This window comes from Phaethon lepturus, unplaced genomic scaffold, assembly GCF_000687285.1.
Source record: "Phaethon lepturus isolate BGI_N335 unplaced genomic scaffold, ASM68728v1 scaffold30850, whole genome shotgun sequence".
Classification (NCBI taxonomy): domain Eukaryota; kingdom Metazoa; phylum Chordata; class Aves; order Phaethontiformes; family Phaethontidae; genus Phaethon; species Phaethon lepturus.
In genome coordinates, this window is record NW_010514621.1 from 1 (window position 1) to 53,905 (window position 53,905).

At 43.5% G+C, this 53,905-nt stretch overlaps 1 protein-coding gene across 1 annotated transcript; it reads right to left on the reverse strand.

Moving 5' to 3' along the window:
- Positions 1-8,501: 8,501 nt before the first annotated feature.
- On the reverse strand, positions 8,502-34,248 carry LY86 (lymphocyte antigen 86). Its single transcript, XM_010293531.1, has 5 exons — positions 34,128-34,248; positions 20,310-20,396; positions 18,717-18,845; positions 11,659-11,711; positions 8,502-8,759 (listed from the first exon to the last, which is right to left on the reverse strand). The coding sequence occupies exons 1-5, from the start codon at positions 34,246-34,248 to the stop codon at positions 8,664-8,666; spliced, it is 486 nt and encodes a 161-aa protein (XP_010291833.1). The 3' UTR covers positions 8,502-8,663.
- Between the last annotated feature and the right edge of the window lie 19,657 nt (positions 34,249-53,905).

Genomic DNA, 53,905 nt, shown 5'->3' on the forward strand with positions numbered 1-53,905 from the left:
AACAGTGCCACCTCCCGGACGGCCGTCAGAGACGGGGATGTCCCGGCTCTGCACTGACGTGTCCCACGCGTGTTACTTGCCAGCAGCTGCCGTGAAGTCCCACACATGGACTTCTCGTGAAGTGCTGGACGGTGCGGGGCTGCAAAGGGGAAAATCAGCTGCAGCTTACACCTACTCGGCGCAGCAGCCAGGAATGGTCGTTGGTGTGCAAAGGCTGGCCCAGGCAAGGATTTTTGTACTTCTTGCAAACACCTCAAGTCTTCAATACTTTTCATCTGCATAGGATGAAAAGAAGTCCCGATCTCACTGCCTCTACCAGGGGTGGGGGGGCTCAGAAGATAAATTGTTTTGATTCATTGGGGGGGGCAGGACAGATCCTCTTTGGTAAGCTTAGGTTGTCTAAATGCGGATATTTACATTTCATAAAATATTAATTAAAGGCAAAGGTATTTTGAAATGAAAAGCACATTCCTATAGCACTGGTGTAAAGCTTTCTCCTTAGGAACAGGCCAGGATTTCCTGGTGTGAGTGGGTATCCATTGCCCCATCCTCTAGGCCCGTGATTTATTAACAGCAATTAGCACAGGACATGGGCTGCTGCGCAAGGCAGCATGTATGTAGTCAGGCAGCCCTGCTGGGGCTGTGCTGGATGCTGCTGTGAATGCCTCCTGAGCCAGGATGATGTGCAAGCAGCACACCTGGGTGGCTCCTAGAGATGGAGAGTTGGCTGGAGAGCGAGGGACTTGCCTGGGATACTGTGGAAAAGGCTGTCCTTCAGGAGGCCAGCAGAATAAGGTTTCAGCTTTGGAGGAAACCTTAGTTTCCCTAAAGGATTGGGTTCACAGCCTTATTTTTCTTGTTGCCCTTGAGTTTCCATGAAGCTGAGCAAGCTCCAGGACAGTCTTGCATGTGAGTGGCAGTTGCACAGCAGTTTAGGCAGCTCTTAACCTCCTGCCTTGTTTCCCTGCACCTGGCTACAGCACTCCTATGACCCCTGCAGAGCCAGCTCAAGAAGTTAAACCAGCAGAAAGCACAAGGCAGAAGTGAGCAGCTTTTTGCTGGCTCAGTTTGGCGAACAGGCATGCAGCAGAGCACGGTAGACCTAGTGTGGGTGTGTGGGAGGGGATGGGAGCACACAGCTGAGGTAGCAAGGGCATGATCACAGCCCCAGTGGCCTTGGTGCTTTGCTGTGCTCTGGATGCTGTGTTTGTGATGGCCTCCAGTGCAGCTGGGGCAGGCCTTCAGCAGCAGGGTGCACTTCCTGAGGCATTATCAGCTGCTTCAGTGTAATCTCAAGAGATGCTCAGGACCTTATAGACTGTATTTTTGCTCTCTAAGGAAACAATTTATCTTTGCAGAGGTTCCAGTAACAGTGAGGGGTGTTTTATTTTTCTCTAGATAGTACAAAATACACTCATGCAATACAGCAGACCAGCTTTCTAATCTTCCCTCTGTTGTACTGCTTTGGCAAGTTCTTTGGATTTATATACGTATCTCACAGTGTTCCCCATCCTTCTCACTTTCATCCTATGGTGTTTCCTGTGGGTATAGTTACTACTGAGGGAACAGGAGTGGCAGGAATGTCTTGAAATGGCTGTGATTGATGGAAAAACCTTGTAGTGCCTCCTGAGTAGCACTTCAGCCTGTGGTAGGGCAATGCAGAAACACTACAAAGCTTTTGATGTGAGGAATGCTGCATCCTGGGACCTTGACCCTTCAGCTGGGATGAAGGTTTTGTTGTATGAGCCAGGCCAGAGAACTGGCTGAGCCTAAAATAAGTAAGTAAAGCTACAGTGCAAGTCCAGTGTGTTGGCACAACCAGGAGTTCCTTCAGCTCATTTTGCTGCTGAAGCCCCATATCATAAATGTACAACTTCATAGTTTGGTACTTTCTTCCAAACGGCTCATGATGAGTCTTCTTACCAGTCCTCTCTGCTGTGTGATCCCACTCTGTATCTGGGAGGCTCCTCCATTTAATCTGTCCTTTAGCCACCACCCTTTCCAGACAAACTGCTTTGCTTGGTCTGGCTGCTTCCCCTGACATCAAGATCATCAAACTTTAACATTTGTCTGTTGGCTCTGTCTCACCTGTTTTTGAGGCTTCATCCTAAGTGGAAGGTAAAAAATGGAAACCTTTGCAGAGAAAATACCTCTCAATCCTGATGGTGACATCAATTGTGTGAAGGTCTGCACAGAGAGATTGTGATTTTGGTCAAGCCAACATAGAAAAATTTCCCTGAATTGTTGTCACAGATGGACTAGGATTTTAATTTTTTGCTGCAGAATACTCTGGTGTGGTTAAACTTGGATACCCAAGAGTCTATTGAGTGTAAGTTTCTTACCTTGTCTGTACTTAAGGTTTGTGTCCACATTGCTCTCTGCTGGCCAGTGGGAACAATTTGCTATTGTAGATACTACTATATGAGTTATACTATATGAGATTTTGCTTGCTTGTGTGAGCAAGCAGCAGTGACTTAGAAGTGGAAGAAATCCTGCAATGTTGTTTGCTTGCCACCTTCGGCAATTGCAGTACCAAAGCTCATTGTAGTAGTGGATCTAGGCCAGTTTGTTTATTTGTACTCATCTGCAAGGCACTGATATATTTTTGAACTCTTGTGTCTCTTGTTGTGTGTTTACCCTTGGAGATGTTGATGGAAGAGTTAGGGTTGGAAAACTATTGTGTATTCCTGATCTGGATCTGCAGTTCCCTAACATCCAGGGAGACCTTGCATTTGATGCTGCTTTCCTGTTTCTTAGGGAACAAACCAAGCTATGAATAATAAATACAAGCTCTGGGGCAAAACTGTTTTCCATTCATAAAATTCAACAGTAAAGACTGAGTAGTAGTTTCTCAGCCTGCTGCAAAGCAATAGGAACTCCATGTTGGGACTAGAAAGCTACTGACAGCTTCAGCTTTTGCTGTGCCACAGTTTATTAGTTGGTTCACCTTTGATTTTTATCTAGATACAACAAAGGTGTCTCCAGCTAAGTGATGCAAATTTAGTGTAGTTTCCAATCTGAGCAGTTGGAACTTGAAAAAATAAAGGCAAAACAAAGCCCCTTCCTTCTGTTGGCTTTTCTCTTGGCTTTCAGAATGGGAAATAGCTGGGCCATAACTTGAATAAATCAAGTAGAAAGAACAGATGACAGTTATGGCATTGTGTTTTGGACTGAATTAAAACCTATTGCACAGACACTGGAGTTTCTGCTTCGGTGAGATGGGGTGAGAAAGAAAATTACTGGCATCCTGTGATTTGATGTGGTCCTGATCCTGTAGTTATTTGGGTTTTGGCATGTGAGGGGTCCTGTGGGAGCTCAGGCAGATCCCTGCTGGGAGGGAGGAGGGGGTAAATTGCTGCCAGCACAGTGGTGTAGAGGTTGAGGAGGATCTTTGATTTGGATGCTCTAGTAAAAAGCATCTCAAGCATTCAGTAGGAAAACCTGGTTATGACTCACTCTCCTCCTGCCCTGGAGCAGCCTGTTGTTTTCCAAACTGATGTTTGTCAGGTGGTAGGAGGAGATGAAGTTTTGCAAGGGGCAAGAGAGAATCCTGGATCAAAGTTGTTTTTTTTTTTTTTTTCAAGGTAAAGCTGTATTAAATTGGGGAGAAGCAAATCAGCAACAGTGAAGAACAATCTGTGCATTTTATCACTCTGCTAATCCCAGCTGTAAAACTTACCATAGGAAAGCTAATAAAATGGGAGCCACACAAGTAAACAGAGGGCACAGGTTTATCAGCAAACATTTATTTTGGCTCTGGTGGAGCCACTCTCCTGATCAAAGCAGTTGGAGTTTGAACCTCTTTTAAGTTGTTCCCTGCTTGGTCTGGGAGTGGCCTGCTCTTTGCATTGATGGCATCAGTATCCTCTGTGAAGCTGAGTGGAAGAAGAAAACTATCGGTAGGGAGAAGGAAAGCATGTGTGAGGCTGCTGTACTGCAGTGTGAGACAACAGTAGCTTATTTTAGCTTTGCCAGCCGTTGCCTGGTTTAGGAAAACAACCTAAGGCTTATTGTATAACTAGATAGTACACGCATTATCACAAGGCCAACAGGGAGTGCTTTACCATCTTTCAGGCTCATGCCTAGCAGACTGAGTAGCTCTGCAACCCTTATCAACAAAATACCCTGCTGGCAGAAATCCCCCTGAGCCTCAGGCTGGGCCCTTTGGGGAGCCTCTTCTCCGTCTAATCTCTTTGTTCAGGGTTTCCCCCCTTCTCCAACTAGAGATGCTTGAATCTCTCTTGGCAATTAGTCTCCTGGCTGAAATGAATTGCTCTTCTCTGATCCTTTCAGACTCCATGGTTGGTGTCTGGCAGGGGGCTCACTTGGTGAATGTGGTGTTCTCACTCAGTCCTATTTGTGGGGGAAATACTTAAAGAGCTTCAGGGAGCAGGTAACATGGGTGAGGGAAGTAGTAGTGTCATGGAGAGGCAGAGGGAGGAGAAAGCTTTAAGGCCTCAGGAGCAGGATCTTTCTATGCATCTCAACTTTTTGGGGAGATTGTAGACACCCATGTGCTTGAGTTCAGGCCAGCTCCTAATGTGTTTACACTAGAGAGGCCTGAGACAAGTGGGGAGCTGGGCTTGAAGGTACCTGCTCATACTGTGGCTTTCTTCAGGCTGAACAGCAAGGCAAGAGAGCAGACAGTGGGATGTTAACCCTGTGTGTCTTAGTCTGCAGAGGATTGCTTCATAATATGTTTTTTTAACCATTCTTATTTTTAAATGAGACTATATTTTCTAGGCAGAGCTAGGCTGGAGTACTTGTTTTTGAGGGCCTCCCTGGAGCAATCTTGAAGGCTGGCAGAACAATCCAAGGAAGACTTTCCCCTCCCTGTCCCAGGGGACCATATGTGACTTTCTGTCCTCATATCTGCCACAGCTAGCTCTCTTGGCCTGTGTCGAGGAAGATACTGCATCCATCATGAATGGTCCAGGAAGAACCGTGGCGTGTGCCTCAGCCTGAGAGCTGCCCTCCAGGGGATCCCCATCCTACTGCTGCACAGAAACGAGGGTCTCTGCAGTGTACAGCCACGTAAGAAGGCTGGGTGGGTGAGAGCTAGATTGGTGGGTGGGCCTTTGTGCTGATCTAGGGATGTGCAAGTGTAAATGAGTGGTGGGAGCTCTGTTCATGTCTGGCAGTCTTGGACTTTGCCTGCCGGGGTACAGAAGTTTTTGTGACTAGGCTGTGTGTGACTTGGTAGAAACATTTTAGTAGCAGTTTCATCACAGCTTTAACTGATTGAGTGTATTTGTAGCATGCTGGTCATCATGTTTGCTGGAGCCCTGTAGGAGCTCTTGGGGACCAGACTTCCAACCCTTCTGTCTTACTGAAGCATTTGTCAGTCCTGAGAAGGTTAGTTCAGAATAATCTGCTAAAGAGACTGGTGTCTATATTCTAGGCGGATCCTTCATCATAGTCCATTGCATGAGAGCTGAGGGTAAAGGTAGCTTCATGCTTTACCGTTCTAGTGTACTCTGGGACAAAAACTTGATTTTTTTTTTTATTGGAATAACACCCTTTAGATGTACTGTTCCACTTGCTCCCCTTTCTTATGCTGCAGAGCACTATCAAAAGAATAAAATGGAGCCACTCTGGGATTATTTTAGGGATACACTGGAGACAGTAGAATATGGTATATGAGAAATTTAAACAATGGTTCTTTATGGAAAGAGTAGCATCTTTCAACATAATAGAAGTAACAGCATAAAGACACTTCCAGTTTAGGCAATCTTGCAAGCAAGGGCTGAAAGTGGAGAATCTGGCTGTGGGGTTCACTTTTGCCTCATCTCCCTGACTTCAAGGAGAGCTGGCTAGAAATGTGCAAATCCTTGTTTTGGCAAAACCCAGCTGCATCCTTGCTCAGGCTGCAAATCCCTGGAGGACACTGCTGTCACCCTTGTACAGCTTAGCTATGTTCAGAGCCTGGATATTGCCCTTACCAAGCTTTCTGAGGATATTTCAGAAGGACAACTGCAGTAGCTGCCAAATGTACTTGAATTCTAGTGTGATAGTGTGAATACACCACAGACATTCTGGGACAGCAAGGGATTCGTTAGCTGTGCTGGGGTCAATGAAGATAAGCCCTATTTTTACTTGACCATGCACAAATGGCATCTGATTAGAAACATGAATTCAAGGAGGAAACAGGCATTTCTGAAGCTGAAAGGGCAGAGCCCTTTTTTAATTTAGAGAGCAGATGAGGCCTTGAGCTGCTAAGCCCTGAATGACTTTTAGACAAGTTCCATGGCTCTGTGATATGACAAACATACATTTCTCTGCTATGGAGAAACCTCCAGTTTAAGCCTTGGAGTGTGATTTTAAGATTTAGTCTTGGTTCTTCAGCTTAATTCCAAGACAAAAAGAGCAAGCAATTTTTTGTGATAGGAAGCCAAATGTTCAGCTGGTGCTGGGAGCAAGGCTTGCAATACCTGTGTGTGAGCTGGGCAGTGAAGGGTCAGCAATGTAAGATCCTGAGGGCCTGAAATCTGATGCTATAGAGATTAAATTCCCACTTTTTGGGCAGCTGAGACCTCCTGCAGCAGCTTCTTGCTACAGATGCTCTAGGGGAGTCCCTGCTCCATGCAGTGGCAAATGTTGGCTTGTTTGCTGTGGTGGGCCTGGGATCCTGCCAGGCATGCCCCAGGGTGTAAGGAGCCTGGTGAATTAGACTAAGAGGATCTTGGCTATTATGTGATTGACTTCAAGTAGAAGTGCTTAATCTAGCCCTGGGTTTGTTTTTCATCTTGAGTCTTTCATCAGATAACAGACCAAGAATCTTGGTGGCAGGAATTTGGGTTTTAGTCATGCTTTTGTTGTGTGGTTGTGGTGGAATGGAATTAAGCAAATGGTCTCTTGTGTGAATACTGTTGCTGAATGCAGTTTTATTAACTTCTCGAGATATGGCTCTTCTGTTATCGTATGGCAATTGGGGGGAGAGAGGTGAATCTAAAGAGCTGCTAATGTGAGGAGAAAAAACTGAGCTTGTCTGTATTGTGATACTCTTTTATTAGTTATGAAGACCTAAAACACAGCAATGGTGGTGACTTGGATGAAGTGCTTCCAAGACAGCATCAGCACTTTAGGGTTGAACCCAGATCTGGGGAGTGGTGGCCAAAGCTGTGATGAACCCCCTGGCTGCCTTTTTTCAAATCAGGGTGTAATAGAAATGGACTGAAACAGTAATGTATTAAATATCCCATTTTTGTGGTGCTTGCTGGTTCATGTTCAACAGTGGTAAGCCTCCCTAATGTGAGTCAGGCCTCAAAGACTTGTTCACCTTTGGGGTGGCAGGTGAGAATTTTGCTGCATGGGAGGGAAGCAAGGGACTATCCTTGGCTGCTAGCTGTTGGCTGTGCTGTAGCACTGGTCATCTGTGCAGCAGGGACGCTTTTGCTGCTGAGGAATTTTTGAGCTGCAGCATGTGCGTGTGTAGGATGGAGGCCATGTGGCAGAGCTCCTGTGTGGCCAGCTGTGAGCCACAGCTGCCCTAGCTGTACATGCTGAACCTTGCCAAGATGAGGCATGCAGCCCAATGCTCGCTACCACCCTTTGTAAGCCTGTGCTCAGCTCCAGAACTCTCCTGTGGCTCAGATTCCTGCCCATACCTTTCCAAATCAGAACTCAACCCTACTCCTGATCCTTCTGCTACGTTTTGAGTCTCCCAAACAGGTCTCTACACTCTCCAACCCAAGGTCCTAATCCTATGTGCTACCCTATGCTTGGTTATCTACCTACCCATCAGCTATGCCAGCTGCAAAGGCTCCTGGAATAAGAGGGTTTGAAGATGTGCTGCACCTGGGAGTGTAATTTGGGTTTACTTCTCCTGGGGCTTCATGCTCAAAGCAAGAAGCAGTTTGTTCTCTGCTAACATAAAACGTGTGTCAACATGACTGATATTTCATATTTTTTAAAAAGTGCTCATTTAACTTGTTTCCCTCAATCTTTTTTCCCCTTCCTTCTTTCCCCACTTTAAGCTTTGGGTAAATCCTAGAATCATGAGGAAAAATTAGAAAAAAAATATTCTTTCATTATGAATTTATTGAGAAGCAAGAGCATGTATCTTAGGTACAGAATGATTCATATATCACTTAAAAGTCATTAAAGAACAAATTTCCAGGTGTACTCCAGAAGACTTGAGTGATATGAATCCAGTGATAGGAGATGGATCACTGGAAAAAAAAAAGCATGTTCATCCTGTTTGGCCTTTGTTCTGTGGTTATAACAAAATCTATACCAGTGGAGGCTCCAGACAGACCCCAGGGAAGATTGAAAATGTTGAGTCCTTTAACTGCATAATATGTGGTACATATGAAAGTCTTTAGCCTGGGTTAGAAATTGATACCTCCATAACACTGCAAAAAAAGTTTTCTTGCCTGTTCTGCCTCATGTTATTTTCATCCTAAAATGAGAATGTTCATATCAGATACTTTCTACTTGAACCTGTATATATTAGAAGCAAAAAGTGGGCTACAGTGTGCATTTAGAGATAAAATTACCACTAGAGGGTCTAGTGACTTCTTGAAAATAGTGAATTATAAAGAGGAATATCATCAGAACCACTGTGTGGGGATTATTTCCTTCAGAATCATTGTAGCATGCAAGCAGCTCACTTGGCTTGAATAACTTTGGTAGTCTGTAGCTTTCATGAAATGGATTTGTTGCTAATAATAATCTAAATAATTTTTCACGGTGAAATCGGCACAAGCAACAGTTGCGTGATCTTCATTAGTCAGCTTTGCTGAGATAGTGTAATCTCCCTGTATGAAACAAACACAAAGCAAGAGATTAGCCCATCAGTAGTACGTAACTGCTTCTGTTTCTATGAGGGAGTACTCTTCCTAGAAACGGAATAACACTTTTCTCATCAAGTTCCTCCAAAACTTTTCCTATCCAAATGTTTCAGAACTGGTAAAGGACTTGCCCATATTTTCTGCCAAAATACTCTCATCAGGGATATCAATGCTGACAGCACAAGTTCAAAATTAAAACAGTGCAAGGGGAACAAAATGTTTTGATGCATAAAAATTCCTTTCAAATCTGTGTAACTTCTCATGTTTCTTATGAGCAAGCACAATATGGCCTGTGTGGTTTAGTAACTAGAAGGGGAAGAGGTGCTCAGTTGTCTGGCACTTCTCTTCCTTGGTTCTTGTTGTTCAGTGCCTATACAGTTATCAATATGAATTTTTATAAAAGCTCCTGTGATGACTTCCTATATAATAAAACAAGAGGTAGTTTCATTTCAAACTATATACTTAAAACTACTCAACTTGGGCTTTGGGGAGAACTCATGGCATCGCGGTGCAAAAAATCTCAACCTTAAAAGAAGTCATGGCTTTTATGCATTAGTCAAAACTGTTCTCTCCAGACACCTGGAGAAGAAGCACCGAGCAGGGGAGGTGACAAGGCTCATTAACAGATTTGGAGGAAGAGGTAAACTAGACTTCATTCACTCTAGATTGCTGGCACTGCAGTATTTCTTTCTGTTTTTCTGGAGTGTGGACGGGAGCAAAACCTGGGGTAGGGAGAACTTGGCAGCAGTGGCCTCCTGGCTTTGAATCATAGAAAGCTCTTGCCCTGCTGAGAACTCTTCTGGTTGTGGAGTGGGAGACACAGCTAGAATGAGTCGGGTGTCTTGGCATTTGCCTTTTACCATGGGATTTCTAAAGCAGCAACTGGCCTGTGTCCTCACAGAGAGGTTCAAGTTAAGTATAACATCCAAATTCAGAGAGGCCTAATGGCAATGTGCTCATGAGCATAGAGCTTTGTTGTAATTGCTGTGCAGACTGCGCAAATGTCCTTTGGGCTGCTCAGATGAGGCTATTCTTTGTAATGAGCAGAAGACGATTGCTGTGTGGAATAACCCCTTATTGCTGTCATGGAAGGATGATGTTATTTGCCTGACTGATTAATAAAAAAGGCTTCCTATTCCTTTTCTTAAAGTATGTTAATTCTTCAAAAGCTTATAGTTTCATTCATGGAAGGGAGTTTATGATAAATCATTTCCATGGCTTGTTAGTGATTAGATTTTTTTCTTCCTCTAGAATAATTTTTTGCTTATTGGTAAAAACTCTTATTAAAAGAGCATTGTGAACAGTCTTAGAATTTCTGGCTCCAAATTTAGCTAATATGCTCAGAACTAGAAACATCCACCGGTAAAACTCTTGGGCTTCCTCTTATTCTAAAGACCTATTTTCCAGTTTGTAGTAAAGGCCTTAGACATAAGTGTCCTCAGTATGTTAGTAAAGCTGCTCCTAGAGCAGGATGCTGACTGACACGAGCTTGGGCACTCCAGTGTGAGGCATTGCTCAACACAGCATCTCTAGGTGTAGCCTTTAGGGAAGCAGGCTGGTAAGGGTGGGATAACAGGCTGCATATGAGGGCCCAGCTCCTTGTGTGAAAGCCTTGGAAAAATGAAAGTTGTGGTTGCTGCTATCACCAAGGGATGACTGAGACATGAAACAGTAGCTGTTATGGAGGTTTGGTCTTCCCAGAAGCCAGCTATCTTCGTTATCACCTCTGCAGGTCTTGGCAAGCCTAGCTCTCTAGGACTCATATCTTTGTGCTGTATTCCTATTCTGATCCTGTCATCTTTTCCTGTATCTGGACCAGTCCAGTGCTGAGCAGGCCCCAGACCTCATCTTTCAGGTTCTGACATAGGTTTTAGGTCTGCTGCTGAAGAACGGAGAGCTTATACTGTGCTTCTCTCTGAGTAAATCTAAGGAGTGTTTGACCACCTAAACTGTGTGCTTTTGCAGTGGTGACTGATCCTTTCTTTACCACATTCTCCATGATTCTCCATCACCAGATGCCTTGATGATCCTGATCTTGCCTTCACCCCTTAAACCCAGTCTTTGTGTATGTGGCTAAAAATCCTTTGTTATTTACTGGTCAAATATAGCTTCATGTTGTGCTCAGTTCAGAAGGCACTATGGTGCATTCAGCACTTGAGACCAGTCTTGCTTTGCAATGTGATGTGGTTGACCTGCTAGAAGGAGACTTAGCTGAATGCAGAGAAGGCTGCTTGTAAAGGCCATCTGTAATGGAAAACTATGAAATTCAGAGCAGTGCCTAGAGTACTGCCTGTTTTCTCCCCTTTCTAAGAAATTATTTTCTTATTTTAAGGGTCCAGAAGTCCAGAGAATGTTCTTGGCCCAATAAGTTGTACTTTCAGTTGCAACCTAGAAGACCTCTGTATATGTACAGTGGAACACATACAACTGCAATAGCTATCTAAATTGCCTTTATAGCCCGTGAGGATGAATGAGCTGCTTCAAACTGTTCAGCCCACTAAGCAATGAGCTGAATTGCAGCTTTGGTCTCTCAGGAGTCCCTTGGAGCTGCTTCTTTTCTTTCTATTTTAAGAGTATTAGAGAGAGAACCTACTGAATAACTGTATGGCTGCATGACTTAGTGCTGGTAGAGGGGCTGGGCTGTCCTAAGAAAACCTGGATCAGTCTCTGGATGATGGTGGCTCTCTAATGCTTTAAGCAAAGCCACTTAATTTCATATGGAAAAGGATTAGTCATGTAAACACTATCAGATCCTGTATGCCAGCTGGGGGAGCTTGGAATACACTGATGTGATAGCTGGCAGTCCTCTGACCATACCTTGTCCAGACAGCCCTTCTACTTAGGAGCACAGCTGTGACCAACTTACCTGTGGGATTTCTTTGATTCCCAGTGTGACTGGTCCCTCATAGTAGAGGTGTTCTGAAAAGCAAAAATGGTGATGGGTGGTTAGACATGTAGGAAACAAGCAGCTGATTGTAGATGCTTTTCTGTGATAGCACTTCAAAGTGCTCCAGTGACAAGTGTTATGGAACTGCAAAGTGCTCTATACACAGTCTTGCAACAGCCCTCCTGAGAGAAATGTCAGGATGTGTACTGCCTTCTGGGGAGAGCAGGGCAGCGCCTGGGCTCAAGGAGGACCTGCAGTCCCTGTCTGAATGGAGGAGGGGGGCATGGCTTTGCACAACTGGGTGGGTGTTCCTATGTCAGCAGGCATCCTGCAAATGGGGAAATGAAAAGGGAGGGGGATTGCCAACACAAGTCCTTTAGCATGATCTATTAAACACCTGCAGCTGCAATAGTTGAACTATACTCTTTTGGTAACTTTAAGGAAAACCAGTCTGAGCTGAGTGTTTCTGTAGGTGTGGACTTCTGACTGCTTGCTGAACATGACCTTAAAGTAGTAAGAACATGTCTACCTCACTGATGAGGGAGCATTCACCAAGAAGTTACATGATGTGCTAAAGCCATCACAAGCTGTGCTGGTGACTGGAATAAAGCTCAGGAGTTCCACCTCCCAGTCTTCATCTCCCTAATTGTAAGGCATGCTTGTTTTTTGCTGTTGATGAAAGGGCAACTTTGGCATTAACGGACAGAATTAGGAAGCTGTTCTGCAGTTCCTCCTACTTTTTCATAGCTTACTGGGCCAAATTATTCAGACTTGACTGAAAATAAAACTTATAGAAGTTTTGGTATTTCAGAATTTCTTGCACAACTTGCCCTACAGAAGTTGTGGAAAAGTCTAAGAACTGTTTAAGGATTCTCTTTTGTAGGTGTCATGAAATATTCTTTACTGTGACAGTGACAGAGGAGTAAGTGTTTAATCATATTTAGATGAGTATGTGCTGGCATCTTGATGCTTGTCATTTCTAGAGAGTTGTTTTAGTCCAGTCTTATTGTGCTGGTGTAAACTGCTTCTTGTGAAAGGTTGGACAAAAGGTTTGTAAGCATGTTTATGCTGTATGGCCCATGCCACCATGCAGTGGGTATCTGACTTGGAAAAGAGTCAACAGAAGGTCTTCCCAACACATGCTATGAAATGTTAGTCAATGCCTTGTAACAAACTTAGATGAAAGTATCAGGATGATAAGATAAACTAGGAAAAGAGTAGGAGAAACCAGAGATGTTGCCAATGTTCTACACCTTTGCCTTAATGGGGAGCTTAAACATGATGCCCTGATGATCCTGGGAGGTGGAGAAGATGCAGGACTTCTCAGTGTTTCCCTGAAAAATCTAATACCAAACCAGAACAGAGTAAGTATGTTTTGGCTTCTCTCTCAAACTGATCAACCATGCTGCAGCACTCATACTGTACTCATGCCCCTCTGCATCTCTGGCTATTTCACCCAGACACCAAGAAGTCTTTTCCTTTTCAAAGAACAGCCACTATTGCTGCTTGCTTCTGTGCATGAAGCAAGAGCCCTGGAGTCTGACACATCTCTGTGGAAAGCGGTGACTCAAGATTTTTAAAAATACAGTACAGCCCACTTCTCAGTTCACAACTTCACTAGAGTCTAAATGGGAGCTAAAGGCACTGCAGACTGCGTGACTTGGGTGATGAGTGACTCTCTTGAGACTTGAGCTGTATGTGTGTTGATGTGTGCTAAACAGTATTGTGAGCTGCCCCTTCACAGTTGTGTGGACCATGCAATGGTGTGGCTCATGGTTTGAGTGTCCTTTCATTCAGTGGAGAGCCTTGTTTGACTGTCTCTCCTTCAGTCAATTCTGAGTCTAGCAAATCTTGGATGGCAGCAGAAGAGAGTGGAGAGGAAACTGGGCTGTAAACAATCACCCTTCCCCAAAGTTCTTCTCCACAGAGACATGGAAAGTCCCCTTGGATCACATGGCTTGTTAGGGTCTCACCTAGGCTCTTAGAAAGACATCCAGAATCTAAACATAGAGATGCAGCATTCAAGCTCTGCAAAGCCTGTATTTTAAAACGAAGTAGGAGTCATCAGGCCATAAATTCGCTTCTGAAATTATGGCAATGCTAATCTCTCCTTCAGTGTAGGTAGAAGCTATTTTTTTTCCCCCTTGCTTTTCTGTGACAAAGTAATGATTACATCAGAGCTAGATGAATGCAGTCTGAGATTCTACCTCAGCCCTCTCAGAAGTTTTCCTTGATGGCTCTGGCAGGTGGTAGCTACATCTTTGCTCAGTAATCAATGGAGTCACTCTCATGAGCCGTACTATCTTTTAGGGATCCTCCAACTGTGGAGTGAGGTGCTGTGTGTCCAGTTTGAGGTTCACATTTACTGCTTTATGCTTCAGTATTGCCCTTTTAGCTTTTTCTAACCATGGGTCTTGCAGTGTTTCACAGTTATTAATCATATGGAACTACTGGAGAGAGTCCAGTGAAGGGCCACTGATATGATTAAGGGACTGGAACATCTCTCCAATGAGGAGAGGCTGAGGGGGCTGGGACTGTTCAGCCTAGAGAACAGAAAGATTAGGGGAGAGCACATCAATATGTACAAATACCTGAAGGGACAGTGTAAAGATGATGGAGCCAGGTTCTTTCCAGTGGTTCCCAGGAACAGGGACAAAAGGCAGTGGGCATAAACTGAAATGCAGGAGGCTCCCCCTGAACATCAGGAAAGACTATTGCGAGTGTGACTGAGCACTGGCAGAGCTGCCCAGAGAGCTTGTGGAGTCTGCATTCTTGGATATATTTGAAAACCCTGGTGGCCCTGCTTGAGTAGGTGGGAGTTAGACTGAATGACCTTCAGAGGTCCTTTCCAACCTCAACCATTCTGTGGTTCTGTAACCAGGCCTCTAGTTACAACTTTCCTTGCTTCAACAATGCAGGGCAGGGGCAAGGAGGACTATGCTGCTTTGGTAGTATGTCCTGATAGGAAAGCAAGGGCAGCTTTCATTTTCAGCTAGTTGAGACCTGCCAGGAAATAATACGGATCCATAGATCTGCTGAATTTTATCATTCATATTCACTTTGGACCATGGCAACCTCCTCAGTGCCTATACTGGCTGGATCAGGCTTTTCAAAACCCATTCAATGTTCCTGTCACATGAGGATTTCTGCTATAATTCCAGAAATGTAAACATCCTCCAAGGCTTTAAGGACTATAGTTTATCACAGCATTCTTCATATACTCATACATTTTTCTCCATATATTTATACATTTTTACATTCCTCCATTGAAAGAGGATGAACACATCTGCTGCAGTAAGTGTAACTGTTGCAAACACTGAGCCTAGCTCATAGAAAGAATTTTGTGGTCTTTTTAGTGCAAGCCCAGATGTAGTTACAAAAAATGTGTGAACATTGTGAACAGCATAAATCATGAGTGCATTTTTCCAATTAAAAATTCCCCTATGTCTTTATTGCTCTGTTGGTAAGTTATAGTATCTGTCAAGCATGCTGGCATCACATCACATCTGTGATGTGCTTTCAGTCCACTTTCTGCTTTCAACCCTTTTTCTTAAAGTCTTAACTGAAGGTGACTTCAGTAGAGCACCCTAGAAAACATTTCTAATGTACTACTGATTCAATGTGATGATAGTGTATTTGTTGTAGTACCTTTTCACTGTTGCTTCTACCAAAAGCAACTTAGTCCTTTTCCCTGCCACTGAATAGGCCTCTAGTAGCTTCCAGTCTGAAGCAGAGCTTTCAAATGTGTAAGCAAGAACTTCTTGAGGATTATTTCAAGTTAGTAGTTATCATTTATCGTGAAGATGCCTCTCATTCCTGACAAAACACCTATAATGAAATTCTCACTCCTCTTTCTCAAATCTTCCTTGCACTGAAAATCTTTAAACGTTCTCACACTCTTGTACTATATAAAGGCCCTGTACATCTGCACCCACCTCTTCCTTTTTATATGTTTTAAATCTCTTTAGGACTTAAATGCTCCATATTGGAGTTCTTCTAGGACATGATCTTGTACCCATGCAACTGACAACTTCTGTGAGTTTTAGGGATGCAGGAATGATCTGAATAACTGCCAGCTATGAGATATATCCTTGAGTGAGAAAAATGTATATAAATACATAGATGGGTGAAAAACATCCACTCTTTATTGGGGAGGAAATAGTGAGATGAAGGGGTTAAGCAAGATGGCATTGTCTATCAGCCCAAAGACCTAGCTTTATGGTGTAGCTGCTTTCTTAAACATGTACCTAAACTCTTGGTGTGATACCCAGTTCTGTAATTCATGTTATGTTCTCTACTTTTATTCACAAATACTTTTTAGAAACTTGCTCACTGTAACACCTACTGAAAGAGGCAATAATGTAAAGAATGGAGGCCCGAAGCAAAAGGGGTTTCCTCTATGGTTTGGGAGTGTGCACATGGGGTTGTGCAAGTGCTGTGATGGTGTCTTTATCACTTGGGCCTGAAAGAAAACTTGTGGACTTGCGAAGGGTGTAACTATATTTTGTCAAGAAGCTTTGTTTAAGCCTGCAAGCTGTGGTTGGCACATTGCTAAATATTACCCTGGTAGGTCCTTCTCTCTAATTTTAGTGATTGTATTGGGAAATCTGTTAAATCTTATGTAACTCTTTTCTTTGGAGGAAATGGGGAATAACCAGCGCTTTCTACTAAAAAGAGGAAGAGCTGAGTTTGTTATGCCACAAAGAATTTAGCAGTTTTGTTGTTATTGTTCTTAAATGGACAATGACCCATTTCCTTGCAGCCTTTGAGCTAACAACTTCACAACAGGCATATAGCTCAAAGAAAAAGACCTTGTAATCCTATTTAGGAATCCCAAGTGAGCAGTGCCAGATGTGACCTTTGCTTAACATAAATAGTAAATACTATATGATTATAACGAACATGAAACCTCCAACTATATTAAGTATCCTGAAGTATTTCCAGTCATGGCAAAACTGTAGCATTACAGGAGAGGAAAGAAAAAGAAAACAACTCCAAACACCCAGGACTTTGCCACATCCGGCTCTTGTAAGCCCACTCACACGAATGAGTGGACAAACAAAGCCTGTAGCAGAACTACCTTCTGTCTCATTTTGGGAAAGGGAGGAAAAGGCAATTTTTTGCCGCCTTGTGGAAGGCAAGCAAATTCTGTGTGGAACTATATTTAAACTCCAGTCAGGTGTGGCCAGATGTTGGAAATGTTGCCTGTACAACAGGGGAAAAAAGGTATGAAAAGCTTCAGTTGAAAGGTCTATCTGCTCCTCTGTACCTTTGCTAGACTGCATGCTTGTCCATTGACATCATCATCCTTTCTGCATAGGTATTAGATCAGATTTACAGCTGTGCTACTATGATGAATTATGGCTGTGCTGAATTGCTTCAAATTGGTCTTCAGCTCAATTATGTATCCTAAAACATGGGTTAGAATCAAATGTCAACTAATTAAGAAATACCACATTTTCAGTTTGAACCTTAGTCTGAAAAAGTTCACTTCCTTCCCACTGTGATTTAACTAAAAAAACCCAGCTACTGAACAAGAAGGTGCATATTAGTAAGTGTGTGGCAGAGGTCCTTGCACTAACTTACGGATGTTTCTAAATGAAGATATATAGTATTATTTAAACAACCAACTATGTTTTTATATCGTAATGTATTTCAATTAGTAGAAACAATCATATGTCAGTTTAAGATTAAGGGACTTGGAAACCCCAGGGGGTTTTGGCTTTGGCTTCATGTATAAGTAGCAGTTTGTGCTCAGCTCAGGACTGACTCTACTTCTCCTTAATGTATTCTCTAAAGGATGTTATTTAGTACTTTATCAGAATAAGATAATTTCTCAGTAGGTCTACGGGTGTGTTTCCCCCCCCCTTGTAATTCAATACACAATTGAAGAAACCTCTGAATTTTTTTTAATCTATCTGGCTTACTGCATGAGCAACCAGTTATGTAAATCCTGTATTTCTCTATTACTCTTTGTGATATTTCTACGCTGTGTGAAATGTCTTAGTAATTTTTCGGGGGTGTCTTAGTAGTAGTGCTGTGCATGGTCTTTAAACTCATGGCCCTTTAACATGAATTATTGCAGCATTATCAGGATGAGGATGCAAGTGAACGGAAGGAAAGCAGAGCTGCTGAAACTAACTGGTGTTCTAACAACTCTGAAACTTCCCTGCAGCTCCACCTGTTTGTTTTAAAATCATCCTAAAGAGATTATCATGATGTAAGAGGGACTTCAAAATAACTGTTTAAGATAACGTGGATATGACAGTCCAGAGACATGACCATAGCTCTTCTGGATATACCACGGCTAGCTTTGTACTACCTGGCCTGGGTTGTGGCAGAAGGGACCTTGAGGTGCCCAGGCTTACCTGGGACCAAAGATGCCTGGTTTCTGGGGGCAGCCAATGCCACTATAAACCAACTAGTGCAAGTCTGCACCAGGTAGTAGTTTGACTGGCATGAATTGAAATAATCTGACTGCTGCATAGGCATGTGTTAAGCAGAAACAAGATGCAAAACATAGATGGTATCAAATAGTATCTTGGTCCAAATATCCTTATTCAAGCATAATTCCTCTTAAAGTGAGTTAAGAACTGCCTCTAAGGACCGGAAGTGTTACTTGCTTACTAGTGAAGAACATATTCAGAACGGCTTGTTTTGTTTGCTCAGGCATCTCTTTTACAGAACTAGCCTTTATTTTTATCATACTTCTTGCTCACATGACAACCACGTGGCTATAAATAGGGCTTATGAACCTCTCTGCTGTTGGATGGGGTCATGTTGCTACAGTTGTTCTTTTATGGACTTGAAATCCCATGTGTGTGCAATATTCTGTGACTAAAAGAAAAACAAGCAAACAGGGGAAAAAGCAGGCTCTGAAATTAAAATGCCTCTGTCCTACTGTGTTTGTCATCCATTAACATGCTGTTGAAGTAAACAGAACATTACAATGTGTTGGTATGTTCAACAGCACAGTGGGTGTATCCTGCTTGGAGTATTCAGTAGCCATCAAACATGTAGAGTGCTACCTAAATTACCTCCTTTCTTCTTTCCACAGAAAATAAGCTTAGAATGACCAGGCTCGCAAAGTGTGTCCGAGTACGTTAAGACAGTCTTCCCATTTATAATCAGGTCAATCTTGACGTACAGTTCCTTGATGCTGTGTCCTACACAAAAAGCAGAAGGAGAGCTCAGAGAAAGTGCAAGGATAAATGGGCTTATTGCTTTATTTTTAAAAAGATTCCATTTTATTCCACTGCTGTTTAAGCCATTGAATGGTGTCTTCACTGACAACTCCTGATACATAGAAATCCCTGCTTCAGGAACAGTTCTCTAAGCCCCTTAAGGTATATAACAGGGGACATAATAGCATATATCTTTATTGTTAAATAAACTATGCCTGTGACCATTCTCTGAGGCCAATTGGCATAGTAAAACTTGTGTCCATACATCTAAACTTTCTTTCCTACTGTCCCTAGAAGAAGGACCATATCCAATGAAAGGAAGGACCATATTCCTGGGAGCAGCCTGTGGCCTGTACCTGCTGCCTGGGAGAATGGTAGCTGGCCTGAGCCAAATCTGTGAATGAGAATTCAGAGCAGCTTGGCAGAGCTGGGAGGTTGCCTGCTTGTGCCTGGCTTGCTAACATGGATACAGCCAGTGAGGCTACTGGATTTAGAGGGGGGTCCTGTACTACATTGTTGGAAAAGTATTTGTAAATGCCTGTAAAGTGATTTTGCAGGCTTGTTTAACTTTACAACCACCTGAAAACTGATGGTCCCCAGGCAAAAGGGCAGCATGTCTCACAGGAGGGAGACCTTTTGCATGCAAGGGAGCATTCCCAAGTCCTAAAAGACACTTGTCACACAAAGTTATTTTCAGCACCAGGAGTATACAGCAGCACTCTCATATTTATGCTCTGGTAGTAGAGGTTCTAGGTGAGCTTGAGGCCAACAGTGTTGCAAGAAGGTGGCTTTCCTGTGCAAGAATCACAAAGCAGGCTATGGCTAATATTAACCTGTGCATCCAGTCCATTAGCTCAAATGCAGTTCTGCTTTTGACCTTTTATTGCTGATAAGTCAAGTTCTGAAGGGTATAATTTCACCTAGCACAGGTGGTGAGCTGATGGCATGACTGTTGCCTCAGGCTAGCACTTCCCCAGCATGTTTCTCTGCATGCCCAGGAGGGGAAGACTCCCCCACCTTGCTCTGTGGGAGTCCCTTCAGTCTCCTTACCTGCAAGGGTCAGCCTTGGCAATTTGGCGAGCACTGCTGGTGCTGACACAAGAATGAGAGTGCTGTAGCTGTTTCATTCAACAAGACTCTCCCCAGAAGACTTAGTTGTGAAGACAAACTCTAGAGCAGCCCCCACCTTGGCTATCCATATGTACGAATGAAGGGGAGGAGAAGAATAGGGGCTGAGGGCTGGTATGACCTGCTTAGGAGGGCATACATAGTCTGAGGCCAAGCTGGTAACAGAACTGATGTTTCTGTAGCCCCACACAGGTTTTGAAATTTCTCAGAAATGAAGCCCATTCATACTTTACAGGAGGTTGTCACCCTTGCTTACCTAATACCAGCACTCACATATGAATTCCTTTTTCTCATGCCATAAACTGGTAATTCACTTACTTAGGACCATCGCAGCTCTGATATTAAAGGTGTGGGTTGTGATATCAGAACAACGGTCAATGCTGAAAGCAAAATCTTGCTGGAGATCTGTTTGGAGACAGAAAGCAGTGTTGTATTTTTATGATACTGTATAGAAGAAACAATAAAATATAGCAGTGTTATAAAAAACAGATTATATATTCCTTAAAAATTCTCAAAGATGTGCTCAAAGAGCCTATATGCTGTGTTTAATAGCTACTTCTGTCCTTCCTGGCCCTTCAGTCTGAAGCACATTCAGATTATAGCCTATATGTGGCTAAAACCTCCCGTGTGGGGAAATGAGCTGAGTTCAGGAAAAGCAAGTTCCCCACAGTGGTGGGTAGTCAATACTTGCTCAACAGTGAAGTCTTAGCGCAGCTGCTCTTCCCAGCCTCTGTGCATTGCCATTCCTTCTTCAGCACTGATGAGCAATTGGTTATGATGATGGGTTTTAAATCAATTTGTATCACAAGATGGCTTTGCAAGGCTTATTAGGAAACTGAATCCTGAAGTGAGATGAAAAGTCCAAAAATGAAAATAGTGTAACTGAGATCCTGCAGTATTTCATGCTGGATCCACCATCATGTGATATTTCTAACCCAGGAAATAGGCTATATTTCTCCCTTTCTGGGAGACTTTAACAGAGCTGGGGTCAAAGGGAGGCCTACAGCTGATGACTGACATTAACGTGGCTCTTACCAGTTCCTACAGTAGCCCTTTTTCTACATCAAGCTGCAAAACTCTTGTACAAACATAATTGCTTTTTCCCAACTTCCACCTTCTTCCTTGCTAGCCTCCACAAGACTGTGCTATGCCTGAAGGCTTGCCAAAGTGTCACTCTGGTGACAGCCAGGAGCAACAACTGACAGCTCAGCTGCCACAGCAAACAGTACATGCAAGTGTTTTCTGGAGCGGTGGCTGAAGGTGAAACATTTGGCCAGTTTGGAAATAGATCATCTTATGCCTAAAGCAGGCCTTGAGGCTTAGTTTTTTTCTTTGTGGTGGCTTTCCAGCCAGCCTGTGCATCGAACATCCTTCTCTGTGGAAACCAGAGAAGCGACCGTGACATGTGCAGAAGCAGCCGTAGGCTCCCCAGTTTACACAGAGCTGGTGGTGACAAAATACTGGCTTGGGAATTGAATTCTGGTTCTAAGTTACTATTGCTTGAGGTAATCATCTGACTGAATTGAAAATAACAGGTTGGGAGAATTTTCCTTTGCTGTGGTGAAACTGGAGTCATGAATGTCCTCTGTGAGGCTGAGCTAGCATCTCCATAGTCCGACCCTGTTTTTGCAGCAGTGCCCCACAGCTGTAGCAGCTGGCACGGAGCAAGACTGGGTGACCAAAGCCTGAGTGCTTAGAGGGGAGCATGAAATGAAAAACGTGTGGCTGTGGTGCTTCGGGACATGGTTTAGGGAACGTGATGGAGCTGGATTAATGGTTGGACTTGATGATCTTGAAGGTCCTTTCCAACCTAGTGATTCTGTGATTCTGTGAAAGTTCTGGGAGGAGCTGGGGGGCTCTGACTAAGCCAGGCTCTGCAAGCACACAGATTGTCAGTCTGGTCCCAAAAGAGCTCCCAAATCCTGGTAAATTAAAATAACTGTTTAAAGGAGGGAGGTAGAAGGCATAGGTATTTCCCACAGCTCTGTGTCCCTGTGCCGGATTTTGTCCTCTGCACTGCTAAAGCAGTCTCTGCAGTTGCATGATCTGTTCGGGACAAAGTTAGTGCCTGGAGCTGTTGATTGTCTCAAGGGTGACAAGAGTCAGGGGGTTGTCTTTCCTCCCTTTCTATATTCCTGTCAGTTTTTGCTTTGTTATTGCAGCTTCAGAAGCTGTTGTAATCGAGTAGGAGAGCAGTTTCCTGCTCTAGCCAGAAAGCATGTCAAACTTCTCTTTTCTCCAGGACCGTTATGCCTGCTTCCCCTCTGGTCTCTCCCACCTCTCAGGGCTTGGTTTCTGCTTTCCTCTTGAATTCTGCAAGAACCACTCTTGTTTCTCTTTTGTGTGTGGTGTGATGGCAAGGTTCAGTAAGCAGCTGCTCAGATTCAGAGCAACTTGGGTATTGATGCTCACAAACAGTGCTGGTTGTCAAATGACTGAAATTATCTGCTCTGTAATTTCCAGAGGGAGCTATGGTCAAAAATGACACTGCAACATATACGATGCTCTTCTCTTTGTGAAAATACTAGGCTGTGCTTTAGTCAACAAATTAAATCATGGTATTATGGATAGAAGTCAAATTTTTAGTTCAAAACTTCTCATAACTGTTTTGTTGGAAAGGGAATGTTCATGAAACCAAGCTTCTCTGGAAAGCATGGGCTTTTTATAACGAACCTGACCTCGGAGGTGTTTTAGTTTGGATGTCTCTTGCATGTTTTTTTTTTTTTTTTTCCTGTGGGTTGATTCATGGTGCATTGTAGCCATTGGTGTCTTCTACTGCGTAGCTAGTGATGCAGCATAGGACTCTGGTGTATCCAGAGAAGTGTTGTCTGGTCCTCAGAGAAGAAGAGAGTGTGTAAGCACTCACATGAGAAATTCCAGCAAAATTGTGAATCACAGCACTTGGATTTTGTGTTGTTACTCTATTGCTGAGAAATGTAAGCTTTTCCACTGGCAAAAGATACCCTAATTAATTTTATGACCATCTCCCTGTGGAAATTCAGGCTATGATTTTGCAATCCAGCATTGTAGATAGTGTAGTGTATGTGGGGGCCTCCTGTTGAAATCAATTGAAAGCATGGCTGTATTGCTAAAGCTATGGTGCCAGGGAGTCTGGATTCCAAAACGTGTAGGCAGAAGGGTTGCTGCTAAAAGGAAATTAAAGAAAATAGAAGGTTTTAACCATTTGATAAGTGAAGTTGTGTGTGAATTCATCTGTGCACTATGAACTAAGGTGGTGTACCATACCCCTCTTCCTTTAAATATTGAGGAGTCCCTCATGTGGCAAAGGCAACTTGAGGCAATTGCCATTTTTGTGTTTCATCTCAGATGCACAACTGTGAGTCACTGTGTGTCTCTTATGGAAGTTTAATACTTATTCTTCCTTGTTTGCCTCAATCTGAAGTGAGCTGGTTAGACTGAAAAAAATACATGTTATGTCTTTCACATGTGCAGAGCAGTAACATTTACCGTTAAATGTCTAAAATACGTGGGGCTGCCCTTCAGCCTTCCACTTCCCTGCAACATTTTATAGTGCACAGTACTGTATGTTCCCAGACTTCCCTCCACCCACTCCCTTCAATCTGCTTCTTCTTCCATAATTAAAGCTAGAAACTCTTTGACTGGTTGCAGAGTTTTGCTTTTCCAGTTCAGCTTTGATATATTACCAACACTTAAAACGTTGATGGAAACTTTGCAAACACATTGAGGTTTATCAGTGAAAATCTGCTTATTAGGGGGGTGGGGGGGTGGGAAGGGCATTTTTTTCCATCTCTATCTAGTGAGACGGGCTTGGGCTGCAACATATTTACAGCAAGCATGAAGGTGCCTGGGAACAGGATCTTGCCTGAAGTTCCTCTCTAGACAGTTCTAAACCTTTCAGGCAACTGCTCTGAGAAAGAGGCAAGTCTTTGGCTTTTGTAAACAATCAATTCACTGTAAGATCTCTTAGACCTATTATTTGAACTTGATGCTGTAGTTAATGCTGATCTCTCAACTGTATCTAGCACTGAATGTACAGCTCACACTGAAGACTGGATTCTGTAGCACAATTCTGCTTTGTGAGAGGTAAATTTGGGATGCACCTGGCATCTTGCCACTGATCATTCCTTACATGGCGTAGGTCCCTCTGACCCCATGCATCCTGCCTCCCATTTTACCCCTACCCAAGTACCCTAGTGGAGACTTATTGCTGTATTGGCTTGGTATGTGATTTTTCCTTGCATACAACCTGTAGTGGCACCATAGTGCAAGATTTCAGCCTGGCCTACTATTGTGAGAAGACTGAGGAGAGGTGTGTAGTACAGCCTAGAAGCTCAGATGAGTTCCTGAACTTTTCTTCTTAGAGTTTCTTTCCCTGCTCTTGTTCTTGGTAGAAGGTTCATAGGTAAATTAGATCAGATATGTTTATAGTGGTGTATCTGGAAGTATTCAAAAAACATGTAGATGTGGTGCTTCGGGACATGGTTTAGGGGGCATGGTGGCGTTGGGTTAATGGTTGAACTTGATGATCTTGAAGGTCCTTTCCAACCTTAGTGATTCTGTGATCTATGTGACCCTCCTGGCTGCAAGCCTTGTACCTTTGATGGAGGAGACTACCCTAGTAACAGGGACAACAGATGGGAACACACTTTCATGCCTTAGTTGTTGTAGTTGTGGGGCCACCAGCTCACATTCCAAAAAATGGGTGTGCACCAAGCCTCAGGGCCTTGAGCTGGGGCTGTTCTTGCATCCCACAGCCTCCTGTGCTCTGGGAGGTGGTGTCCAGCAGGAAGATGAAGCAGACAGCTAGGAATGATCTTTTGCTAACCCACTATGGCTATGTCCTTCAGAGCCTGAGCTGCTAGATGACTAACTGGGCATTACAGAAACTGCATAGCCAGATGGGAAGCACCTGTTATAGGAATTTTGGGCTGGTGTACAACAGTCTCTGTCTCTTACTCTTCTCTTGCCCTTCCCCCATCTTGATAACTATCCTCTACTGGCTTTACTCTCATCTGAATCTGCTCTAAAATCACATTGTTTCCATACGAGCATGAAAATCGGTGTTATGAGTGAATAGTAGCAAGTAGGCAAGCTTTTCTTGTAAAGAGTCCACATCTGTAAGTCTTGTAGCAGTGAGAAGACTCTCCAAATTGGTAAGCTTTGGGTGTTTCAAAATAACACTTTTAGGACCAGGTAAGGCACAGGGTTGAATGGAATGACATAGCTGCACTTGGCTAGGGTCGTACAAGGACAGACTGGTGCTAGAGGATCTGGAAATTAGCACAAGCAAGAAACATTTAGTAATTACCCAACACTCATCACCTTCAAAGCTCTTAATAAAATTAAATCATTAGTTCCTTACAACATTCAAGGTGATGAAAGGAGAAGGAAAGAATGAGGAACTGTTTGGTATCTCAGACTTCATGTATTCACTCAACATTTTCCTTTAATGTCTATTTAAATAAATTAACCTGAAAGCTCAAGGTTATATTTGACACTGGAATCTACTTATAAGGCACTGAGGAAGAAGCATCAGGTGAATTAGCAGCTCTCCAGTTGTGCATCTAGATTTCCCCGAGCACTTTCCATTTTATGAACTTCTCTTTGGGCCAGCCTTCACTGCATGCCAATGTCATGTCCAGACATGGCTGGGAGGAGCAGACTGACCCTTTGTTCAGAGGAGAGCAGGCTAAATCATGAAATTCATGTTGGCTGTGTGTAGTTTATCATGAGGATGCTTCATCCCGATATGCTCACTTCAGACATGACCAGCTCTGGGCTTTCACCTAGTTTGGACAGGTACTCTGGCCTCTTTTGCAGAAGTCATGGTATATTTTATTTCCTGTACCTTTCTGGCTTGCTTATGCAACATGGAGGTGAAGGAATAGGGAAGATTACAGTTCATGTATCCTTAATGTCCTGGGGGTACAGACTGTGTGAATTCCCCTTTGCAAAGAGGGCTATCAACTTCTTGTCTCTGAGGCCTGCTTAAACCTGAAGCTCTTGGGGATGGCTGGTGGAGTGAGTAACTGCTTCCTTTTATGATAAAACTTATATGGCTGTAGAGGGAAGCCTGAAGATTTGGTATCAGTGTAATCTATAAACTAAAAAACCCCATAACACCAGTAAGTGAAACTTAAAATATGGCTTAAAAAATGTTTATGCAATATTTAAATAATTTCCACTCCTCTCAACAATACTGAACACTGGTAATGTTCAAAGAGCAGTTATATACTGCTTGGTTAGATTAAGGCATAGGCATTACCGGCTGATATTTATGGCCTTAGTTTTGGAGCAAGGTGATTCGTGTCTTATTAAATTAGTTTAAATAAAGGATGAAGACTTTGTCTCTTGCTATTTCAAATAAAACTCATTGCTGATTATAACTGATGTCTGAAATAGCAAATATTCAGAAACAGTAACTCAGAAGGCTGGTAGCTTCTCCAAATGTGCTGCTGGGGCACAGACTGCAATAGTAGCAGCATTTGGGGTGTGAGGAAAGGATGTGGGATGGAGGGGTCAGCCCATGAGCAAAGGGCTTGAAGCGGGGCACGTGGAGAAGAGAGGAAGAGATTTGCCTAGTACCAAGCTGCCACCTGTGGCCATGGAGCTGCTGGTGGCCTGGATGAGGAGCTGTGTGATGAGCTGGAGGGAAGCCCTGGTAAAGACAGCAGGTGTGAGGAGCTCCCTGCAGCTGGGGGGCTGTGTTTGGGGATGGGGGTGTCACCAGCATGCATAAAGTAGCCTTGCCAAAGACTTGACCTGAGTCTCCCTGCCATTTCCTGCCTGAACCACCTTTCTTGACAGTAGGCTTGTTGGAGCTGTTTGCCAGGGCTCGAGGGGAGGCCCAGTGTCTGAATGTTCATGGAGACTTTGTTTGCTTTTGCCAGCAGCGGTATTTGGAAAGGGGTTTTTCTGTGCTTTGTGTGGTATGACAAAGCTTTGTCTAAGCCTGTTTGAGAAGACAAAGCTGAAAGATGCCAACTTTGAGTGATAGCACATACAGATCTGTATTTGTATTTTGATAATCCTGATTTGTCCTAGTTAGCTTGAGAGAGAAAGGGAGGCAGGGCAGGCTTCAGCAACAGCAATGTAACAAGAAAATACTGCATTAATTTGGGCCCAGCAGGGAATGTATTAGAGAGAAAGTCTTTGTTCTTCTGTTCTGTTGGTAAGAAAACACCATGCGCTGCATGAGTAAGATGTCTAGAGTAACTGCCTCTATTCCTAATAAGATCTCCCTCTTCTCTCTTCACGTGTGTTTTTGTTATTGTTCTTTATGCTACTTTACTTGAGACAGAGATCTCTGGACATCAGTGCTTGCCAGTATGACTGGGGATTCACAACAGACTTGCAGACTTGTGTCAAAAATAGAACCAAACATTACTAGAAACTGCCCTGCTGTTAGACACATGCCATGCTCTGGGATAGCAGGCTTTACCGCTGATTATACAGAACAGTAATCAGCAGCATATAAATGGGCTAAATGTTCCCATTTTCCCAGGATGGGCTGAAATCCACTGCAGGAGCATGGCAGTAAGCTGTAATTGGAATGGCATGCTCCCTCTGCTGAGGAAACTAGCTGGGTTCCCGCCTGCCCAATCACTGCTAGATCATTTGACAGAAGCCATCTATCTTCAGGTGAGAGGAGACTGGTGCACTGAATTAATTTGTGGTAGCTTTCAAGATCCTAGCTTTTGGCAACTGGAAGCTCTCCTGAGTCTAAAAGCAGCATCTGGGACAGATCAAAGGTTTTGGATTTGGTATCTGGTGGTTCTGTACAGGGTATTTGGACCTTTTGTCCCTGATGGCCACTGTTCCTCCCTAGTTTTAGGTTGCCATAAGCCTCCTTGAAGTTGGTGCAGTGACATCCAACACACAATAATGCTGAAGTCCTTTTTGCATTTTTCTGAGGTGTGTTAAGTTTTCTTAGATTATTCTGGATATTTTTGCTGATGGATGTTAAATTGCTGCAAGAACCTCCTCTCCTGCCTCTATTTTCTTTGGTAAACTGTGAGCATTGTAGGGTCCAGAGCTATTTTGAGGCTTTGATGACAGCTCTAGATGACATGATGTGGCAATGTCAAGAAAGCCTAGCAATGCTTCATATGCTTACACAGAAAGCTTTACACTGGAGCACTTATGAGCAACTGTGGTTTTTTCTTGCTCCTGACTTTATGCAGTGAATGTGCTTTTTGAACGCTTCTACTTTATGAAATACAGGAACTAATCTCAAATTTTTATCAAACTGTTAATATAGCTGTGATTCACCTGTCTAGTATATTAGACTGCTCCCTCCATAAAGACTCAAACTCACATGCAGCAGCAAATGACAGTTCTGCCTTGCCCACAGTACTACATGACTGTAATGCAATATACAGGTTTCTAGGTATGTCTTTCCTATTCATTTCCAAAGGCAAGAACACGCTTTCCTATGGCTTGCCTTGCAGGCTTTTACCCTCCTGCTCGTGATGACTCAGTAACTCAGTGGCTGCAACAGCTGAAGACATAGCAAAAGTCAATAGGTGGAAAATGTGTCTACCAGTTTAGGTTTAGCAGCTAGGGATAAGCAGGAGGGGCTGTCACACATAAACAACCCTCTTTTGCAGTTCCGTGATGCTGGACCTCCATTGATTTAGTGAAGAATTGGGTACTGTGAGGAAACCTCTGAGAACTAAATTAGATGGGAAAATTTAAAGTGTGGTGGGAAAAGTTCAGCTGAGGTTAATTCTCTCCACTGCTAGTCTCAGTGAAAGCATTAATATTGATTTTGCTAAATAGTTCAAAGTCTAGATGCTGAATCTCATGTTTTTGCCAGAGTACCTTGGAGGTATGAAATGGTCTCCTGCTCCTCCTTACCATTTACATTGAAAAATTACTAAATACTCTCCCCTCTCTGAAAGAAGAGGTAAAATGAAATCAGAACCACCTTAAGAGGTCACATAAGAAAGGAAGGTTTTAATCCTGTCTAATGAAGTGGAGAATGAAGTAGATGAGGTAGTTTTAATTAATGGAGGGACCAAAATTTTAAAAGAAGATTTGCATCTGCGCTCATATCTATGCTACCTTGATTCTGATGATAGCTTCAGTTTGTTAGGATCTGGTGCCAGAAATATGCATGTCAACATCTGGCCTTCCCTCTGGAATAAGTAAGCTATACCAGATGAGTATAGCAGCAAGGTTATGACACTATAGATGACTTGGACAGAGCAAACAAACAAAAATGTTGTCAAATGAAATTCTTAAGTTCTTTGATTGTTTGCCCATTAGCGATCTATGGAACAAAAGATCAGAGGGGAGTTGGTGTTGTGTGGCTTTAAATAATTTAGAAGCAGAAGCAATTGCTGGAGACTGCTTGAGGGAAATAAATAAGTACAAGAGAAGCATCTGGCTCAATCTGTCTGCCAAAAAAACCAAAGAATAATGGTAAAAGAAGGTTCTTTTTCCAAGTGTCTAGAAGAACATTTGCCTTGAAGATGCATGAGGTGAGAATTTTTTGCAGACTGTTCTTTGCCAGCTGAAGCTAATGGATTACTTGCATCCTTTAACTAAAGGATTTAAGTGTGTCCAGGGAGGAAAAAGGACTAATAACATTGTTTGACATAAAAAACAAAGTGATGTGCTGTAAAATTAGTGCTGTAATGATGATAATTTAGCAGGATTATTTACAAGTTGGTATTGCTGATTGAGCAGGGATGGGTGTTACTGGTCTATTTTTTAAAAAAAGGAAAAAGAGGATTTTAAGAGAAATAGTGTATTTGATCTCTTGGTATGTAGGACAAAGGATATGATGGGCTGACTGTGTGAGGGGGGAACCTAGTAAGACTGAACCTGTTCAGCATGGGTAGACAAATCATAAGAAAATTGTAATCTAACCAGTCTCTCTGTCTCCCCTTCATTTTTTTTCTTTAAGAACTGAAAGGTTCTCTCAAAGTAGAGTTTAAAAGGAGGGTGTCTATACTGCACTATTTGACTAGAGAAGGGTCTACACCAGAATAACTGTAACCCTGCTGACTTCAATGGGCTGTTTTAATGGAGATCCAAATCTGAGCTCACAAGTTTAAAGAAAAGCCATACAAATGAGTTTCTCTGTCTGTAAATGCAATCCAGTGCAAGCTTGTACTGAAGTGGGCAGTGCTGCTCTCTCCTACTGTACCAACGTAGGGCAGGAAAAAGCTTTATAGAAATGACCCTGCTTGAAATGTGATGCAGAGCTATGAAAGCAGTCACGGAGCTCAGTGGACATAAGTTCAGTCTGACTTTGCTCTGTGTAGGAAGAGGCATTGGCATGTAAAAATAATTCTCTAGATGACTGGAGGTCCCTGCTTATTTGTCTGGTAGAAGACCTTAATTAAAGCAAATGGTTACCCATATCCCTAAATATGTTTTATTATTTTAAAATCTGTAGATACGCAAATATAAAACTTGTAAAGGGTGCAACCAGATTCATATTTAGGTTCCGGAGGTTGAAATGAATACTGATTGATTGTTGCTTCTCCTGAAACTTCAGCTAATGGCTATTAAGCTTGCTTCAGATGAAAAAAGAAGAAAAAGCAAGTCAAGTCAGATGTGAATTGGGAAATGTGTTTGATAGTAAAAAATAAAAAAATCCATGTGCTCTGAACAGTGTTTTATAAAGCCTAGGGAATATTTCTTAAGATGTCATCTTCAAATACTATTGCTTTGATTCTCCTGAAGATCTCACTGAAATTCCCTGTTATTCACTCCCATGCACAGAAAACAAAGTCCTTAATGGTTGATGCTGTCCAGACCCTTTCTAAGAACCTTCTGCCTTATCAATAACCTCTTCTGCACTGTCAAGAAATCTAGTTTCAAGCAGCAAGCAGCTCTGAAATCTCCCAGGTCCTAATCTAAATGTAGCACTTTATTAATCACTGAGCATACGGGTCTGGGTTTGCTAGTTGAAACAAAAACAGGCATTCTGAAACACTGATTTGTTGACATAGGCCCAACTAACATTTCAAGAAAGAGCTGTAAAAATAGTTGGAAATTGTTTTTCATGTGTCTACAAGGGCAATCACCCGCTTTACGCTATGAAGCGGGCCCCATTTGAACACTACCTTGTAAGAATGTTTTAATGACAAATTAAGACAATTAGGATTATATAAATAGTCTAAAAGCAGGTGCTGGTAGATGTGTTGAGGAGTTATATTTTGTAGTCTCTGACTGTATTGCACTTTGTACTTTCAGGTGGATGCCTGACACAAATAGCACTGGAATCTGCTCGGGGCACTTTGCTACCATTGCTTTCCTGCCTTTCCCTTCCCAGACAATTGCCTTTTAAAATGTAGCTGGAAAGATCAAAAGTATTATTACTGTAAAAATCACTGAAATTAAAAGGGATAGGAATCAGCCATTTGCGTAGCAGGTTCTTTTCATGTCTCTGCACAGACTTGCCAAATACGGTTCTCTTTTCTCAGTTGGAGATGTTAACCTGTGCTGCTTTTATCTCAGGATCCCTGCCCAGGTTTCTAAAGTGATTTGTGGTCATTTAAGATCTTCCTTCATTTTTGTCACTTGTTCCTGGGAGGAAAAGTGGCACTGATGGGAAATGTCTTGCTATTTATAGACTGTCTCGGTGTTATGTCTCCTGCGGTTATATAGAGGAGGCAGCATACTGCCTATTTACTTTACTTTTAGACCACCTGTCTCTCAGCCTGAGTTTCTCACCATGGACTTGCTGCTGAGAATTTTTTTCTGATTTCTTTTAGATAACTCTTTTTTTTAACAAGTATATTATATTGATCACTAGGATCTTGTCTAGCCTTTTCTTTTGATCCATGCCTTAGGGTCCTGGCTACTGAACATGTAGTCTGATGTGGCTGGGTGAGAATGGGCATCCTTTCTGTAGGATCCAGAACATGGAGTGAGACTGGGGGCTTGATGTATGCCTGTATCTTACCCATTAAAGATGTAGGATAACATCCTAGAGTTTATAGTAGCAACAATAGAGGTGAAATCCTGACCCTCTTGAAGCCAACAGGGAATCCTTTACACAAGATTTCATATTGGGCATCTCGCTGTGGACACTGTATCCCAAAAATGTGTCAGCCTCTGGCATCTTCAGTGGAGCAGGAAATACCATGGGGATTTCTCAGGCTGGAAGGACATGTGGGGCAGTCTTCCCCACTGCTAAAGAGTATGGGCAGTTGCCTAGCATTGACTCTGTGCTTGCTGACATTACAAAGTTGTCATGAGAAGGTTTGCTGGGAAAGGGTCTTGTCAAACCTGAGCACTAGCATGTCTGTTCTCTCCTGGGTGAGAACAATTGGTGGGACACAGCTAAAGAACAAAGTTCTGTTCTGCCTATCTAGTTGTGGTTTACAGTGAAATTAAGTGGGGACAAAGCATCCCCTCGCCTGAAAGGGTGATCAGCACCTTTGGCACTGCTGTGAGCTTGCCAGTGAGCTCAGTAAGAGCAGTGCCTTCTCTGAAGGGAATGTAGACTAGTGTATTCAGATTTATCCTCCACATCTGTAGATTTTTGGGCTGAACCCAAACCACTTTATATTTTTCTGCTTTATGCAAGCTACCAGCTGGGTCAGCTTGAGATGCAGATGGTGCATCCTGGTCTGATGCTACTGGTGAGGTAGCCTCTGGAAAAAGGCAGGACAGAACACTGTGACAACAGCTGTGAGTGTGGCTGCAACTGAATCTGCTGGAGCTGTAAGGAAGCAAGGAATTGGTCTTCAAACAAGGAATCTGATTTAATTCTTGCATTGTTTCCATGTTTATGTAATCTTCTCATCTCCCATAGCTGTGCCTGGGAGAACAGAAAACCACTATCAGTGTTGGGACCTGATCTGAATGATCTCTGGCTTGTGCTTTTTAAGCTGTGAATGCCTTCTGAATGATTGTACCTCTTACCTTTCTGTGCATGGCAAACCAAAATTTAAGTGACACGTAAGTTCTGAACAAATGCATTTTGTTAGCTAGGCCAGTGCTGTGCATAGTAAGAAGCAATGCCTGACTGACATGTGGTCAGCAGACAAATTTCATCATAATTTGAATTGACTCAAACTGTAGCCTGTGCCTCTGTGTCAAGGCATCTCATGCTAACTGAGACCTGTTGAGGGAACAGAATTAACTTATACAATGAATTCTTATGAAAATAAAGGTAATGCCAAAGCTTGTACTCAATATCTAATTAAATATTTTCCTAATGCAGTATACCTATTTATAATATGTGAAACCTGACTTTAGTCTCCTGGGAGCAGGCCAGTAAAGAATAGCATTAAAAATACTTATTTATTTCTCTTGTCCCTTACTGGCTTTATTTTAATGGGTCTGCAAAACTGCATGAAAGCTACAGGGGAAAAGAAGCCCCCCCAGAAACTCTTTGTGTCAGGATGAATTGGGAAAACAAACTCTAGGGTGCTCGTTTGCCATGAATCGCTTTTCACGTCACGTGTGGAAAATGAATGAGGCGTCTGTGAATCTAATTCCCTTTGTCTCAGTTGTAAAGCCGATCAGCACAATAGGAGAGGCACAAGGCCAACAAGGCAAGAGGTAGAAAGCAGGCACCATTCAGTGAATTCATTTTTCAGTCATTCCAGTGCCACTTGCTCCTTGTATCTGTAGATTTAAAGAACAAACAAACCCTACGGTTCTTGGGAAATGCCTCTGTTAAGTGCTGCTGCTGAAGTCTCGCTAAGCATGGTGGCAACGGCAGAGAACAGCAATACTTCCCACTGTCACACCAGGTCCCTTGTCACTCCAAGTGGGAGGACAGAAATCACATCACCACAGCCTTTGCAACACATTAGGATAATGGATCAGTGCATTGAAGAGTCTGTCTTGTCCCGGGGTTAAAAAAGATAAAGATCTAGGGTCTTCCTCTTTTTTAACCTAGCTTCAAGATAAAAAAAAATCTTAGTAATTTCTTTCATGCTGAACTGGATTTTTGACAGCTCTTTATTCTGAATTAGGTTACATTATTTCCTCTTTATTTTAGATTTGTGTGTGTCAACTAAACCAGCTATATTTGAAAGACTAAAAATATTATAGCTGCAAAACCCAGCGCTGGCTTGGGAGTTTAACCCTTCCATCCACTGCCTGGCTATATGCCTCTCACTGCATAAGAACAACTTTGTTGCCCAGCTAAAAGGAAAATGGAATTTTTAAAAATCTCACCACAGCTTTTGTAATGTATTTCCAAGTTGTCTTCTTTGCAGACTGTGTGCGTAGGCCATCCTGTGCTGGCATTGGTGTAGAGCAGGACTAAGATGATAACAAGAACATTTGGTGTCTTCATGGTGGTGGTGGTAGTTTGCAGGATTACTTCTCTGTCTCTTGCTAACCCTCTGTGGAGGGAGGTGTTCCTTTCTCCAAGGGAGACAGGAGTTACTACATTCGTGCCTGCGGAAGGGTTAAGTGAGCCAATGCAGCTTTAGCTTACCACAGCGTGGTATAAACAAGAGGCTAATCAGAATTGGAGGGTGCTATTTCTGTGTGCTTAGACTTCTGCTTTCTGCTTCATGTTAGTTTAAACTAATGATAAATGAGCTAACCGCACCTACTCACTGCACAGCATAACCCTGCCTGGGTGCCTGTTAGAACAACGTAGCAAATGGTTTAGTTTTTCTCTTGCTGACAGTTTCTTCTTGCAAAGTCATAGCATTTGGGTCAAGACTTCAGACAGGCTTATTTAGCCCTTCTGGCTGCAAAACATTGTGATCCAAACAGTCCCATCTTAATCACGCAAAGTCTGACCACATTTTGCAAGTGGGACAGTTTGGTTTCTATGTTCTTCTTAGTAACAAATCTGTCTGCTAGAGGGAAGGGAGGTGTGTCTGATAAAGCTGACACCAAATAAGCAAGTCTTGAAACTTCTAGAAATGAATCCTTTCTGCTTGACTATGTTAAATACTGTGTTTACTTTCATTTTGTTCAATGGTTCTTAGAAATGTTCTATTTAACAGTATACCAAATCAGGTAAACCTAGACTTAATTTTTTCCTTCTGTCTTCCTGGTTATTTAACTGCCCACTGGTGACACTGTGCATTTATTATTCACACTAGCTTTTTTTAAAGCTGTGCTTTATGCAGAAATTAGCGGCTCTTGCAGATGGCAGAGAATGATCAGTAAGGAAAGGAGGGAGGGCTGCTTTGTGTCCAGTAAACTTCTCTGATTCAGTTTAAGATCCAGGGTTGGAATATGATTTCAAACCAGAGTTGCCAAAAAGGTCTTTCCTGGACAGAGCACCAACTGGAGAAAAGGTACAAGCTAAATTCAGCCCTAAAGCAAATGTTTGCAGTAGTCTTCTCTAAGCTGGAGACAAGGAGAAATTGTCTCTGTGGCATGACAAAGCTGGATAAAAGATCACTTTTGGCCATCTCAGTGTTTCTTGCTCTGAAGGCAGTTTCATTTGCTCTTCCACTAAGTAAAGTTGAAGAGGGGAAAGCCTATGTACTTTAGTAGACAGGAGAGCACCTAACAAGATAATGATGAAATAATGCTAAACAGTAGAGTTGTTCCTCAGGCAAAACCCTGGCCTGAATGAAGGTAATAAGAGTAATCCCATAGATTAAAGAGGGGGCCAAGACTTCAACCATGATGTATTGAATTTAAAAGCCAATTCAATGCAGTCCAATAGACCTTGCTTTGAATAATGAGGCTCAGGCATGCTTCATGTTTCTGGATACTATCATAATGTACACCTCTAATGGTATACCTCTCCTATGAGGACAGGCTGGAGGGAGTTGGGATTGTTCAGCCGGGAGAAGAGAAGGCTCTGGGGAGACCTTACTGCAGCCTTCCAGTACTTAGAGGGGGCTCATAAGAAAGATGGAGACAGACTTTTTAGCAGGACCTGTAGCAATAGGACAAGGGATAACAGTTTTAAACTAAAAGAGGGCAGGTTTAGACTAGATATAAGGAAGAAATCTTTCACAATGAGGGTGGTAAAACACTGGCACAGGTTGCCCAGGGAGGTGGTAGATGGCCCATCCCTGGAAACATTCAAGGTCAGGTTGGATGGGGCTCTGAGCAACCTCGTCTAGCTGAAGATGTCCCTGTTCATTGCAGGGGGGCTGGACTAGATGACCTTTAAATGCTTCTTTCAACCCAAAGATTCTATGATTCTATAAAGGTAAATTATACGTCCAGGGCCAGAGTGAGAATCCAGGCAACTGTCCTTAGGCATGGAACATGTGCAAGTCATGTAGAGATTTGCGTTACAGATCTGTCTGGTTTGACTGGACTTTGGTTGTACCCAGCTGATAGTTGAAGACAAGCGCAATTGCAGAGGGAATAGTAAGGAGCGAGAATGTCTAGGATTATTGTAATACATTTAAACTAGAATCACATAATATAAAAGTCCCTTCCCACTGAGGTCTACAAAGACAGTGAAAATTAGATATAGCAATTTATTACAAAATGCAAAGTACTTCAGGTCACAACTGTGAGAACATAACCTCCAGATTTTTTTTAGGAATTACATCACCATGTTCCTTTGTTCAAAATGTCAGCTTAATGCTCAGTAACAATTAAAAAAGCAAATCAAATGATAGGGCAGATGCTTCAAAGACACTACTGGGGATCACTAAATAAACAAACCAAATCAGGCTCAGGACCTCTCCTGAGATGAAAATCATTGGAAGCTGGGAAAATATGTGGGAGAAATACCATATATGCCTGCCCTGCTCTTACTTTTCTCTGCATGCCTGCTTGTCCACACTGTTTGGAACAGGTTACTAGGTTAAAGGGAGCCTTGATCTGGACTAGAACAGTTTACCTGGACACTGGTGCTTGTTCTTTACCACCCCTTCCCTCTGCCCAGCCCATCCTGTTGGAACAGCATTGCCGGTGCTTGTGGCTTTCAAAGTGCTAATTCAAAGCCATCTTAGTCTTTGCAGAAACCCTGTGGTAGCTGCTTTGCAGATATCCAGAAGTCTGGGACGTGCCTTGCAGAGATTTGAGTCTAAGCCCAAGCAGATGGCCTGGGAAAGTGGAACAGCACTGGACTTCTGGGATGCAAGCCTTCCTGCTTCACTGAAAGCAGGATGCCTGGAGTAGATCTAGCAGAAACCAAACATGACTTTGTAGATGAGCTCAGGAGCTCTGCTATACCTGGGCAAGTGCCTACACTGTTTCTCCGTCTGGTGCATAGACTCTCTCTTGCTCTTTTGAGACAGCTACTTCATCCTTTTTTTTTTTTTTTGGCAGCACTCCTGACACTGACTCAAAATGACAAGTCACAAGATTTTTGCGAGTGTGAGGTTGGAATTTGTGTCTGAAGGAGTTTTTGGGTAGCCAGTGTTCTGAGGGAAAAGAGCCATGATTGCTAATGTTTTGGAAAGCTGTGCTGTCACTTCCACTTTGCCCCACCATGTTATTCTCAGTGGGAAGGGAATTTTACTTGGAGTTGTTCAAGTTTACAATGTGTACTCCAGACACCATTTCATTCCTTGTGCAAACCTTGTATCTCCTAGAAAGAGCTTTATTACCAACTCCATCTGTTCCGAGAACTGCTTTCCTATCAAACAGCCGAAGCCTGTGGGCTGAGAAACTACATCTAAACGCAGTGGTATCAGTGCTGGCAGTTGGGAATTCTGTTTTGGCAGGTTGCTTAGCTGGCCAACAAGCATGTTTCTTTATCTGCCTGATTGAAAGCTTTGACCATGGAGATAAGCAGCTCAAAAATGCCTGTAAAGCAAGCTATTAACTTAAGAGGGGCAGTGGTTTCATATATCTACAGCGTTTTTCACCTTGTTTGGATGCTTCTGCAGTATTAGAGAGTGAAAAAGGCTCTTATTTATTATCATGATGATGATATCTGTAATATAATTGAGAAGAGTAAAAGATACAAAGATAGCAGACTAGTAAGCAGGTAACTCTTACATCAATGTCTGTATCAGCAAGTTGAAGAAGTTACAAGATTGCAGATAAAACTGTATCAGTAAATCACACTGCCACCCCCAAGTAGCTTATACCACTAGCCTTCTCATACCTATAACCAACAGTGAGTACCAGCTTCCTGGAGAAAGTATAGCAATAAAGAGGTGGTTTTAGTGGCTTGCTTTGTTTTGTGTTTGTTTTGGGGGGCTTTTTTGTTCCTTGTTCGTTCAGTGTCTGATTCTCCCCTTTTAGATGGTAGTCAATACTGAGTCATAACTGATTTAATAGACAGCAACATCTATTGATTAAACAACATACTATTAAGTAGCCTAATTACAGATATACTATTAATAGATACACTGTTACCATTAATTTACAATTGTATCATTTTGCACGGTTACAACCAGCTATAAAACTAATTCTCATTCTCAGATCTTACAAATCACACGCAACTGTGTTACTATAATTCTGCCATCCTTCCCACCCACACTACTTGGTGCCAGAGTGCAAGCCTGTCCCTCTTTACTCACCCCCACAGAGTCTTTCAGGCCTGGGCCTGATGGAGAGCCATGTGGGTTGTCTGCTGGGGTTCCCTTCAGTGTCCTGGTGGGCTTGGGTGCACAGGTAGCTTCAGTGCTGTTTGTAAGAGCCTGCACTCCTACTGTCATAAGATCCCACATTCTTTTGTTCTTTACCTGATTTTGTCTTCCCCCTTTTTTCTGTTGCAGGATCCATAATTTTTTTCCTGCCTTCACTATCTCCCTTTCTTTACCCCTACTCTTTCCAAGAAATTCACCTATTTTTCCTCATTGGTCTCAATTCTGCTACATCTGCATCCAAATTTGATGTTTCCAACACCTTTGCTCAGGCAATGTTGGCCTTATGGGGTGTTACTGATACAGTTGCCAAGGCACAGGCAGCCTCCTAAGACTGCATCCCCAAACTCCCCTACAATTATCTGGTTCATACTGGAAACCCTGTTTTAAAATTTCATATATTAGCTAAAGCAAATTGTTCTACTTTAGCCTTGATTCATCTACCTACCTCAAATTAATGCAAGTAGTTTCATATGTGAGGCACAGCCTGCATACCAGAGCAACAAGGCTATGTGTTCTTCATGCTCTGTTTTGTGCTCACACAGCATCCTTGCCCTTGAATTGTTTTAATTACTCTCTGGGTTCCCTGCAGAGACTTAGCTAGTCATGAGGCTTGGTGCTACAGCAGGGCCTCTTGTTCACATTCATACATCTGCACCTGCACTATGACTTTTGCCAAAATAGTTATGGGTATGTTGTTTTTCCTATGTTCCTAGACAAGTAGTTGTGTTTCCGAAACTTTTCATATGTAGACCTGGATAGTGCTTCACCTGATCTCAGCAACAGGGTTTCCTCTTAAGAGCTTCTTTTCTTTAAAGTTCCACACACACCATCCCTCCACCTTGTTCCAAGTTCAGTATCAGGTGAGTCCTAACTAAAGTTTAAGTTCTTTCTTTCAAGCTAAATTTTTTTTTTTTTTGCCTTTGGCATTTTTGTGTACTCCTGTATCATACAATGAAACGTTTCTACAAGGAAATCTTCACATTAGAAGCTTCACTGATTTCTCTTCCTTTTTCTTGCAATTCTCTCTGAACAAAAGCTTCCTGCTCTATATTTCTCAGTGTGGGTTTCCTGCTAGTAAAGGACAGTGAGTGAAAATTTCTCAGCAAATAGATGAGGCTTTTCAGAGGAGATACCTTCACTCTCCATAACAGTAAACTTTTTCCTACTGTATTTGTAATAATGTGTTTAATATTTTAGTTAAAAACCAACAAGGCCTAGAAATGCAATGCAAGCTAAGGTCCCGCCTCCCCCCTGCCCCTTCCAGCTGCACTTGAGAGAAGGTGAGTTTTGTTTTCTGAGTTTTCACAGAATCACCAAGGTTGGAAAGGACCTTCAAGATCATCAAGTCCAACCATTAATCCAGCACCACCATGTCCCAAAGCGTCACATCCACACGTTTTTTGAACACTTCCAGAGATGGTGACTCCACCACCTCCCTGGGCAGCCTGTTCCAAAGCCTGACCACCCTCTCGGTGAAGAAATTTTTCCTAATGTCCAATCTAAACCTCCCCTGGCGCAACTTGAGGCCATTTCCTCTTGTCCTATCACTAGTTGGGAGAAGAGACCAACACCCTCATCACCACAACCCCCTTTCAGGTAGTTGTAGAGAGCGATAAGGTCTCCTCTCAGCCTCCTCTTCTCCAGACTAAACAACCCTAGTTCCCTCAGCTGCTCCCGATAAGACTTGCGCTCTAGTCTTCTGCAATGCTGGGGGTGTTTGAAGTGCTGTGCTGTCAGCAGTGTGCCTGACGGGGCTTGTGCACTGCATAAGCACTGCAGGAGCAGAGACCAGCAGGCCCTTGAGCCCCTGAGATTTCTTCCTTCCACAGGGTGGGAAAATTTTTGGGACCCACCAGCCCTCTCGGCTGCCAATGCAGCACCTGCTTGGTGGGTGACCAGCTCCTGTGGTGACCCCTTGTTCCTGCAAGTGCTTTTGGACTAAATCAAAAGCCAGGGCTGAGACTGCTGCCAAGTGACAAAATGTGACACAAGCAGGACTCGTGGATGGGGCGGCTGCTTCATGCTTTCTCTGAGCACTGTAAAGCTGGCTGTCTGGGGTTGGACTGCTACTCAGGAGTACTTGCTCCTCATGAAACACTGGTGGTGTTTGTATATAGCATGAACCTACATGGTTTTATACTGGTCAGTTTTAATTACTTTGACACCTTAAATAGTAGTGGACTACTATGTTAGCTACCTTGCTAATTTTAATTGCTCTTTTTAAAATTTAAGCTTTCAGGGAAAGGGAGTAGTCTATGGTATAGAGAAAAGGAAAGAACTTTCTCCTTTTCATTGTTTATTTTAAATGTTTGGAAAACTATTTAAGTTTGTGCGTTAACATTTCAGTACTCTACCTGGAGTCTATAGTCTGTGAGACAGACTAAAGGTTCCTGGTTCACCTGCTACCAAGTGAGAGGATGTGTACTTGCACAAACCTACACCCTATAGTCTAGGCGGATGTAATAGATATGTGCAAAAATGAAGATGTAAGATTCCTTCTGGTTACAAACTAGGCTTTTCTATAAGTAAACTGGTGGACAGTCATGGAGAAAAGGCAAAACTGAGCTGTTGTCAAGAAGCAAGCATGCTGAATACTTCTAGATTTTAATGTTTGGATCCTTACATTTATAATATCCAATATTTCAAAGACCTATATGCAATTTCTGTGCTGTCGTTATATAGCATCTTCATATAAAAAACACAGATTATTTAACTCATAAAGCGCTGGAAGACAAGCTGGAAAGATTCTGATTTTCGGGCTTGTAGACTTCTACTAGTAGCAGCAGAAGCATTTGAACCATAGGTATGAAGCCAACGTGTGGTGTCCAGGCAGGAGCAGTTGTCTGGTTTCCAGCTTTCATTTATCACTGTATATTTTTATTGCTCTCAGTTGTACTGCTGTGCCCGGGACTCTTCTGTAGTGACACAAACTCTGTGCTCAGCCTCAAGGAAAGAATTAGGTTGTCTCCGGCATGGCCTCTTCTTTGGCACCTTCTTTCCAGTGGGGAGGGGAAGTATCAGAGACTCGGAAAACATTTGGTAGGTTTGAGGCAGAAAGGTGGTGTTTGTATACTATCCCTCTGCCATTTGTTTGCATGCAGCAAGAAAATGTAGGATGAGTTTGTTCTGGTGCTCTCTGAAGAGGCTAGCCATACTTGTGATGTAGCTAAGGTGACGTGTTCACGTATGGAGTGAGTGACTGAGAATTTGGGTTGTTATTCCTGGATGAGTGTTGCCGGGTTTGTCAACTCCTTCTGCAGTGTGCCCTTTTGAATAAGGGAATGGGAAGGAGGAAAGCAGACTTAGCACCGCTCAGAGCAGAGGCAATGATATGTGCATATATTTATTTGTGGTTGGCGTTGCATGTTCATGATGCAAATGTGCACGAGCCTAAGGCTGAAAAGGAATTCTGACCTTGGAGTCATGTGGTCTTTCAAAACATAGTAGGGGTGGAAGCAACAAAACCAGCTTTGGTGCAAAGAGAAAAGCATTCGTCTGCTTCCACGTCTCCCCTCCTCAGTTCCACCAACCCATCTCAGTAACTGCATGGAGTTATTACTGTGGCAGTCATGTTTTGAGGTGGGTGGGAGTTTTCTAGTGAATACTCTTCTCAGAAAATACCACTTAACTGAGTCCAAAGTTTCTTATGGAAGCGCTGGTTATGTGCATACCAGCAGGAGAGTTTTCTCAACATGGGCAGCAAGTACTGCAGTTAACAGAAATCTCCCCTTCCAGAATAGCCTGTATAGCTTGAGAAACTTATTTCTTGAGAGGCTGGAACTCAAAGCAAGGACCTATATGGGGATTTCTCCTGGGCTAACAGGTTCTGAGCTGCCAAGGAGTGGCCTTCTTTTGTTCAGATGAAGCTCAGCATGGGAGAAGTTTTGAAACCTCAAGCTTCAGAGGGGTGAGACAGGGTATTTTGTGCTGCTATGCTGTCCTTTCGGTGGGCTGCCTCTCAGCGCATGGCAGTGGCAGCAATATGGTGAGGAACTGCTTTGGTGAGCAACCTTTAAGTAGCTAAGGAAATGGCCTCTGGCTTAGCATGAACTTGGCAGATCTCGTGATGTCAGAAGTCAGCCTCTCCTGTGCTGCTCATGGCTGTGCTTGTGGGCAGCTCTTCGGCCAGGCAATATGTTTAAATTAGTGTTGAATCAAGATCACAGTGGATCGATGGCCTCTGTTAAAACTCTGTGACCCTCCTGGATGGACTGAATTTGCCAACATTACGGTACTGGTGTGCAAATCTGCATGGATGCAGATTGGTGCTGGTTAGGCTGTAAAGGAACGGTGCACCCAGACAGTTGAACTGAGGTGTGGCGTCAGCTTTTGTAATTCTGGTAGAAATGGGTATTTCTCCATCCTGGCTAATGGATTTTCCTCTGTGTCCATGCGGAAGTCACTTTCTGTAGAATAAGCTCAGTTGGCTGCCTGGGAAATGCTCATGTATGTCTAGGCACTCCTTTCATATTATGTCTTGGGAACTTGTGATGGAGCAGACTCAGCAAAGAATTAATTAATGTTTGATGTAAGGAACAGAATTTATGGCTCTAACAGAGAAATTCTGTTTACAGGTGACTCAACAGGGCAAGAAGTGGTATCTATAGCCAAATGCACACAGCGGAACAGTGTGAAATTTTGTATTCACAAAAGCATTGCGCTGGGGAACTTGGCAACTCAGCAGGGTTTTGCCTTGTGTAGTCATTCACAAGGAGGGATGAATGTCCAAAACAGCTGCCCTTGTTCTTCTGGATCACCTATCTCTGATAGTGTTTCTCCCCTGCAATGATCCAGATGACTTCCACACAGGCCTGGCATGAAATCTTTAAAAATGTTCTTGTAATCACATGCTGGCAGGTATGGAAAGAAGTGTCTGTTCAACTGAGAGCATTGTAAAAGGGAGCAATTTGAGGTGGATGTCTCTTACCAGCAATAACATTGTGAACAAGCAGCTTGGCCCTTCCAGGCAAGAAAGCAGGTCTTAAACTAGGCAAGAATTTTGGATTTCATTGACCTATTTTGCTGCTTGCTGAGGCTTCCTTTTGGTACCCAAGCATTTCCTCATCTATATTTTTACTTTTCCTCTCCGTCCTGACTCATGGGTTGGTGAGGTTGGATTTGTCTGGATGCAGGGAAAAAGGAGGCAAAGGAACTACAGCTGAAGGAAGGCTAAGTTTAAAATGGATTCTGGTGGATTTTGGGACCGAATCTCAGACTGGTCAGCCTACTGCCAAAAAGTTGTTTCTGATGCAAATGAATTTCATAGCTGCTGCTAACGTTCTTCCAGCTACGTTCTTCTAGCAGAAGTGTATCTGCTAAAGGAGTTTGCAGTTGCTCCCAGCGAAGCTATTCCTAAGTTTATCCTGCTGCTCTCAGACTGTGGAAACATAGGGTTTCTGCGTGTCTCCTTGTTGTCAGCACAATACCAAGGACAAGAATGCAGCGAGGTCACTTTCGTGGTGGCTTGTGCTGTTTCAAATGCTGCTTCAATCGAAAATACTGCTCCCTCTCTATCGAGCATTCTTGTAATTGTGCAGGGAGAACTCAGCTGCTGCAACCAAATCGAAGTCTGACAGGAGGGAGCAGAGTCTAGTACAGGCTGCTTCCTAGGTGGAGGGAAGGACATACTATATCTATCCTTTCTTCAGGCCTGCAAGGGACAGAGCTTGTGCGCAGGGATGGCTTCAGCCTACGTGGGGGGGTTCAGACTTGCTGAAATCTAAGTTCTCTGCTCAGCCTCCCAAGGGTGCCAGTGCAATGAGCTGTTCTTCACCCTGCTACCTCAGCCAGGCGTTCCAGCAGGCCCAGGTTGGAGTGGATTGCATCTGATGTGAAGGTGAGACAGAGCTGAGTGCAATCTGTGATGGGAATTTGCCAACAAGGCAGCAATTACAGGTATGGGATTATACGTGTGAAGGGCCATTGCCACTTCTCTTAATGTTTCTAGAGAGAATGACAGGAGCTGTTGTAGGATGAGACTGCTACTCCCTGCTCTGTGTCAGGGGTGGGACAGCCAGGGATCCTTCTGTAGTGGTACAAGAAGATTGAAAAGTCCAGAAGCAGACAGCTATAATCTGTGCATTACCCCTGGCTGCTGCTGAGACAGAACAGTGGGAAAAGCATCATCTTTGGTCCAGGTCCTGGCCTGGATCACATTACAATGCTGACAATGCTATTGTGCCTCTCCAGGAAGCCAAACTTGCTTTCTTTAATAAGAGTTTCTTAGGAATGGGGCAAGTAATATATTAGGATAGCCTGCTTTTTCTCAATGGATATTCAGAGACCATCATCTGGGAGAACTTCCAGCTCATTCTAGCTTCTGTTTCCTTAATAGAAGTCAGTATGGATCAGAGCCACAAGGTATTTCTAGTATGCAGATTGCCAGAGATCTAAAATTAATGTAGGGACCTTCTTGTCCCAAGAGACTAGTGTGGCTATGGATAGCTTTCTTCAGAAAAGGCTATATATCTGTCTTTGTGTGATAGCTTTCTCTTCCAGGTAGGCAAATACAGGCTTTCTGAGTTAGCAGGGACCATGACAGTTTGGACTAGCTAAGCCCAATTTGGATGTTGCTGAAAGTGGGATTTTTTTAGAGTTTCCTCTGGCAGAGAAAAGTTTCACTAGCAGTCTTGATCAAAGCCTGTCTGAATCTATTTCCCAGCAGAAACGTGCTCATCTTTCCTCCCACTTCTGTCACAATCTCTTCCAGAGGATTGATGGTGGCGGGAAGGAGCAATTGCATTGGTTTTGAGGACTTAGTTTGCTGTGAGCACCCCAGCCCGAGCTCTGTGCTGGCTGGAAAAAATGATGTGAGGAAATAGGATCGCAGAGCCTGGGGAGAATCTTTGCAGACCACCTGGCCTTTAAATTCCTGGCACTGCTCAAACTTGTCTCTGTAGGAAATCCATGTTCCAAGTCAAGCTCAGGTCACATGAGAAAATGAATTTGGCAGGAATATTATGAGTCCTTACTGATCTGCCAACAAATCCACCCCAAACATCTTGCTCCATGGCTCTATGCTTAGAATAGAGCAGCACAACTGACAGCCCACTGTAGAAAAAAAAAATGTACTTACAGAAGTGCCTGGAGGTGCCTTCTGCAGGCTTTCCCATGAAGCAACACTGCTGCAAGCTGACTTCCCTGAGCACCGCATTTTTCTTTTACAGAAAAATAAAAGGCGAGGGCTGAGGAAGGGCTTGAAAGCAAAGAGAATTAAGGTGGCAGGAAAAAAGGCATTCCTTCTTAGTTTTCTGTGTTCCTATTGTCCTAGGAAGACTTCAGTTCTCCTGGGTGCTGTTTAGTCACTCGAAAAATGTACAAATGTAGGGACAATTCATACTTCTGTGCCCACCTGACCTCCTCTGACATCATTAGTAGCAACTGGTGAGATGTTGCCGTGTGCATTTAAGTGCCATTTTGTGCACTGTTTTTCCCAAAATATCTCAGCTTCAGAGCAAGGTGCATAAAGAAATTGAAATTGAAAATGACTCTGGTACAATTATGGTAGAAATAAGCAGCTATCGAGCTTAATGCAGTTGCCATGATCGGAAATATAATCTGATTTCCTCTTTTTTTCATCTTTTGTGTTAGGTGCTCTGTTACCATCTTTATGTGGGATGTTGAGAAATTTTATTGCATTGAGCATATCTGGGAATTGGAAAGTCTCTTTATTACAGAAGGCAGAGATTTTTGAGATGGGCTGTCAACAACTTTGCAGTGCTTTAATGTCCCTTCAAGGTGACTGGATGATGCACTACGTACAGAATGCTCCTTGGGGCACTATAACTAGAAATACAGGACTTCCTGTTCAGGCCACAAATTTTTGAAAATTAGAAGCCTGAAATCAGGTATGTAAACCAACCCTTTTATATGCATAAAACCAAACATAACTATAGAAGGTCCTGATTTTCAGGGTTGCTGCTGTAAGATCTAAATATGGGCACTCGAGGCTGAAACACTGATCTATGTTGTTTCCTAGAGGAACTTAAAAACCAAACGTTTTAATAGTTTTCCGTTAAATTTGTGAACATGACTGTATATGTCTTTATCTTGTGGTAGATGGCTGAGCTCAGAGAGCCATGGTGAATGGCGTTAAATCTAGTTGGCGGCCGGTCACAAGCGGTGTTCCCCAGGGCTCGGTTCTGGGACTGGTCTTGTTCGGTATCTTTATAGATGATCTGGATGAGGGAATCGAGTGCTCCCTCAGTAAGTTTGTGGATGACACCAAGTTGGGTGGGAGTGTTGATCTGCTGGAGGGCAGGAGGGCTCTGCAGAGGGATCTGGACAGGCTGGATCGATGGGCTGAGGTCAACTGTTTGAGGTTTAATAAGGCCAAGTGCCGGGTGCTGCACTTGGGTCAGAACAACCCCATGCAACGCTACAGGCTTGGGGAGGAGTGGCTGGAGACCTGCCCAGCAGAAAAGGACCTGGGGGTGCTGGTTGACAGCCGGCTGAACATGAGCCAGCAGTGTGCCCAGGTGGCCAAGAAGGCCAACAGCGTCCTGGCCTGTATCAGAAATAGTGTGGCCAGCAGGAGTAGGGAAGTGATCGTGCCCCTGTACTCGGCACTGGTGAGGCCGCACCTCAAACACTGTGTTCAGTTTTGGGCCTGTCTCTGCAAGAAGGATGTTGAGGTGCTGGAGCATGTCCAGAGAAGGGCTACGAAGCTGGTGAGGGGTCTGGAGCACAAGTCTTACGAGGAGTGGCTGAGGGAACTGGGGTTGTTCAGTCTGGAGAAGAGGAGGCTGAGGGGAGACCTCATCGCTCTCTACAACTACCTGAAAGGGGGTTGTGGTGACATGAGTGTTGGTCTCTTCTCCCAACTAACTAGTGATAGGACAAGAGGAAATGGCTTCAAGCTGTGCCAGGGGAGGGTTAGACTAGATAGTAGGAAAAATTTCTTTACTGAGTGGCCAAGCATTGGAACAGGCTGCCCAGGGAGGGGGTGGAGTCACCATCTCTGGAAGTATTCAAAAAATGCGTGGACGTGGCACTTCGGGACATGGTTTAGTGGGCATGGTGGTGTTGAGTTGATGGTTGGACTTGATGACCTTGAAGGTCTTTTCCAACCTTAATGATTCAGTGATTCTGTGATGTCAGAATAAATATACAAACAAGTAAATATAAACATTTATGTGTTTTTGTTTAGATGACCCAAGTTCTGCTAGGAGACTATTAGAAATATCTCATTATTCACTGGAGTGGAGAATACCCTGAAAAGTAAAATATTTTAAAATCCAGGTATGAGAAAAGTAACTGAGACCTGATGGGACAGTTTTCTCCCTTGGTGGTCATGCAAATAGTGCAGTATGGCTGTAGTCACTGCAGCAGTGTGTGTAAAACAGTATTTTGTTTTCCTTCAGATCCTCATCCAGTGCTCTCCTGTCTTTACAGGGATAGGTATGGATGACAGGCACAAGACTGAGGGCAGAGGTGGTGACATGCCCAAGGTCTGGAGTCTGGGAGCTGAATTCCCATCCATTATCTTTACGTGTGTTGGGACTGTATCTGCTCTGTGACTCTCCAGGGGTGGAAGGGGCTCTGGCTAGTCAGTGGGAAGTGCTTCTGCTCCCAGTTTGCACTAACCAAGTATGTAATCGGCAAGAGAAGACAGCAAAGATGCTGAAGCAGCCAAGTTATTTCAAAGGCAGTCTTTGGTGAAAGAGCACCTGCTTGAGGCTGAAGGGGGGAGGCTACACAGGCAGGGGGAGGTGGATGCTAGCAATGGCTCAAAGGGGCTTTGTACACTGGGGATAGTTTTCAAGGTGAAAACATCAATTCACTAGTGCCCCAAAATTTGAAGAGGCTGAGGGAGGGAGTCAAGACTTGCGCTCTGCTCAGATCGGCACTCTGGATGCCAGTGCAGGTAGCCTGTTAAGAAGTCAGTTTAACTGTGTAGTTAAAGCTGAGATAAGTATAGCTGTCAGCAAAGAAAAAGACAAGACATAAGACTTGCGTAGCAGCAGTGGAAGAAGCACACTGGCAGTTTTCCCTTAAGGCTTTGCTCGGATGTGCTGTGTGGCCATTGAAGCTTTCCCTTACAATTTTGGACTCGGATTTTTCGCAGGTGAGGCTGTGAGCTCTCCTGCTTGCTTGGAGGGGTGGAAGAGGAGAGCAGAGGGATGGCTGGGTCCAGCTGGAGATATCCTGGCTGGCTCAGCACATCTATTTCCAGGCGAGCCACCTGATGGTGCTGTTTGTTCAAGTTCCTGGCTATGGTGGGTGCTCCTCGACTGCAGAGCTGTGGACCTGCATCTAGATCTGCCTTATCACAGGGCGTTTAATTAATAAATAAATGATAAAAAAAGGTCTGCGTCACCCACCTGGCTCTGGCGGTAGGAGTGCATCTTTCTGCCAGGCCCGGGGGCAACAACTGGTGAGGTTTTTTAAGCTTGATTTCAAGAAAGTGCCTTGGAAAAGGTGTGGGGGAGGCCAGGCCTGGATACCTCTGTATTTTGTGAAGGCTGATGGTGGTTTGATAGGTTTTCCTAATTTATTTTGCATTCTCCTCACAATTGCCATTGTGGAGCTTTCCCATACGAGGATTAACCGTCACAAGCGGTGCAGTGCAGCGCTGGCAACCTCCCTGGAAATCACACATTCTGAATAATGATGAGAGCTGAAAGCAGGACAGAAAATCCACCCTTCTGCTCCCTAAATCAGCACTGGGTAACACCACTCCAGACAAAAAGCAGCACTTGGCGACACCCCTGTTCCCACAGCCTGTCCCCCTTTCAAGCCCACCTCACTCTCTGCAGGAGCTTGCGTTGAAATGCACAGTCAAGGCAAGAATGCAAACTGGGGAAGCTTCTGCCCAGCACCAGGCACTTATCTGGGGAGGCCAGGCTCCCCATTTGCTATGGAGAGTACAGGCTTGCGTTTGCTGTCTTGGGATCCAAGCCCCTTGGTTAGGAACTAGTGGTGTGGTGCTTTGCAGCATAGGCACCACAGATGGGGGTGACTGGTGCGAGCAACCAGGGACAACATATGGGGCAGAGCAAAACAGCTCACTTTTCTATCTTGCTAGTTCATTTTCTGAGGGTGAGAGAGAGCAGGGAGTAAAATTTAGCTTAGGTTGCCCCACTCGCTTCTGCCACAGGCAGCACCACCAGCAAGTCCCTCTGAAGTGAGCAGGCTGGCTCCTTATTTGTTTCTCACTGTCAATATGATGAGTCCAACTAGATTTCTTTCTGTTTGTGTTTGCTGCTTATCTGTGCTGACAAAACATGCGTAGTTTGTAGCTCCCTTGCTTCAGCTGGCTGCTGTTCCATTTTAATGCGAGGTGCTTCATCGGAGGTCATTTACTCAGTATGTTGCTGGGCCATTTACAAATATGAGCTGATGAATATTTCATTGTCATTCACCAGGAATTCTGTTGAAGTGTAGAGCTTTGTGGTAGTGAGCCAGTATGTGATGCAATCAACCTGAAATTGTTTCCTTGCTGCATCTCTTGTCAGATGTGCTAATTACTGATGTTGAAGAGGTAAATTTGGTGGAAGGGGGAGGATTACATACATGTATTAATATAACAATACTCTTTATTTCACCTTGATTCAACTTAAATATCTCTGGAATCAGTGTTGCTTGGGGAAAGGGATCTTTTGATGAAATAGCAAGAGCAGCCATCTCTTCCCGTTTGCTCTAAGAGCAATACTCAGGCTGGCTTTCCTTCCTGCAGTGCCACACCTCTGGGAGGGAGACTCTGCTGGACTCAGACTTCCTTTTAAGTGCTGGGAAGACTAAGTACTTGTAGCAGAGTAGGTGGTGAGGCCAATTTATCTTGCTGCAAAACATCCTAGTGGAAGCAGGGCACAGCATGCAGGGGACGCATGCCAGTGTTAATGCCTGCTTGAGACTGCAAAGAGCCTGGAGCAATAGTTCTGCAGAGGGAGACCCAAGCCATTTGTCTCAGAGTCCAGTGATGATTCAGGCACCAACATTATTAGGGATGTTATTGCCGAGCCAACTGAAGAAAACAGAGGCTGGGATAGAGTACCAAGGTTGACAGCAGGGGACTATAAAGGTAGTTCACCCTGCAGCTGCCAGCTGAGAGGGAGGATGTTCCTGTACCATGGCGGTGGAGTGGCAGCAGAAAGTACCAGCTACTTGCTGAATCGTGCAGATGTGCTGGTGTGGCAGTGCCTCCCACCTCACCCGCTGACTGGGGAGAAGCTGGTGGGAAGTTGTTTTCATGTTACGGTGTTGAATACCACTGCAGAACAATTTGTGTTGTACTCCTGGATTTTCTGGACTGCATGGCTTTTATGGTGAACAATATCTCACTGATAAATAGTGCTATGGGGAATGTTAGGGTATGCTGTTTCATTAGAGAGAAAATAATCCAACCAAAGAGATGCTGTAACCACCCAAGCTCCTTCAGCCCTCTCCCCTGTGGTGCTGAAGTTGAGCTCTGAGGCTCTGCCAGTAACAAAGGTTATTGTAACCATGTCAGATACAAGAGAAGGAAAGGAGGCCATGTGTGCCTCAAAGTTGTCTGCTTCCCTACATACTCAGAAGCTTCTCTCTGCTGGCCAGACCACAGGAATGGGTTGCAAAATGTGCTTGCTCTTCATCTACTGCTGGCTGGTCATCTGGTTCTTCAGAGCTAGAGCAAAGGAGAGAAGCTATGAATATATCATATTTGGTAGCTGTGTGGAAAGTAGGGGGCCATGCTGTCAGTTGCAGAGGAGAAAGGTTGGTAGTTTGCAAGGTAGGCTCCACAACTTTTCTGAAGGTGGGAAACGAGAGAGGCTCCTCCTCTTTTTGCCTTTCCATCTCAACTTGGTCTAGGTTACACAGTTCACGCAGCTCTGAATGTTGCAGTTTGTCTGGTACAGCATGCCCTTATGCAACAGGCCATCTCATGCTGCACCATAGGTAAGGTCCTTGAGAACTCAGCTGGGTGCCCTGCTTTGTGTGAAGCTCTTGCCATGCATGGTATGGAACAGACTGGATCTGGAAACTGGGCAGATATGGACTTAGCGTAATGTTCCCCAGTCTGATGGCTTTTTTGGGGCTGAGCAGGAGTTTCATGCTGGTGACACTGTCTAGTCATTGCTGTTCAAAAGGGTCTGGTGTGAAATCATGGTACATAAACTGGCCCTCAGCACCAAACTGCCTGGAAGAAGCTTTAGAATAGTAGAATATTTTGGGTTGGAAAGGACCTTTAAAGATCATCTAGTCCAACCCCCCTGCAATGAGCAGGGGTATCTTTAATCTGAATAGTCTGTGGGTTTTTTTACTTTGAGGTAATTTTTTTTTTTAAGATTCTGTAAAGTCTCTGTAGCATGGACAGTCCACTACTGTGCTAGTCAAGCCTGCCTGTGTGTATCTGTATATAACTCTGGTATGTTTTCTCTCATTGCATGTTTTGATATAGTTTCTGGAAGCAGCCTCAGGAGAGGTCTGGTTATCCTGGGTACAATGTCATAGCTGTCCTTTGGTTCCTGGGGCTGGGTCTTCCCAGAAAGGGCCCAAACCCAGTAAAAACAGTGGGAATGCTTGCTGTAGAAGTAGGGTTAGGCTGGATTGTACTTTTTGTGACTGAGAACTTTAATCTCTGTCCTGCCAGAAGCTTCACTTGTATGTCTGGAAAAATCAAACCTTTTGACTCCTTTAAACCCCTCTGTGTGTCACCTCTACTTTTTGAGTAGGTTTTGTTGCTTTTTTTTTTCCTCTTTAAACTTGACTAATGTCTTCACAGTTTTTTGGGCTGGTACCCTATGATACACAGTGCTCACTGAAAACTGCTGAAGGACAGGCCAGCTTGTTAAAGAAGGGTATTGTCTGGAAGTTAGGTGTATGGGAACTTGATGCCAATATTCATGAAATACAGTAAAAGCACACAGTATGGAAAAAAAAAAAAGTGAGGATGTCCTAGATTCCATCATAGTCTTTACTGGTGGTCTTAGTAGATTTTTTTTTTTAAATATAATTGGATTTTTAATTTGACCAATTGTAATGACAGAATGAAACTGATTCTGTAGTCAGTTCTTCCAAAACAGCTCGATTAACACGTGGATCTTTAAAATATAATTAACTTTTTGTAGAATGAGACTTCTTTTTTTGTGGGGGTACAGGCGTATGTGGGTGGTTACTGAGAATACATGGTACTCTAATCACTTCTTGCCGTCTCTCTTCCACTCTCTGAGGCACACAGATATCATGGGCCAAAATTTGCCACTTCTGTCATTCTAGAAATAAACAGGACTAGTCATAGGGCAAAACATGACTTACCACAAACACAAGTGACAGAAACTGTACCTGAAAAAGGAACAGAAGTGGCCATTTTTAATAACATTTGGTTAGTTTCCAAAGTAGAGGGCAAATGAATGGACTTGTATTATGCTCTAGGAGAAGAAAGAAGGATTATTATAATTCTAGAGAAACTTGGTGAAGGGAGGGAAATCACAATGGAAACTCCTATTTGAGGCAGGGTGTCTAAATTTTGATTCGGGGTATGTTTTCTCAGCAGCATCATTGACATTTCCCAGTTTTTCACACTATGATTTTACAGTACCTCAGCAGTGAGTTAAGTTCAGATACTGCACAAAAGAGTAAATATAGCAGACTTTTTAACTTGTACAGGTTGAGCATCTACTTTGTGTCCTGCATTAGTCACCTTTCTTACCAGTCATGGATGCTGTATGCTCTGTCAGTCCACCTGCTGGCTGATGTCTTTGCTTGTCCATCCCTTAAGGAAGGCTGAGCTGAGAGCGCCATTAAATGTGTGTCATACCTCAGCGTAAACTGGTCTGAGCCCTCCCACTGTTCTCTGCTGATTCCAGGGTAGTGGCTGGGCAGGCAGAGGTGCTGGTAGGAACCACAAAGAAACATGGAAGGGGGAAAAGCAAAATTCCTCTGTTTCTCTTCCTGTTACCAGCCCATGCAGAACTGCTTGGCTGCTTCCATCTCTGGCAGCCCTGCATTTGGTGATACTGAAGACCAACTGCAGATTGAGCTGTGTTAGCAGGATCTTATCCATCAGATCAAGGGAGGTGGTTATCCTCCTTTGTGTAGCACTCGTTAGGCCATGTCTGGTGCACTGTGCCCAGTTCAGAGTCCCTACCACAGGAGGGATATTGGCAAGTTGGAGTGAGTCTACTAAGATATGCCTGGGGCTGGAGCGTGTGACGTACAAGGAGAAGCAGAGGGAGGATGAGAGGCAACAGACAGAAGTCTCAGCATGAGAAATTCCAGCTAGATGTAAGAAAAAAAATCTTCACAGGCAAGGCAGTCAAACACTACCTCTTCCAAGAGGTTGCCCAGAAACACTCTGAGATCTCTGGAGGTATTCAGCTTTGGAAGTTAGACTAGATGACCCCCAGAGGTCCTTCTGTACTTAAATTATTCTGTGGTTCCATGGTTTTGTGCAATAGTTTGAGCAAGAGTCTTACACAATCTGTACTCTTCTTTAATCACAGAATCGTTAAGGTTGGAAAACACATCAAATCCAACCATCAACCAAACACCACC

Excerpts from the sequence above, each read along its gene's own strand:
- LY86 (XM_010293531.1), bottom strand. The coding sequence starts at position 34,248 with ATGAAGACACCAAATGTTCTTGTTATCATCTTAGTCCTGCTCTACACC. Across the intron at positions 20,397-34,127 it reads AATACATTACAAAAGCTGTG|ATCTCCAGCAAGATTTTGCT; the intron begins GTGAGATTTTTA and ends GTCTCCAAACAG. Across the intron at positions 8,760-11,658 it reads GAATCAAAGAAATCCCACAG|GGAGATTACACTATCTCAGC; the intron begins GTAAGTTGGTCA and ends TGTTTCATACAG.